This window comes from Rosa chinensis, chromosome 3 (assembly GCF_002994745.2).
Source record: "Rosa chinensis cultivar Old Blush chromosome 3, RchiOBHm-V2, whole genome shotgun sequence".
In the NCBI taxonomy this organism is placed as follows: Eukaryota; Viridiplantae; Streptophyta; class Magnoliopsida; order Rosales; family Rosaceae; genus Rosa; species Rosa chinensis.
In genome coordinates, this window is record NC_037090.1 from 18,106,363 (window position 1) to 18,166,729 (window position 60,367).

At 37.9% G+C, this 60,367-nt stretch overlaps 3 protein-coding genes across 3 annotated transcripts; 2 read left to right on the plus strand and 1 right to left on the minus strand.

Annotated features, from left to right (window-relative positions):
• The first annotated feature begins 11,798 nt into the window (after window positions 1-11,798).
• Window positions 11,799-14,138, plus strand: LOC112195180 (fructose-bisphosphate aldolase 1, cytoplasmic). Its single transcript, XM_024335553.1, has 3 exons — window positions 11,799-11,956; window positions 12,602-12,829; window positions 13,082-14,138. The coding sequence occupies exons 1-3, from the start codon at window positions 11,929-11,931 to the stop codon at window positions 13,900-13,902; spliced, it is 1,077 nt and encodes a 358-aa protein (XP_024191321.1). The 5' UTR covers window positions 11,799-11,928; the 3' UTR covers window positions 13,903-14,138.
• Window positions 14,139-21,231: 7,093 nt separating this feature from the next.
• LOC112195181 (fructose-bisphosphate aldolase 1, cytoplasmic) lies at window positions 21,232-23,547 on the plus strand. Its single transcript, XM_024335554.2, has 3 exons — window positions 21,232-21,393; window positions 21,985-22,212; window positions 22,472-23,547. The coding sequence occupies exons 1-3, from the start codon at window positions 21,366-21,368 to the stop codon at window positions 23,290-23,292; spliced, it is 1,077 nt and encodes a 358-aa protein (XP_024191322.1). The 5' UTR covers window positions 21,232-21,365; the 3' UTR covers window positions 23,293-23,547.
• A 6,130-nt stretch (window positions 23,548-29,677) lies between these two features.
• On the minus strand, window positions 29,678-32,725 carry LOC112194991 (trihelix transcription factor PTL). The gene is made up of 2 exons (XM_024335265.2): window positions 31,824-32,725; window positions 29,678-31,227 (listed from the first exon to the last, which is right to left on the minus strand). Exons 1-2 carry the CDS (start codon window positions 32,336-32,338, stop codon window positions 29,973-29,975), a joined length of 1,770 nt encoding a protein of 589 aa, XP_024191033.1. The 5' UTR covers window positions 32,339-32,725; the 3' UTR covers window positions 29,678-29,972.
• Window positions 32,726-60,367: the final 27,642 nt, after the last annotated feature.

Here is a 60,367-nt window from a genome sequence, read left to right on the forward strand (position 1 = left end):
CAAGTACAGACTTGAAATCACAGAAGCGGAGGCTATGCCATCTCACTTCTAAGTCTTGAAGCAGGGAATCACGGACGTTGCCAAAACGCTGCTCGAGTTCCACCCATAGTTTTCTTGGGTCTTCCTCATTGAGGTACTCATTTTGGAGCGCGTCATTTGATAGGAGCATTTTAATGCGACGTTTTAACTGTTATTTCCCTATATTTTCTGCGTTATTTCCTTAATAAAACTCTGTTTAGGAAAGTTTCCATTATTCAAATGGGAAAGTTCCTAATTGTAGAAAGTTTACGTTTTGTAGTTTCTATTTTCCATTTTTAGAAAGTTTCCATTTTAGTTTAAGAAAGTTTCCATTTCTTATTTTAGAAAGCTTCTATTTTCAGGTTTTTGGAATAAATAAGCTGAATTGAGTTCATAAATGGAACGAGAAGATTCATGAAGATGACATGGCAAGGAGAGAATCAAGGAAGAGTTTTTTAAAAAAAAGGAAAATATATTTTCCTTGGGGATTAAATTTGCCGTGTAATACTTAAGGAAAAACAAGGTGACAACGTGGGAATTAAGGTGATTGATTGAGAATTTCACGTGGAATAAATCAAAGGAGATTTTCTTGGGAGATTTTTATGGAAAGAAATATTGTTGGAGGAGTAAATTGGTGTGATTGCCAACATGAAAATCAGAAATAATCAAGGAGATGACGCAAAGAGAGATTCAAGGGAGATATTTATGGAAGGAAAATATGTTTGCACCAAGGAAAAGCTCAAAAGGCGTCCAGATTCATCCCTAAATTCCCTAAAGGAATGTTGGCCGAAATTCATGAAGAAAATCAGAATAATTTCAAGGAAATTCGGCAATTAAATATTAGGGAAGTATTTTAGAGAATTATGATTGGTTGGAACACATCACAAGGCTTACTTGGCATTCTATGATTGGTTGGACCACATCACAAAGCTTACTTGGCGAATTCCTATTGGTGGAAGCTATGTGGAAATTTCTGATTGCTTTGTGAACCCTAGCCGTGCTCCTATATATACCCACCTCTTTGACGTTGAGAAGGGTTCCTCTCCCCCATACAATTTACACTTTAGAAAAAAATCAGAAAATCTTCTTAGCATAGCCGTGAGTTTCTCCATCCTCTAGTCATCTCCACGAGTTCAAGCAAGGCCAAGGGAGAAGAAGCATAGCCGTGAGCATCCATCATCCATCTCCAACCTTGAAGTTTGCTTTCGAGCGTATCAATTTTTGGCGCCGTTGCCGGGGATTGAAAAATCACTTGTTTTTGTTCATAATTGTTGTATATAAACTGTTTGAAATTTAGTTTAAATTAACTAGGTTGTTTTTTATATTGTTGAATATGAGTTTTAATTGTAAGTTGTAAATTGAATGGAATAGGTGAAGTCGCGTTTGTTAATATTGGCCTAAACCCCTTACTGGTACCTAGTTCAGGTCCCTTAAGGTTGAGGGCGGCCTTTATTAACACTTGTTGAACTGTCTTCACACTTAGGACCTTTTTCATCTTAGTAAGTATAGCCTATGTGGAATGGTGTCTAGGAAGGAGACAACGTTCATGACGGGTTTTTGAATCCAGAAGTGCTTACAAATGGGCCTAAACCACTATGTGGGAGTAGCTCATGCCAAAATGGATTTTTCCTCTCGTGTTCGTCCTCCCCCACCTGGCCATTTCAGTAAGGTTGCCCAAAGGATGTAAGAGGGACTTTGTGTCTAGACGACTGTACTTGGGCCGCATGTCCAACTTGATTTACCGCTTGGAATTAGATTTGATATCAATAATATTTATGACAAAAGAAAATGTAACAAAATGTTGTGATACACTAAGGTAAAAAAAAAAAACATTTGTGTAAATATTTTTCATGTTTTTTTTACTCACTTGTGTACCTAACTTGTGTCTTGTGTACAATGTACTTGTTAATTATATTTGTAGTTTGTAATTCTTTGTTACTTGTTTATATTTTTTTGTATTTCTTTGTTAATTATAGTTACTAACTTTTTAATATCTATTCCGTCTGGCTGAAAGACGTTAAACTCAAGCGCTGCTTGGAAGGCAACCCAATTCAGAAGTAGCTGTGCTGGAGACTACAAACACAGATTTGCTTTCTCCTTCCCTATTTCTTTTATTTTTCAAATTTTCTCTTTTGTTTTTGTTTTCGTAAATTCCATCGCTATATGCTTAATTGTTTCGTTGCATGCTTATAATTGATTACATTGAGGACAATGCAATATTTAAGTTTGGGGGAAGGGATTTATACTTTTGTTTTTTATCTTGAGTCATATATATTGAAAAATACAAAAAAAAATTGAAAAATGTCAAAAATTTAAAAATTTTCGTTGCTTTTATTTTTGTTTTTGAGTCATAGGATGCCTTTCAACTGTCTAGGATGATTCTATATCTCTGAAATTATGGCTAAAAGAGGATCACAATATTGAGATGATTTTAAATGGTATTCTTTGGTTAATTGAGATTTATGAAAAATGTATGCATGTGTAGTGGATATGGATTTCGTGACCTTGGTACAGAATATGAGCATGTTAAGATGAGTTTTGATTCATATAAACCCATGTGAGATAATTGAGCCCATGTCCCTTTTTCTTGGAGTGAATCGAAAATATATATTCTTATTTTCTTGGCGATGTTTTGATGATCTCATTATTCTTTCATCTTGATTGACTACTTGCCATAGATTAAGTTTGATGGACTAGAGAATGCTAGAATTCACTCTTGTGCTTGTTGAAACGTTATATCAATACATGGCCCTGATTCTGGAAAGGATAGAGGCACCCTAGGAATTACCACCATTGCCAAATAAACCTGTGTCCTTAATTATGCCCGTCGTGGAACCCCCCCCCCTAGATAAGCCCCTTTGAGCCTACATTAAGCCTTTTCTTTCATCACCCTTAAAATCCTTAACCCTGAACCTTAGTATAGCTACACTCCTACCCTTTGTTCTAAAAACTTAGTGGAGCTATCTTTTGGGACATTACTTAAGGATTTGGCATTGAGAATGAAGATTGAGAAGAGGTGAAAGTTCAAGTGTGGGGGTAGACTTGTCCATGAAAGAAAAAAAAATGTGAAAGCCGAAAAAAAAAATGAAAAAAAGAAGAAAAAAAAGTGTACGGCTAGAAAAGAAAAAGAAAAATATATATATGGATTTTAGTCCCCCATACTTGGTGAGTTTGGAGATTGTTTTGAATTGAAGGCCCACTAGTGAAAAATGTGGCCTTTGTCCAATTCACAAGAGTTCAAGGGAAGTTTAGAATGAAGGTTGAGCCCAGCATGAAGACATTAGGCCCTTTTATTTTACCCCTAGGAAGGACATGACGTTTTGCTATGCCTTGGTGGATTTCTAGAAGTCTCTACATCTATATGAACTCTGCTAGGTTTTTAGGACACTTTGTTAAATTCCTTACCTTTCGTTTCTTTAAACCTTGAGCCTTAGCCCCATTACAACCCTTAATAAGACCTTCTTGATCCTTAAGATGGGACAGCCTTTGATTTATGGAGATGAGTTATAAGAGTTGAACCTATGGCTTGGGTCCATCTGTGCAAGTAGTTGATATCTTTCATGAGATCTTTTGAAAAGAAAAAATTTTATATTCACAAAGTGTTTTTCGTTTCTTATATATGTGAGCTATTTGATTGCCTCAAAATATTTTCTCTCACATATAATTGAGTGATTATAAGTTTTTAAGCATTGCCTTGAATTCTGAGAGAAGAAAGAGTGGATACACCTTGTGAGGATTTGAATCATACTTGTTTGAAGCATGCTTAACAGAAACCATCACCATTGTTCCAACCAAGTCCTACTTGTGTATATGTAAATTATGTGTTTTAATTAACTCTCGAATGCTTAAACATTGATTCTTGGTTAAGTGCTACTCTTGGTGTTGTGAAAGTAAGAGATTGCTGAGACAAAAAGTTGAAGGGCAATAGAGTCATTGTTTGTGTAGAGTCTTTAAATTTTCATTGAGTCTTAGTTGAGTCTTTGTGTGATTTTGCTAAGGGACTAGCAAAAGCTAATTGTGGGGGAATTTGATAGGAGCATTTTAATGCGACGTTTTAACTGTTATTTCCCTATATTTTCTGCGTTATTTCCTTAATAAAACTCTGTTTAGGAAAGTTTCCATTATTCAAATGGGAAAGTTCCTAATTGTAGAAAGTTTACGTTTTGTAGTTTCTATTTTCCATTTTTAGAAAGTTTCCATTTTAGTTTAAGAAAGTTTCCATTTCTTATTTTAGAAAGCTTCTATTTTCAGGTTTTTGGAATAAATAAGCTGAATTGAGTTCATAAATGGAACGAGAAGATTCATGAAGATGACATGGCAAGGAGAGAATCAAGGAAGAGTTTTTTAAAAAAAGGAAAATATATTTTCCTTGGGGATTAAATTTGCCGTGTAATACTTAAGGAAAAACAAGGTGACAACGTGGGAATTAAGGTGATTGATTGAGAATTTCACGTGGAATAAATCAAAGGAGATTTTCTTGGGAGATTTTTATGGAAAGAAATATTGTTGGAGGAGTAAATTGGTGTGATTGCCAACATGAAAATCAGAAATAATCAAGGAGATGACGCAAAGAGAGATTCAAGGGAGATATTTATGGAAGGAAAATATGTTTGCACCAAGGAAAAGCTCAAAAGGCGTCCAGATTCATCCCTAAATTCCCTAAAGGAATGTTGGCCGAAATTCATGAAGAAAATCAGAATAATTTCAAGGAAATTCGGCAATTAAATATTAGGGAGGTATTTTAGAGAATTATGATTGGTTGGAACACATCACAAGGCTTACTTGGCATTCTATGATTGGTTGGACCACATCACAAAGCTTACTTGGCGAATTCCTATTGGTGGAAGCTATGTGGAAATTTCTGATTGCTTTGTGAACCCTAGCCGTGCTCCTATATATACCCACCTCTTTGACGTTGAGAAGGGTTCCTCTCCCCCATACAATTTACACTTTAGAAAAAAATCAGAAAATCTTCTTAGCATAGCCGTGAGTTTCTCCATCCTCTAGTCATCTCCACGAGTTCAAGCAAGGCCAAGGGAGAAGAAGCATAGCCGTGAGCATCCATCAACCTTAAGGGACCTGAACTAGGTACCAGTAAGGGGTTTAGGCCAATATTAACAAACGCGACTTCACCTATTCCATTCAATTTACAACTTACAATTAAAACTCATATTCAACAATATAAAAAACAACCTAGTTAATTTAAACTAAATTTCAAACAGTTTATATACAACAATTATGAACAAAAACAAGTGATTTTTCAATCCCCGGCAACGGCGCCAAAAATTGATGCGCCTAAAAGCAAGCGCATAATTTAACCCTGAAAATATCGTTAGTAGTATAAGCAAATAGGGATCGTTCTATTCCGGGGATTGAGGGTACACCTGTAATTGCAAAAACAATTAATTAATTAGTAAAAGTAAAAAGTATTATTTACAAAAAGAATATATACAAATAACGAAATAAAAGGGGGGTTTAAGAATTATAAAATCAAAAGTTAAAGTAAATTAAATAAAGAAAACGTAAAAACATATATACAAGGGTGGAACGCAAGGAACAAAGATCAAAACCAATTCCATGTAATCAAATTCGATTCAAACCCTATAATTGTTCATCTAAGTCATGAGAAAGGAGTTGATCATGTGAAACATTCGAAAGCAAATGATTTCCCATATTTTACTTTTCAATGCTAATTAACCTAAGCGAAAGCACCTAGATCAATCCTATCAAACATGCATTCAAGCACTAGAAAGCTAGTTAATCATAACATGTTTAACGCATTACACATAGAGAAAGGCTATCAACTCAAGTGTACAACTTAGTATGGAAAAGTCCACCTAATTGCAATCCTCGTTAATTAAATTCGATCTTTGTACAAAACCTTTACTACTTTTGATTCAAGTTACACAAAGCAAAAAGTTGATTCATGTTCTTAAACCTAGCACCAATTACATGCAAATCCCATAAGTGTCGACCCAAATAAGATAAACATATAAAAGTTTTCTGTAAAGCAAATTTAATCGAACAAACTCACATAAGCAACTTAGAATCTCAATTATAGAATTCGAAAACTTTATTTAAACATAGAAATTGGGCTTAAACTTTACCCTAAACGTTATTGTTAACTAGAAACAAGTTCATACGAAATCAAACAAGGAAACCAAAAAGGTTACAAGGAAAAGGAACGAATTACACCGTGAGTGGAGATGGAGATGGAGAGCTAGATGGTTGGATCTTGAATCTTGGAAGCAAGCCTTCAAGGTGGATGATGGAGGATATGATCTTCACGGCTCATTCTTCTTCTTCCTCTCCTTGCTTGAAAACGCAGAGCTTTGCAACTAGAGAATGGAGAGAATTTTTCTGAATGAAGAGGTGTTGTGGTGTTGTTCTTCTGTTTGATGGTGTGTTGGTGTGTAGAATTGTGTAGAGAATGCTCCTATTTATAGGAGGATGACAACTTAGTCTCCAAGTCTTCAAGATTGATCCACACAGCATTAGCCAATCAGAGAACGCCACGTCAGCTCTGCTATGTCATCCAACCAATAAGAAACCTCCAATTTAACACCTTGATTTAGGGAGATTATTTTTGAATTAATTGCATGATTATTTTCTGATTTATCTCCTCAAATAACTATCCAATCATGCCACACAGCTTCGACTAATCACAGAATGCCATGTCAGCTCTGTTGAGTCATCCAGCCAATCAGAAGCCTCCAAAATAAATCTCATAATCTTTCCAAATATATTATTGCTGATTTTCCCAAGATTTAATCTGATTTTTCTCTTAATTTTCGGCCAAAATACTCTTGAGTGAAAATAGGAATGAATCTGGACTTGTTTTGGACTTTTTCTCCCTTAAATCTCTCCATGGCATCATTATCCTTGATCATCTCTTGATTTTTGACATTAACTCCATAATTTCCCATGGCAAAATCAGCTTTAATTCCACGTCATCATGTGGTCTCCTAATGCCTTCAGGTTTCCTAGCCTCATCAGGATTCCTGCGTTGACTGGGATTCCTAGTCGGACCAGGAAAACTCCATTTCTTCATTTCAACTCATTTCTTCTCCATTTATTTCAATGTACCTATAAAATAAAAACTAAATTAAAAATGATTAAATAAAGGAAATAACTAAGAAAAATATGAGGAAATAATTATTAAAACGTCGCATAAAAATGCTCCTATCATCATTCATGTGCCTTGTCATGAGAATGATGGCTTTAGCTTCATTCGCCTCTCTCGTAGCTCTATTTGCTTCAAAAGCAGCAGCTTGTTGAGGAGTACGTACGTCCTGACTTGGCTCTTGGATCGTACTTAGGATCCCATCAGCCTTAAGATGCTGGCGCACACCACGGACCCACTTGTGGTATCCTGCGCCTGTTGTCTCTAGTGGAGCGAAGCTCAACTTGTTCAGGTTATTCATCCTGAAAAACAACAAGAAAATAGGGTTAGTTTGGGAGCGAAGAAGGCTACCACGAAAAACTATATAATTTCTGAGCGTAGTCGCTTCCAAGAAATTAGGGATTTTTCTGAGCGTAGTCGCTTCCAAGAAAATCCGATTCCAAGAGGGGTTTTGGATTAGATCGAAACGACGATGTATGTGGTCGATCGTTTTCTTCTCAACAAACTCTAAGTTTGGAAGACTCTACAAGCTCCAAGCTTGGAGTGAGCACGAACCCCCACAGTTCGGCTATTGGTCTCCCCTATGAAGAAGAAAGGAGGGTAGAAGAAGGGATGTTGGAAGTCCCCGAGAAAAGAAGAAGAAATTAAAAAAAACCTCAAAAACGAGAACTTTTAGAAAAGTTTACCTTGAAAAATAGCCGGAAATCTTGACCGGAAAAGTCGTTGAAGATGGCCGGAAAAGTGGCCGGAGGTCGCCGGAAAAGTGGCCGGAAACTGATGGCCGGAGCTAGGCAGGGTTGCTGCAGGGGCTGTGCAGGAGGTGTGCGGAGGCTGTGCAGGGGCTGTGCAGGCAGATGCTCGGCAGGTGCTAGGCAGCTGTCGGCAGATGCAGGCACAAGGGTGCGCAGGTCTCGGCAGGTGCTCGGCATGTGTCGGCAGGTGTCGGCGGGGGCTATGCGGAGCTTTCGGCAGATGTCGACAGGGGCAGGCACATGGGTGTGCAGGGTTCGGCAGGTGTCTCGGCAGGTCTCGGCAGGAGGCTTGCAGGGGCTGTCGGCAGGTCTCGGCAGATGCAGGCACAAGGCTCGGCAGCTCTCGGCAGTTGCTCGGCAGGGCTCGCAGGCACAGGGCAGGGGCCGGTTCGATTTTTCCGACAGCCGGTTCAGGGGTTTTCCGGCCGGTTCCGGTGGTTCCGCCGCCGGTTCTGGGCTCCTTGGGAGTAGGGCTTCGATATGTGGGGCGATGGTTGCAGGATTTTGGAGGTTACAAAATTAGGGTTTTCAGGGTTAGGGCTTCATGCTGATAACGTGTTTTAGAGAAACTGAATTTGAGAGGAATTTGCTGTGTATTCTCATTGATAATAGGGGCTTCTTTATATAGAGGATTACAATACATAGAATCTCAATCGTACAAGGAAAGTAATTGTACATTGAATAGGAATCTAGATCCTTCTAATTTAACCCTATTACCACTAGGTCAAGTAACCTAGAGTTTGGGCCAAACACAAATAGAGATATCCTTAAACACACTCCTTATTTTTACAATACATTTTTTTTTTTTTTGCATCTTAAATTTTTTTTTTTGTTGAGATAAAAATTAGGAGTGTGAATTATATTATCTCAAAAAATTCACTAACAAGTTCAAAAATTAAATTTAATGAGTACTTTAAGGGCTTAACACCACTTCTTTTGTTCACTTAGGATCCCGAAACCTTAGTATCAATCTAGAGTCTAGACTGACCACATTCTTCGAACTTTAGATCTTTACCTTCGTACTCTATGTTCCTTTATATTAGCCGCCTCCCTAATTTGGACCTCTTTTTAAATGATTAATCTTCTATATAATAAAATTAAAAGAAAAATGAATATATCAACAATAAATGGTTGTGATTTTTTTTTTTTTTTTGTCTTTTAATTAAAAATTAGGGTGGTTCTAGTTGGACCTCTAATTTTTTTCAATTATTAATAGATTTTGTCAAGTCATATGAAAAGACAAATAAAGACAATGTTAGAAAAATGGGAAAAAAAAAAAAAAACTCTTCTTACCTTCCCAAAATATAACATTCAATTAAATTGTTTTTTTTTTCCTGAAATTTCCTTATATTGTCATATAGTTTTATAATTTACCTAAAACAATTAAGTAAAAATAATAATTTTTATACATGGCCTACAATTAATACAAAAGTAAATTCAAAATAATTTGATTTGAAATTTCCTTAAATCAGGGTTCTAAAAAACGGCCTAGGCGGCCGACTAGGCGGCGCCTAGGCGCTAGGCGTTAACATCCCGTTCCGATTTTGGCCTGGGCGATGTGATTAGGCGTCGGGCCTCCAGGCGGCCGCCTAGGCGGGTTAGGCGGAGGATAGGCGGCCTAGGCGGACTTGTTGGGCGCTGGGCGGACCTGCTGGGCGCTGAATTTTTTTTTTTCTTTTGAATCTGGTCATGTATCAAAAGGATGAAGAAGAAGATTCAAAACTACAAAGCATTTGGAGACTACTCTATGAACTAAAACCCAGTCCTCGACTAAGCCCTTGATTCCAAATTGACAACCCAGCGCCGGCGACTTGATTGGACGATGGTGGTTCCGGCGATGAACCCGATGAGAGAGAAAGCTAGGAACCAAAATTCAAATCTTAAGTATGATCTTATCAAATGATCGATGACTGGAGCTTTCCTTGGTGAAGACAACAAAGATCTTAGGTGTTTGGTGGTCAATTTTGGCAAGAGAAAGAAGAAGGATGACGAGAGAGGTTCTGTACTTGAGATTGCAGAGAGGAAAATGGGAGGGATGAGAGATCACGATTCTTCTTCTAATCACAGTTAATTGAAAATGACAATTATGCCCTTAAACTAATTAATATAATTACAACCATAACACTCTGATGAAAGAGTGGGAGATAATTAAAACTAAAAGAAAAGAAAAAAAGCTTTAAAAGGAAAAATACACACACTTGTTTATATATATATATATATATATATATATTATAAAATAAAAATAAAATAAAGTAATAATAAAAAACCGCCTAGGCTCCCGCCTAGGCCTCTAGGCGCTAGGCCCCAAGCTACCGCCCGACTAGCGCCTAGCGTTTTTTAGAACCCATGCCTTAAATTATATTCATTGAATATTATGATATATCTTTCAACCCAAAACCCATTAAATCCTTCTTTTAGCAAAGTCAAAGGAATTCCAGGAACATATCAAGATCGAGAACCAACCCTTTGATTACTTTTGGTGGAGGAGAGATCTACTCATAACAGAATAATATCATGTGATTTTGATTTATTCTTTTTCTCATAGTTGAATATAGAGATAAAAAGTAGAGTAAGATATTATTTATCTCATGTTCAAGGGTATTTTGGTAAAAATAAGGAGGTCTATTTAGCTTTTCAAGTATTCTAAAAAATAAATTTAGTATAGGATATCCATATAGAAAATTTGGATGTCCAACTAGAACCACCCTAAAAATTAAGATAAACGCTAATAAGTTGAGAGAGATAGTAAAAAACAAGCATAATGAAAATATACAACAGAAATAGCTACCAAATAAACCGTTAGAAACTAACCACTATCTTATTCTCATGAATGATTGAATGAACAAACCATAATGAATCCATTTCCATGGAAGCTATATATGGTGTTTTCTTCACGTCTCAAGAACGTGCAACATGGTTTTGCCCATTCAGATTGCCTCTTGATAAGTGAATCATCTACCAAAAGCCCGAAGCTAATAAAGCCATAATTCATACAAAGAAAGCCAGAAAATAGTGTAGAAGAAAGGCACGTGGCAATGAAGTAGACCGTAGAAGAGCTAAAAACACTTGGCGCCCCTGAATTAAGGTCTTTGATTCCTTTCCATCTTTGGTGTTTCTGGTATTCCGATCAATTTGGCCCCCAGACCCGCTCTCCTTTCCGGCCCATAGAATCATTCATCGGTTTTGCGGCTTTCTTTTTCTTTCTTATCAAGAAACTTTGACCCTTCCCTACCCACCTCTTTCACGGCAGTGGTTTCCGGAAGCTTGTTTTAGCTAAAGTAGTAATAAAGTAATTCTCAAAAAAAAAAATAATAATAATAATAAAGTAGTAATTTGCCTTCAAATTTTTAGTTTGCCTATTATACCCCTCACCTTTTTATTTTCAATTTAATTATTTTGCTAATTGTCCGAACATTGTCCTTGGCTTCTCTAAGCTGAAAAAGCAAAAATGAGAGTACTAAGAATGATTCGCATAAAAATAGAAATAGAAATTGAAAGTGAAAATAAAATATCTAGAATTTGTCAATAAAGATTTTGACGATCGATATTAGTATAAGCTTATATAAAAAGTATCGATTGTCTGTTCATATAAACGACAATTTTAAGGAATTATGAGGGACAAATGAATATAACGGCTTAAATAAGTGGATGAGATACATTTATCCCTCACATTCCCTTAAAATTATTATTTAGGTGAGCACGCCTGTATACATTGATATTTTGCTAGTTTTGAAAAATACCAGTGCAATAAAACCAACAAAATTACAGTGAAAAGTTCAATCATTTCAAAAATATATTTAAAAATCCTTGGTTATTATTTTTTGAAGTGGAAGCTTAGGTCGGTAAAACCGAATATCAGAGTGGGGGCAAAAGAGTAAAATGAGGAGAGAACGGAGCAACGTGATCCCCAAGCCCCTTCGGCTCGCTCATATTAAAGCCCTAAACCACATCAACTTCTCCTATCTATCGCTTTTTCACAACCGTCTCATCTCTGCAAAATCGTCTTTCAGATCCTCCGCTCGCTTTTTCTTCGAAATGACGGCCTTCAAGGGAAAGTACCATGGTAATCATCTTCAACCCACTTCTCTAAATTTTTGTTCCTTGTATCGCTCGCCATCTTTTGATTCAGGGGTTTATGTTTTTATCTCGACCTGATTCAACAAACTATGATATATATGATGTGTTTGCATGTGGATTTAAGTTTTGAATGGTCTATGTAACGGTTTGTGCCAGTTTTTTGATCGGTGACTGTTTACTCTGTTTCGATTTTTTTATCACTGGATTATTATAGTTATTCTATTGTTTGATTGGATTGGGTTCTAATGTGATTCTGTGATTGGGTGCTTATTTAATTCATTATTGATGAGTTTGGTTGCATAATAGACATGCTGGTTGTGCACAGATTATCTTGGTCGTGTTGGGGACTAGTGCATGTAATGATTTGGATGATTGATTTCTTTCATTATAGTATTCCATCCGTTAATCGATGGCCATGCCCTGAATTTGAACTTGATTTTTATCTCGGAATCTCTCAAGTTTTGGCTTGCAAATACACCCAAAGAGACTTGTATTTGTCATGGGCATTGAAGCATGCATATCGTTAGTTTGTTAGAATTGTTAAGTTAAGGGATTCTGATTTTGATAAAGTTTTTTGAGTATGTTGAGTAGTTTATCATTTTCGGATACTGAATTTTTGGGTTTATTACAGATGAGCTTATTGCCAATGCTGCCTACATTGGCACCCCTGGAAAGGGTATTCTTGCTGCTGATGAGTCAACTGGCACAATTGGCAAGCGTTTTGCCAGCATCAATGTTGAGAACGTTGAGGAAAACAGGCGTGCTCTTCGCGAACTCCTCTTCACTGCCCCTGGTGGCCTCCAATACCTTAGTGGAGTGATCCTTTTTGAGGAAACCCTCTACCAGAAGACAGCTGAAGGTATTTGACCCACTCCTCTTTGTGATATAAGATATGTCTATGTTTATGTATGAAAACATTGATAATATCCTTGAATTCATATAACCTTTGGATAAATTTCACACTATTCATCGCTTTCCATTCCTAATTTACAACATGGATTGCTGCCCTTTCCCATTCATACTTTAGATGGATCCTATGAATTCCCCTGGATTAACTTTTAGTTGCCTATCCTACAGCCGATGTGATATTCATGATCATTGTATGTTGCAGGCAAGCCATTCGTTGAGGTTTTGAAGGAAGGTGGTGTTCTTCCTGGCATTAAGGTTGACAAGGGCGTTGTTGAGCTTGCTGGTACCAATGGTGAGACCACAACCCAGGGTCTGGATGGCCTGGGCGCACGCTGCGCAAAGTACTATGAAGCTGGTGCCCGGTTTGCCAAATGGCGTGCTGTGCTCAAGATTGGTCCCAATGAGCCATCTCAGCTTTCAATCAACGAGAATGCCAATGGCTTGGCTCGTTATGCTATCATCTGCCAGGAGAATGGTTTGGTACCCATTGTTGAGCCTGAGATCCTTGTTGACGGGTCCCACTCCATTGACAAGTGTGCTGATGTGACTGAGCGCGTCCTTGCTGCATGTTACAAGGCTCTCAATGACCACCACGTCCTTCTTGAAGGAACTCTCTTGAAGCCCAACATGGTGACTCCCGGATCTGATGCCAAGAAGGCTTCACCAGAAGTGATTGCTGAGTACACCGTCCGTGCCTTGCAGCGCACTACCCCTGCAGCTGTCCCTGCTGTGGTGTTCTTGTCTGGTGGACAGAGTGAGGAGGAGGCTACTCTCAACCTTAACGCCATGAACAAGCTCCAGGGAAAGAAGCCATGGACTCTTTCCTTCTCCTTCGGCCGTGCTCTTCAAGCCAGCACTCTCAAGGCTTGGTCAGGAAAGAAAGAAAATGTTAAGGCTGCACAGGAGGCTCTCCTCACAAGGGCCAAGGCCAACTCAGAGGCAACCTTGGGAACCTACAAGGGCGATGCCAAGCTCGGTGAGGGTGCTGCAGAGTCTCTTCATGTCAAGGACTACAAGTATTGAGGGAGCTGTGTGGTAGGAAATGCAAGTGTGTTCTCTATGTTACCTCTGTCATAGTATAGGTTGGTCCTTTTTGGTACCATTTTCTTTATAAACTCGGCATGAGATACTAGTAGAATGATAAAAGCTTGAGGAACACTGGCAAGCATGGAGAGTTGTTATTTACCCCTTCGTTTTAGTTGGAGAACTGCTCATGTATGTTGGGTAATTTGTCGTTATGGTAACCTTTGATTTTGATATTCTGCTTGTGCGAATGTGCTTTCAAACCAATTGTTGCCTTTTATTAGGTTGCGTTTCATGTTCTTCCCCAAACCTCCTCCTGTGCACAATGGCATAGAGCGGGAGAAAATTGAGGCCCTAGTGTTCTATTGGGGAAATAGTCCAAATTGCAGATGACTGTATACAACATACGGGTAGTGATGGAACCCTCTTTAACACCAAGTCTTCAAAAATGTCCGAACTTGGTATTTTTTAAAAAAAAACTTCCCGTGTCACATACAAACACGTTACAGTTTTTTGTTTGTGGCTTTTGGGAGCTTTCACTCTCACCATGCGGAAAGAAAAGGAACAACACTTGTCCGTCAGTCCACATTTTTCCTTCTTTGCATATGTCCTGTAGTTCCTAATCAAAAATGGAAGATTGTTTATTCATCAAATTTTATAAAATTAATAACAAATTGCAAATTTGTTTGATGCTGTTGAATCACTAATGTCCGCCTACTAGCACACTTTTTTAGTTTATGAACAATTCGGATTATGACACATTACATTACCTAAATTTTGAGGAGAGTTAGAAAGAGAGGTGGAGGAGAAAAGAAAAGAAAATAACCTCTTTTTCAACAACTATAATAGGACATCACTTGTTGCAATGCTTTTATTTAGTCTAAATTTATCATATATTAAGAGAAGTTAAATTTATTGAGAACGTTTTTACTTGTCCGTTTGAAAAAATTGTGAATCCATTTCTTATCTCATGTTGTGATAAATAATTATAACAGGAAAAAGATAGTAGTGGAATAATAGATGAATAGACTATTACGAATCATGTCTACATCTATAGCGTGGATTAAGCATATGCCCACGTGTGATTTATATTAAAACGCACTTATTAGTATTTTGTATTTCAGTATTTGGTAGGAGGAGGACATACAGTATTTAATATTCAGATCACTATTGGCAGTAGTAGTACCAGTGCAGTACTCACATCGACCGCAATGCCATGTGAGCAGAGAAGAAATACAGATCGGCAGGAACTCGAATATATATATATATATATATATATATATATATATATATTTACAAGGATCGGATCAAGAGTAATAAAAGAATATTCGAATTGAGGCCTATGCAGGACCTGACTGTCCTCTTCTTCATTGTTCTCCAAATTTGCGTTGGATCCACGCATCACGGTTGGTTTGTTTCTTTATTTCATTTCATTTCAACCGAAATTATATCCAAGATTGTGGGCTAACTCCATGCCACCTGCCTCCTCAACTAGTTTGAAAACGAAGAGAATGAGAGATGAAGAGAGGTAGGTGAAGGCTCGACTTGGAACTCGACATCCAAACCTCTTACACTCCATGTTAGATATGGAGGTATACGCTATAACTAGTCTTGTGTGGTATGACAGAAATATATCAAATTGTCTGTCGTAACTCTCTTTCAAGCATTCGTCAAACACTTTATCTTTGTTTTGATATATATAAGAACAGATAAAATCAATTATTACAGTTTAGTTAGAAAACTTCACCAAATAACCTAAAGCAGAATGAGCAATAAGTATATCCAGTTAAATTTTGTACATTTCTTAAGTGCAACCACATTTAATAATTTATACAGAGAAAAATGCATCAGGCATCCCCAATGTGGGGGAAGACGTCTTGATCATATCTTCACATCAAAACTTTATTATAAAAGCTAGTAGCATATATGAAACTGACCAGCAGTGTAGAAGAATTACAGAGTATGGGAGAAAATTGCTAGTATTCAAATGACAAAACTAACTCATTAATGAATAATTAATATAAAAAAAAAAGTCAACTAATTTTTGTCTGTAGCTTTTCTTGGGTCTTATAGGGTGGCAAGGGCAACCTAATGAGGAAGGTTCTCATGCCATATTTTCCATGTTTTTATTTTCAATAATTTGTCATTTTAAATAATAAATAAAATCGGCGTGACAAGAAATTAAGAAAAAATGTGGGGCGTGATCTAAAATGATGCTAGTTTGAAGTTGGCGTTGGTTGAATATGAATATAAATGTTGAAAGTTTGGTTGAATGATGCATAACTAAGATTATTGGGTTGACTTATAAGTAATTAGAAAAATTTATTGGTGACAAAGAACTAACATGAAGCATGTTGTAGTACGTCCCTTTGACGCTCCAAAGCTGGTTTGCACAATGCATTTTTTATTCTTGAAGACCAAAAGAAATTTTAAAAACTTATTTAATTTTATTCAACCAACTTCAAGATTACAAGCCCAGTATTATTTGGTCTAATGACATAAGTTTTTTTTTGTAAGTAAGAGGTCGTGAGTTCGACTCACAATACACTATTTGTTATACATGAGTTGTTTATTTGACTAAAAAAAAATCAAGATTACAACATACAAAATTGTCATGAGTCTAATTTGTATCACTTTTGATTCAGTTTTGTATCACTTTGTAGTTTTATTTAGAGAAAAGAAAAGCTTATTTTATTGAATAAAAGTTTACATTCGTGAATTTATCTCAACTACTCCATAGGGAGAAGAAATATTTTACTTATTTCCTTCACATAAACTCGGCAATTACAAACACCATTATTATCATAAGACTAAAACTCTAACCACAATGATCATCATTTATCTCTTGTTACTAATAGTTAACCAATCCCAAGTATCACAATATGACAACAAACGTTAAGATGAACCATTTTACATTCTTTCACTACCGTGTCCTAAAATCTCGCACACAAAACTTTGTTTCATTATTTCTTCTTGTCAAGCAATGCAATTTTACTTTTTTTTTTCTTTTCCGAAATTGACTGTAGCACTATGAATGGCTTCGTGGAATGAAAATCATCTTTACAATGATAGTTTTTTTTTTTTTTAAGAGAAGAAGAGCATTCATTCAATCACCAAAACCATACATTTGGGGGGGACATAGACCAAAACCCCAAGAGAAGATAGTTACAGGTACCATGAGCCGATAGGGGCTCAACTATAACCGCAATACGCCAATTTCCCAGGCTACTTAGACTAAATTTACTCGAGTTTCTCAATAAACTCTTGTAATCAACAGCATAAGAGACTATGTCCTCTTCGACACCGTGTCTCAAAAGAGCCAAGACCACGTGCAAGGATCGCATGTCAGCATATTGACACCAAGAGTAAACTAACCCCAACTCAAGAGAGTGGGGCTTATTAACCCTAACCTAAAAACCCTAACAAAACCTAAAACCCTAATCAAGAATAAGAACCAGCCACAGCCCTCTCCCTCCTTTCCCCAAAGCTCTGACACCAGCCTAAGATCAATCATCAGAAAACCAAGAATTGCCCAGCCAATCTTCTCATCTCCAGGCCACCACCCCCCTCCACTCACCCAGCCATCAACCCTATGCCATAGGGCCTAACGACCACCAACATACCAATGTCCCCATCCATGGTCAACTGACCATCAACACTGATCACCGCTCCACCAGCCATAGCCACCACGCATCAAAATCAGAGAAGCCCAGCCTTTGAATTCTTGTCTCCCCGTCCACCATCGTGCTCCATGAACCGTCGCCGTCATCATGTGGAAGCAAAAGAGATGTCGCACGACACCACGACCAAAGCAACTACATCCCCGCCAGGCTGCAGCCACCATACTCCGACTAGGTAGATCCTTCATCGACGTTGGGGCACCGCCGGACGAGGGAAACCACGTCACAAAGAAACCCAAGTTTTGACTCCGACTTTTTTGGAGCAAAACCTAATCTTTACGATGATAGTTTGTTATCATCTTTGCAAAAATCAACAATATTGAAAGTAGTGTAATTATCTACCTAGTATCAAATAAACCGTTTATTATGATTTATCATATTCTACTGTTAACAAAAGTATCTTTTCTTTTAAAGCCGGTTTTTTTCGAGTGCGAGTTCGAGCTCTTCCTGCGTCGCCCGGGCGTCTGGGTTGGCCTCCGGCTGTGCTGACGTCTTGAGGTCTGCTACCGGATGGGTATTGACAGCTATTGCTAGTGGGGTTCCATCGAAGGGGGTGCTACTGGGGCTTGTCGGCTGGGTTTGGCTGGGTTGGTACGAGGCGGGGGTGGTACAAACAGGGCAGGCGATCGGTCCTTGATGCACGTTTCTGGGTTGACGGTGCTACGAGTCCGACTCATTGGCGGTGTGCGGGGCAAAGACCTGGCTTAGGGTTTGTTTTTCTAGGCTGGCGTGGGTCGTGGCGGCACGGATCGAGGTGACGCGGGTCGTGGCAGAGTGCGGTGGACAGAGCTCAGCCTATTGGTTTCGTACGACGGGGAGGGTATAGAGCAGGTGGACTGGACCTAACCTAGCAGATGGGCCTGCGTGGACTTTCTTTGGTGGATGCCCTAGTTGGGCTTTGAGTTTTGGGCTGGGTTTTGCTCTAGTCCCTTATTTTATGTATTAACATAGTCTTTTACAATAATTTCCTTTTAGGAAACTAATGCACACTATGTACACTCTATGCATCTCTAGCGCCTCTAGAGTAGTACCAAATGAGGATCTCCGCTATGTCTACGTGCATGACATGTCTAATGAGTAGGTCTATTTCTATGTACCACTGTAGATACTACCACTATCTTCTTGTCTGTCTGTACATGGCCACGGAATGGTATGTAACAGTCTATTCTAGCCTTAGATGAATATATCTATCGGCACCCGGATTTAGGTTTGGTTAAAAAAAAAAAGTATCTTCTCTTTTTACATCAGTTGATTGAGTAAACGATTTTCAATGTTGAAGATTTTTTTTTTCTTTGATATAAATGCATTTACATTCTAATATGAAATTATTGGTTCCAGCCATACATGCTAGATGAAAATTAAAGGAAATGTTGATGGAAAGAATAAGGAGCAAAATTGCAAACATTTCTAACAGTAAGCATCTATACAAGGCATTCAGTGGCTATTCCAAAGCGATCTGTTGGGTGTCTGTAACAACTAAACAAAGAAAGATCATTGGAAATGACACTCATTCATGGTGGATGACTAACCAGCCTACAAGTCAAAACTACCAACTCTACACAAGCTGTAGACAAAATGCCATTCAATTTAACCCCCAAATCGTTACCTATTTTACACAATTGACATGAGTCTGTATCTGATCTATAATGTTGGAGATATAGAGAGCAAGTTGGGGAGAAATACAGTTGGAACCATCTGGTGTGCCAAAAATAATGGCGAACCTAGAAACACAGGCTAATTGTCTTAAAACCCAGAAAGCTATTTAAGGCGGTTGCAAATATTGGTCATGAAAGTATCAAACCAAACCGAGATTAGAGTCACTCTCAAACCCCACAGGATTTGGTTGGCTGCTTCTTACCTTTGTTTTCTTTGCATTCAAAAGTCTCGAGTCTTGACCGCTCCCCCGTGCCGCCTACCTAATCACGGGACAGCTGCTTGTTTTGAGAAACTTTTAGGGCCCCTCAACCACCGTGCCTAATTACTATTTTAGGCTTCTTCTATTCCAAACTATAATATCCAATTTAGAAAGAACAAAAAAAAAGAGATAAAAAATGATTTCGACACAAATTTTAGATATTAATTGAAAGGGTTTTTATCACTACTATGATCAAAATTTTCTTGCACCGGATATAATGATATCTAACTTTCAAAGGTGATCAAAGAGATATCTGGACATATAAAAATTGATCAATTTCATACTTTACTTTCAAATTTCAAAAGTGATAAAAATGTACCTAAACTTATAAAAATTAATAAATTTCATATATCTGTCTATTTTCGGTCATATCTCCGTTAAAACTAAGGGTATATACAACATTTCACTAAATGTAGTTGGAATGTCATATTATCCTCTAATTTTTTCTCTTTCTCTTTTTCTGTTATCGTTCTTCCTCATTCTTTTGTAATCTGCATATTGCATCTATAACCCAAACTTTTTTCTTGTTTATGTAAAAGTAGTTGGATCAATGGTTATTAAGCAACAGAACTATGTGAAAATACAATGGACTCGCCACCGCCAATGACACCACAAAATTGTAATTCGAATTCAAAATTTTTGCAGAATTGGAATTTGAAACTGAATACAGAGATGCACAGCTGCAAAATCAAACCCATAAATTGAAGTGATTTGTGGTCAAAAGGGTCATCAAACATCTATAACCCAATCTTCTTCTTCTATAGAATTAAAATTTTCCATTCAGTTTCAATTCCACCATCTTAGAAAAAAGAAACAAATAAGGTTGGGATATTTCTCACCTTCTGAAAAAATAAAGAAAAAGGGCGAGATAGAGAGAGAGAGAGAGAGAGAGAGAGAGAGAGAGAGAGAGAGAGAGCGGTAAACGATAGAAGAAGAACAAGAGAATCAACAAAATAAAATATAAAATAATTAAAAATTAGTTTTTGTGGGAAAATACTATTATAATCCCAAAAAACACATCACATGCACCGCACATGATTAATTTTAACAGAAAAGTGACAGAAAATAAGCCAAAGTATCAAGTTGATTTGTTTTTAAAAGTTTAGGTATTATTTTGATCACTTTTGAAAGTTAGGTATCATTCTGTTCGGTGCAAAAAAGTTTAGACACAGTTGGTGATAAAAACTCTTCTAGCTGAAATATTAGAAAATATCGAAAAATATTGGTAGATAAAAACAAACTACAGAGATATGTTGAATATCGCGTAAAAAATAATTTCGAAGAAATTTAAAATGTGTAAATCATTACATTACACTAATAATTTAAATTGCAGTTAGACTGAAATTTTATATGATTACATTTTAAGTTTTAAATTATGTGAAAATAAGTTATGTTTAGATTTTACTGTAATAATAAATTAACAGAATCAAGATTCTTCGCTGTCGAATTGATATTCTGATGGATTCATTAGTTCACTTGGTCCATATGGTTGATGACATATTTTTACTTTGGCAATAAGAAAAGTTAAAACCAAAAAATCTACGTAAGAGATATTTTCATTAATTAATCCGGATTACACAATTAAAGATTTGATGGCATTTGAGAGATGGGTGTGGGGGCAAAAAGGAAAAATCCTAAAAGAATTACGTGGGGAATAAAAAAGAAAGAAAAAAAAAATACGTGGGAAAGACGCCAAGCAAATAGTGGCTGACTCACTCGGGTTTGCCCTTTTTCGCTTCGTTTTCTCTCCTTAAAAAGCCCCACCCACCCTTCGCTCTCTCTCCATCTTCTTCTCCTTTCGATCTCTCAGAAAAACCCTCTCTCTCTCTCTCTCTCTCTCTCTCTCTCCAAGCCTATCATCAACCACCATGACTGCTTACAGAGGCAAATACGCTGGTAATTTGAATCTTCTTCTTGTTCTTCGATCCGTATTTGATTTGTTCGGTATATTATTTTTTGCTCTGTTTGTGTATCTGTCTCGATGTATTGCGTAGATCTGTGAGGATTTGATTTATGAGATAGTCTTTGTTGTAGTATCGTGTAGTTAGTTCCTGTTTCATTCAGTTACTTGTGTTAGCGATCTGTTGTGGTTTTTGTTCGATTGGGTTTTTGAGTAAAGCGATCTGTTTATGTTACTGTGGAGTTTTGGATCTGACTAGTATACGCATGGGTTTTTGTTACTAATAGCTCAGTTAGGCTCGATCTTGTTGGATTTGTGATCTCTTACGTGTGCTGCGGAATCCTGTTCTTTGATGTGTTTTTCAGGACAAGTAGATTGCTGTGTGCAGTGACGATCCACTTGTTATAGTCTTGTAGCCTTCGTAGTTACCTACTAGTTGTTTGAACCAATTATCTTGTGATTGAAGTTTTTGATAGCTTGGATGTTTGTTAGATTATTCTCTCTGTTTATTTACGGTAGATTTGTGTATGAACATTTATGTTTATGATTTTGTGGTCTCCGTTGCCTGAATTTTGGTTACCTTGCAGATGAGCTCATTGCCAATGCTGCCTACATTGGCACCCCTGGAAAGGGTATTCTGGCTGCTGATGAGTCCACTGGCACCATTGGAAAACGTTTTTCCAGCATCAATGTTGAGAATGTTGAAGAGAACAGGCGTGCTCTTCGTGAGCTCCTCTTCACCGCCCCCAATGTCCTCCAGTACCTTAGTGGAGTGATCCTCTTTGAGGAAACCCTCTACCAGAAAACAGCTGCAGGTATATTGAACATAATTTCTGTTGTTTGATACTGTCTTGCCGGCCTTGTGCGTGGTTAGTTGTTTACTTTGTGATCAATCAATTATTGCTCTGTGATAAGAAATTAATGAGGTACATTTTGATATTGTGCCCTTTCGTAAATCCTTTCATTTCATTCTAATTTTAGCAATCTTCTGGTTAGTTTGAGTGTTTCCCCCTTTTGGTTTCTTGTTCTTGATGGATGGATCTTAATAGTATTTATGCTTGTTGTATTGTGCAGGCAAGCCTTTCGTTGATGTCTTGAAGGAAGGTGGTGTTCTTCCTGGTATCAAGGTTGACAAGGGTGTTGTTGAGCTTAAAGGCACCGACGGTGAGACCACAACCCAGGGTTTGGATGGCCTTGGTGCCCGCTGCGCTAAGTACTATGAAGCCGGTGCCCGGTTTGCCAAATGGCGTGCTGTGCTCAAGATTGGTCCCAATGAGCCATCTCAGCTTTCAATCAACGAGAATGCCAATGGCTTGGCTCGTTATGCTATCATCTGCCAGGAGAATGGTTTGGTACCCATTGTTGAGCCTGAGATCCTTGTTGACGGACCCCACTCCATTGACAAGTGTGCTGATGTGACTGAGCGCGTCCTTGCTGCATGTTACAAGGCTCTCAATGACCACCACGTCCTTCTTGAAGGAACTCTCTTGAAGCCCAACATGGTGACTCCCGGATCTGATGCCAAGAAGGCTTCACCAGAAGTGATTGCTGAGTACACCGTCCGTGCCTTGCAGCGCACTACCCCTGCAGCTGTCCCTGCTGTGGTGTTCTTGTCTGGTGGACAGAGTGAGGAGGAGGCTACTCTCAACCTTAACGCCATGAACAAGCTCAAGGGAAAGAAGCCATGGACTCTTTCCTTCTCCTTCGGCCGTGCTCTTCAAGCCAGCACTCTCAAGGCTTGGTCAGGAAAGAAAGAAAATGTTAAGGCTGCACAGGAGGCTCTCCTCACAAGGGCCAAGGCCAACTCAGAGGCAACCTTGGGAACCTACAAGGGTGATGCCAAGCTCGGAGAGGGTGCTGCAGAGAGCCTTCACGTCAAGGACTACAAGTACTGAAGAAGTTTAGACTTCTTTCTTCTCCTTGTGTTTTGTTTTTGGAAAACTATCTTTTGCGTTGTGTATCACATTGGCATTTTCAGGCATATAGTTTTAGGGATTTTTCAAAGTTCTGTTTTTCAATCTTGATCTTGGTTTGTAGGATTTGGTAGAATAAACAAGCTTGAAGAGTATTGACAAGTTGAGTTTGAAAATGTTTCTTTTCCTGTTCAAAAGAACGGATCATGATCTATGAGCATCTTAAGTTCTGAATAACCAATGTCTGCTATTCTAAAAATTTTGCTCCCGAAAGGTTTTATTGGTCATAATAGATCAACTTGATTTTGATTATCCATTTTGTTCTTTTATATGAACCATGCTTACATGATGGCTTTAGTCTGCTCAAGCTTTCCTATGGTTGAAGAGAAGAGAAAGCATAGCAATTAATTCCTCTCCACATTCTATCAAAACCCTTACGGAGTCTAAATTATTCTCGTTCTTGCTTGTCTGATGAATACAAAATGGTCATATTGGCTCAATTATGGTCAGTCGGATCTTGTTCCGGCTCATACTGGATCAACCAGCCACTATCTTGTTCCAATATTCTCTGTGTTTACGTCTTCGTCAAGTTGTGATCTGCCCCCATCATTCAATACTTATATTTCTCACTGTTTGTTATGAGTTATAGCAAAGCAATTGCTTATCTTCACCATAGCGGCACTGAGTTGTAAGCTTGGATTGACCTGTGCCCTGAGCATTGGGGATTGTGGCCCTGTAAGCACCCACCAATAAAGCCCAAACTGAGCAAATCACCCCAGCTTTGAAGACAAACGAATAAGCTTGGACTCCATAAAGCCTCCTTGAGACCAAATAGACTATAAATCCAAGCGATTTGGAGTTCCCACTAGTCCCATAGTTCATGTTTCAACATTCATAAACTAACTGTGTTTAGCTAAAGATTTTGGTAATGGTGATTACCTTTTTGATATACCATAGAAAGTTTTGGGTAAAAGATGAGTAAAGACGATCATCGTTACTCTATAATCCGTTGGGATTAAAATGAGATACACCAGAAAAACAAACTACAAATATAATTAGGTAATAGCTTTTCAAAAAAAAAAAGAAATTAGGTAATAGAGCACCGACTATTTTTGCTGTCTTATACTCTCACTCTCAACATGCAGTGCCACACCCTTGAAGTAAATGAACAAAATAGAAGAACAGAAGGTTTTTATGAAAGTGAAAAAAACAAAATAGAATAACAGAAGGTTAAAAAACCTGATGAGAATCAAATCCCGGACCATAGCCATTATTAAGCCCACTGTACTGAACTGCAGATACATCATTCTTACATTGTTTGGGCATATATACATATAATGAGTCTGAGACGACATCATTTTAAACCTCACCTTATGTCTGGCTCTAATAACGTCCTAAAAGTATTAAAAAAAAAATTCTTAACACACATTCTTAAACCTAATCTCCTTTTTATGGAAACACCATAATTAAGATAAGGGTTTTTGTCCATTTACCCCATTTTTAGAGATTTTTTTCCCACTTACTCCATTACGTTTTTTTAATTCCTTCTTATCCAAAACACTCTAAGGAGGTCTTCCCTAATACCCCATTAAGATTTTTTTTTTTTTTTTAAAATTTTTTTAATACCATTTTTCCCTCACCCCTTTGAAACTTAGAGAGAGAGAAAAAAAAAATGTAAGAGAGAGAGAAACCATAGGAGACTTCGCCGGAGCCCAGTCACCGACCGCGGGAGTCCCGTCACAGGCCGCCGGAATCAGGTCAACTTTCGCCGGATTCTGGTCACCGGCTGCCACCCACTGGAATTTGCTGAAAATCTCACCGGAAAGGTTTTTTATGCCCCCAATAGACGTCTATTGGGGGGCAATAGAGGTTTATGAAACCTCCCCGAAAGTCTCCAAAGAGTTTGTTGTAGATCTCATATGGGGTCAGAGAGGTTTATTGCCCCCTGAATAACCTGTATTGCCCCCCAATAGACGCCTATTGCCCCCCAATGGATGTCTATTGTTCCCTAATACCCATTTATTTTTTAAAATTAGACAAATAAAACTTTGATTAAAGAAAAGAAATGAGGAGATTATATCAATTCAAAATGTCTACTGCCCTCCAATAGACGTCTATTGCCCCCTGATAATTTTTTTTTTTCTTTGTTTTTTCCTTCTGGGCCTTCTGCCCCCATTTTACCAAAATTAATTAATTAATTAAATTCTGCACTCATTTTACCAAAAAAAAACCATTTGGGCACCCAAGACAAAAGCCGGATGCGTTTCTTGCGGGTGTTCGGAACTCCAACTCCAAAGTAGTTGCATCTAGTAGAGCTGGTCCAAAGTAGATCATTCAATCAATCACAGCCTTAGAGACGACGACGCTGGTGATGCCGAAGATGACAACGACGAAGTCGGTGCTGGAAAACAACGGGGAAGAAAGCCGACGGAGGGATTAGTGCGGGGAAGAAGGTTCGGATCGGACTCGGAGCTTTTGTAATTAAGATCCTCGTCGTCGTCGTCAACGTCCTTGCAGAAAAAGAGATCGGTGATGAGAGAGAAAGTGAGAGAAAGGGTCGTCGACATCTTCCTTGCAGAGAGAGAGAGAGAGAGAGAGAGATCGGTTGTCAACGGCGTCCTTGCAGAGAGAGAGAGAGTCGACGTCGTCCTTGTAGAGAGAGTCGTCAAGAGAGATAAGAGTGGCAACCTGTCATTTAGCTATCAAGTCGGGTTAGTGGGAACAAAATTTTGTTGGTGGTGTAAGTGGGCTAATTTTAGTTTATTTTGGTGCTATAGGTCAAGGACCCTTAAGATAACTATCTACACATTCACCATAATATCTTTAGTAAAAACCAAGAGACAGGGTTGTAAACTCCTATAAAATCTTGACCTTCGTTTTCGACATGATAATCACCTTAAATACAGTAAGTGCACATACAAAATTGCATGATAATTAATGGGATATCGTAGATTCATTGATAAAGACTTATTTCAAGGTTTGCCTCAGGCCTCGAAATCAAGTTCACCTATGTATGCCGGATATAGGATGAGGGATTAAGGGGCTCTATAGAATAAGGGGCTTCCCGTTGTGTATATTGGGAGCTAAGCAGAATACTCTTGGCACTCAACTTCAGATACACATGAGAAAAAATACAATATAGAACTCAAACAATACAATATATATATATATATATATATATATATATATATATATATATGCTTTCCAGTTACCAAACTCTTACACAGCTCTCAGTAAAATTTACAATTGATATAGGATTTTATATAGGGTTCCATATGACATTGCCACTATCATGACAACTATTAGAATCATTTACACTCGAGCTTATAACTCTCATAACATAGAACATAAGAAATGTCAAGAATCAAACTGTTATTTTACTCGTTACCTTCCTAACCTCTAAACTTTCTCGATTCTCATGGCTCCACTTGCAAACAATTATATGTTGAGCACTTGTTCAATCATCTAAACAATGACTTTTAATCTATTTTCCAAAAGAGTGTGGGCCGTGTGGCTAATATTTTCTGATTTTGTGTAGGTGTGAAATGGGGTTAATTAATTGCTGTAGTGTAAAGAAGAAGAAGAGTTAAAACCTCGATCTGATGCAAAATTTCAAACGGGAAGATTAGATTGATAATATGATTTCCCAAACTGGGGCAAGAACAGTTGCATTTTTTATATGTTTTGGTGCTTCATCAGCTCAGTAAGTGGTCACATCGATCACAAGAAAAGGCAGGTTTAGAAAGGCCTCCCCAGAGAAGCTGGCTTGCTTGAACTTGGAAGTTCCATAATGGCTTGCTTGAACTTGGAAAGTTGGAAGTTCCATAATTGTCAATGTGTATGTAGCTTCGTTTCTCCATTTAACTGCTCGACGAGACGAGATGAGAGATGAGCCTTGGGACAAGTAAAGCAAAGCTAAGCGAAGAGAAGCAAAGCAAAGCTGCGTGCATGGGTTGTTGAAGCTTTGAAGATTCATGAAAATGGTAAAAGAGAAAGAAAAAATGTTGGTACTGTCAAAACAGTGACAATGACTGAAATGTCCCCTTATTGTTTGGTTCCCTCTGGTGGGAAGCTTCTTTACGCTTTCCTATGCACACTGCCAGGAGTACTACTTCTCTCTGTCAATATATATATATTAGTGTAGCAGTACGAGCAGTCCAGTACTACTAGTATTATGAATTTATGATAAACATGAACGCACCCTGACGTTTTAAGAGAGAGTAAGCTTCAATATGATTGTCATTTACCCAAAAAGAAGAAGATAATCATCTATGATTTGTCCCCACACCAAAAGGCTAAAGAAAAGCAATTTCAAAAGTCCCTTTCTATCTTTTTCTCTTCTCTTCTCTCTCACCATAATCAATGGCATGCATACCTCTAATCGATGCAACTGGTTTTCATTTGAATGCAACTGATAGCGAAAGATCGATGCAGAGCTTCCTTGTCTGGGTGAGAAAACTCGAACCTCCAGGCGTTACATTCTTAGTGTAATTAGTGAGTTGGTTAATTATGGGATGAGCTCAGACTATTAACATCCTCAGTGGATATTCTGTATTCAACTAGCTAGGACTAGCTAGGTCTATTGGAGCAGGAACAAAAATAACCTGACATTTATCATGAAACTAAAATTGTTTAGTAAATCCAAAACATAACAAGAATAAAACCAAATAATTATTGTTTAAAGCAAAATGAGAAAAGAAACTATTGAAAATGATAACGTGACAAACCTATCAAATTACGGTCATCATAAAAGACGTTTTACATGGGTGTTCTAATCGCGAGTAGGGTGTGGTTATTCTTGGTATATATGCTTATAATTTCTCTCATACTATATGCTAACAATTACCTTTCATAAAATAAAATAAAAACAAATATGTGTATCCGTGTATGTATATTATATAATATATAATATATATAATACATACATACATACATACATATAGGTAAAGCTATGGTATGTTAACATTTCTTATACATCAACTATTTTTACCCCTCTAAGGACTCATGTTATCACTTTGAGGACTAACATTACTATTTTCAGGACTCATATGGTAAACTAAGAAAATTTACCACTTTAAGGACTCATGTTACCACTTTGAGGACTCATGTGGTAACTAAGAAAATTTATCATTTCAAGGACTTATGTTAATACTTTGAAGACTAATATTATTATTTTGATGACTCATTTTACCACTTTTAAGTCAATTGTATACATGTCATACGTTAACACATTGTAGAATTTTCCACATACATATATTCACTGTAGTGACTCCTTCACTGGTTTAAAGATAATGACATGTTCCTGGTGTGTAGTGAAACCTGGTACTTGCATTTATTTTGCTATACTGCACATGGTTGCTTCCCTTGTTGTCAGTTTCATATAGCTCCAGAACCATGCCCTGCTTGGAAGCTAGGCAGCTTCCAATGGAGTCAAGCCTCAAAGGGAACCTGCCTTTTCTTTTTCCTTAATTTGTTCTCTTGGATGAAGTCAATACATGAAGGCTTCAGCTGAACTTTTTGAAGAAATGTTGCCTCTTGCTTTACTCTTTAATCTTTAGCAAGGTTTCTCAAGCTTTTGGCAACCATTATTGTATGACCATATATATAGATTACAATACTCCCTAATAGCAATTCCAACATTTCTTAGTTTCATATGGGTAAATCTCAAGAATCAAAACTTATCAGGCAAAATATCTACATATTAATTTGATTATTCAAATTCGCTTCATTGATCGTTTTAAGATATAATTTCTTTCCCTCTCGCCTGCCAGGATCTGTACCCTTAATTGGGGTGGTCGACAAAACAAGTTATCGATTAATTTTTGTTCTTTCATTTGGATGATTGGGGATCGATCATTATCTGTGTGTGTAGTTTATGCTAAATTGTTTGACATATGGTATATCACTATTTCCTACTTGGCTAATAAGTACTCAAAGAAGCTAGAAAGGTTAAGTAGGTAGATTATTAAAGTAACAGAAAGTGCTCAACTATGATTATAAAGCTCTTGCATGTTTACATTCAACCATATAATCATAGTTAAGTACTGTTTAACAAGATGCTGTTTATGCATTAGGAGAAAACTGGTTTTATGTCCCAAAATTAATACGATCCATATTCACAAGAACAAAACACTTTTTTTTTTTTTTGAAACGAAGAACAAAACACTTATATCGTCCTCCTAATCGCCAATTCCAGAAGGGGCAACAATTATTATTGTGTATCATCCACATCCATTGATACAAAATTAAAAGCATACTCCCATATTAATTGCAAAAAAGGAGAATGTATACATTAATATCTATTAAAAAAATAGAGAGTTTAAAAGCACAAAATGATACCATTTTCATGCATCAAGAAACTAAAATGTTTGCATAATAATTAAAGGTCGATATATAAAACTTTGAAAATTAAGGTTGGGTTGGAGGATGACAATCCCAACACTTAGCACCACTTCAACCTCGATCTCCCTTCCGCATTAAATAGTAGTACTCCAGAAAGAAAATAAAATGCTTAATTTATTTTCCTCCCTCTAAAATTTAAACATCAAACCTCTCCTATACATATATAAATCCTCAGTTAGCTCCTTGCTTATATAACAAGTCAGCAAAACCACCTTCCAATTACCCTTTACAAGTTTTTTGTCATCTTCCTCATCTCTAATTCACTGGTTTTGGCTACCCTTGCTGAGCTTCAACCCGTAGTTCTCCCACAAATTGTCTCCTTCGCCCATCAAAAATGGAAAACAAGTGTCGTTCACCACTGCAGCATTGCCTACATTTGGATTATTAGAGGGAGAACCACCATTACCTTGTTCATGATTATTCATTTCACATGTAGCATAGACTCCTCCTTGACTACTATACAATGAGGAATTTGACTCATTGTTCCCAAAGTAACAAGAGCTTGACCTTGAATTGTTCTCCTTCCTCTTCTTACTGAACAACTCTTTGGAACACTTCCTCACATAGTTTATGCTCTCCCATTTCTCCTTGCAGACCATTCCACTCCTTTCATATCCCAAACAACTCATCTTCGCCGCTATCTCCTCCCAAAGTCTTTCCTCCACACACCCACCTCTCTGACTAGTACTAAACCTCGACTCCATGCTTCCTCTCAACTGAATCAATTTGTTAATCTCGCATTCCGGCCATGTCTCTTGCTCACTCACAATATCCTCATGATCATGATCAGGGGTTGAAGAAGAAGTCTTTACTTCATGACTAGTACTACTTCCTGTTAATTTCTGCAATGCATCCATGAGAGCTTTATCCCTTGCTTCAATCCAAGCTCTCTCTTTAGCCCAAAACTGCTGCTCTCGCTCCACCCGGCCCGCCTCTTGTTTTCGCCACTCTTCCTCTCTCAACACCCTCTCCCTTTCTTTCTGCTCAAGCGTGCCCATCAGCTTCTCCAACCACTCCTCTTGCTTCTCCATCATCTTCCTCATTTGCACGTCGATAAACTCCTTTATCTTTACCTTCCATCCCCTCCTCTTCCTCGTCCTCTTCATCTCAAGCACTTCATCGTCCATCGGAGCAATGGCACTGCCGTCGTTGTCCTCCGAGGAAGACGAGTCCTCGAAATCGGAAGAGTTCGAGACGCTTTGAGTGGACTGATAAGTAGTAGCGGTAGTAGTATCTTGATGACTCGGTTGAGCTTGATAACGAAAAGTATTATTATTGTTATTGATATTATTATTACCGACGAAATGGGATTGATCTGGTGGGAGTGATGAGACGGCAATGTTGTTGCTAGTTTCGCCATAGAGAGCTTCAAGCTGCCGAAAGAATCTATAGTGCTTTCCATCTTGTCTTCCGGCCTTCCCTTCCTTTGTCTTCTTGTAATACTTGTATAAGTTTTCGAATTTTTCCCTGCATTTTTTTCCGCTTCTTTGATACCCATGTTCCTCACACATGATCCTGCAAAAAAATTTAAATCAATTAAGTGTCCGATCATCTCAACAAATTAAGGGAACACAGAAATGATAGATTTGACAGTATTTGTAGGCAACCCTAATTGAATTGTGAAGTGAGAAGAGGGCATGTGATTTGATGATGATGCTTAATTTTGGTAATGATGATGCTATGATGGAGTCCCATGTGCTTAAAATATGTTTGGTAAGTGTATGATCTATTATGACCATTCAAATTTCAAAAGAAGAACATGTAATCAATGGGTCTCAAAAGGACATTTAATTTCTTGCATAGATCATGTCTTTTCTCATCAGAAAAAAACCAGTCGATAATTGGTACCGAATTGCATCGAAGAAACCACCAATACTTTAAATGATGGCTACACATTTTCAAACACCGAAAACGAGTCAGTGACTCAGTGATACAACTCCTTTTGCATAAACCAGTACTCATCAACAGACGCAACACCTGGATTTTCAACTGCACTTCATAGTCTAGTCATTTTCCAACTCCAAACGAAAATGAGAAGAAGAAGAAGAAGAAGAAGTAGTAGTAGTAGAAAAAAAAGTTAGCTATACTGATAATTAGGAATGTAAGTTTACCTAGAGACTTCATCCCAGAGCGGCCCTTTTTGATTAGCCTCTTTGAACTTGTAATCGAGTCGTGACCGGATCTCCAGAAGCGTGAGAGTCTCTTGCCTCGGCCACCTCCCGGACCCGCCATCACCGCCGAGACAGCCTCCGCCCTCAGCCTCCAGACCACCGCCGCCACTGAGAGAAGAAGTAGCCGCAACAGTATTATTAGTACAAGCACCACCACCACCACCACAACCACCGGCCGAGTCAGCAGACCGAAACTCATGAATCCCACGTGGTATGATGTCGTGGGAGGTCTGAAGCCGGCCCATCATCATGATTTCGTAGGGATGCTGCTGCTGCTGCTGATGCTGATGATGATGATGATGATGATGATGGGCCGGAGCGAGGAGCTGAGGCCTATGGTGGTGGCTACTGGGGAAGAGCTCCGTCGGAGTCTGGATGGCCGGGAAGTGAGACCTACCAGTTCCGTTCATGAGCTGCCTGAGATCTCCTAAACCATACTGGTCTTCCATTTCCATGGAGATCGAAAGAGAGAAAGTTTGAGAGTACTGAGGTAGTGAGAGAAAGGAGACTGAAATTGCAAAGGGTGTTGTTGTTATAAGAGAGAGAGAGAGAGAGCGAGAGAGAGAGAGATAGAGCGGCAGAGTCGGATCGTGTCGTTCACGAAAAAAATATCGAATTTAAGCACAGGACAATGGTCCCATGCCCCTCTCTCTCTCTCTCTCTATCTCTTGGAGTCTTGGTGACTCACACTAAGTGAGAGAGCTGTGTTTCTCTTGCTCTTTAAAAATGGCTCTCCCTGCTGTGCGCCTTTGTTTTGTATGTCACAGAGAGCTAGCGTGTAATTTGGAGTGTTTGGACAGAGATATTAGCAGAGACGGGACCGGAATGAGGTCTACGTAGGTCTTCTTTGGGTTTATATATCACCGACTCCGTGAGTCCAGTAGTAATAGTTGACAGACCCGATCAAACCTCGACACGTGTACAGAGACGGGACTACAGAGGAGCTGGTGACCCGCTACTGTTCCTAGGATGGGAGTCGTCTTGACCACTGAAACGGGGTGCCGTAGAGAGAAGCTGGAAACGGTTGTCGTTTGTGGAGATCGATTTGGGAGAGGTTTTAAGGTGGAAGAAACTTGGAGCAGTGGAAAAGTGAGGGAAGGGCATGAATGAACAGTGGCCACTACCACTTGTGTGTGAATATTTCATCTCGATCTCTGCTTCTTTTTGTAGTTTTTCAGGTGGTGCCTCTTTTACTTGGCTAAAAAGGGCCTTCGGGGGTCTCAGCTTTTGTGCCTCACTAATTAAAGCCCCCATTCTAGGCTTCCACATCTGTTCCTTTTTTTTTTTTTTTTTTTTCCGCCCTACCTCATCATTCATATAATTGAGGCTTATTTTGGTTACCATTGCCTAACCTTCATGCACCAACTAATTAAGGAGGAGCTCTATCGATTTGGTGAATGTTGAGGTAAATTCTGACAAAAGTTGTCTATAATGTTTCCGAGTATTGAAGTTTTAAAACTGGAATTGTTAGATTAACTTATTCAGTGGAGCAGGCTGTAAAAAATTTACAACATAACGGTTTTCGAATCTGGAGTTTCAACTACTTCAAAATACCATAGAATTTTTAAATTTTGGCATTTCAACATTATGCAACCATTATGGTGATGGAGACAAGAAGGACAATATAGTGTTTTGATTGGGGATTGAACATTCCACATGTTATGACTTAGAACAAACATTTATCTATATTTAATTGGTGCACTCTTTGCTAGATGGTTGTTAGAATACATAGATTTTGTGAAGAGTTTTGGTATTATTTCAAGATGTTCTCTTTATACTTATTGTAATTTGGGGTTAAGCCTCTACGTTCCCTCCCCCCCCCCCCCCCCCCCCCCATATATTCTGTAATTTTATTAATCAAGGCTTGAGGGCAGCCGCACCAATCCATTTCAAAAGAAAAAAAATCAGTTTCTCTCTACTCAACACGTGTTAAATTATGATTTATAATCAAAAAGTGATCATTTACATAGCGTTGAAAACATCTTACTTCACTTTAATCAAACGCGTGCTTTTTCTAACACGTATACAGAAAAAAAGAACATAATTTGTTCCTCTCCATTTTTATCATATGGTTTAAATATCATCTTTGTTGTACTACCAAATGTCACGTCCCAAGCAATGAAGATTTACCAATAATGATAGATAATTGTTTAAAATTGAATACCAGATATAAAAAAAAGGTTTCAATTCTTGTCCTAAATTACTTGCATTAAAAATGTGCGTCCACCTTTTATGCCTTTGTTGATTTCAATTGTTTTTTTGACGCACCAAGGTTCATGTCCCAAGTGCATGCTCAAGAAGAATGATGTAAAAATAATATTTTACTATATTATTGAATTTGCATGCACTTCATAGTTTATATCTATTGCAAGAGTTCTTATTTGGATAATTAAGACTGGTTTAAAAACAATTTTTTTTTTTTTTGAAGAGGAGGAATCCTCTCCATCACTCTATGAGATTAAAGGAAAAAAGAATACAAAGGAGGGGGATAAAAAACCAAAACCTCCCAATTCAAAAAACAAGCATAATGAAATTCTAACTAGTTAACAAAAACGAAACTGAAGAAGACCCAACCTATCATTCTCATAATCTTTCTTTGGCTACACATAATTTTCAGATAGATTGTGTCTTTTGGTTTCGAATTTCTTCACTGGCTTTTGACATGTAAACTTGACAGTTTACTTGAGGAGACATCAAATTAGATGTGTGATCGCCTAATTTTCCATAAAATTTTAGTTATTGAAAAAATTGTGTATGGAGAGGCGTGGATTATATGTTCACATCAATCATATTCCCATTAGTTTAATGATGCGTAATCATGAATTAATAGATGTGGTGTTGTCATAAATTTGAGAAATTAGAAGGATTTCAACCTCTTCACGTATTATCAATTAATTTTCGAATGAATGTTTAAATTTTTTTTTCCATCCATAATTAACTTTTTACATCTATATTTAGTCCAGCATCAGGGGCGGCCCTGGGGGTGTTCAAATTGAGCAGCCGCACAAGGCCTCCGGTTTTCGAAGGCCTCTGAATTCAATTTTGTAATGGCTTTAGATAAATATATAGGTCAAGAATGTTGAGAGTTATTGAATTGTTGTTCAGTTTAGTTGGCCACTTTACCTTAAGTTATTAGGCTTGATTGGTCTTGGGTTCAAAACCCATGGGTGCTTAGCTCTGTTTAATTTTTTCTTTGTCTATTTTGTGATCTTCTCTCTTCTTTTAGGCAGAAATATCACTTTGGTCATCGAACTATGGCTCGCTCGACACTTTGGTCATCCAACTTTTAAAAACTTCATTTTGGTCATCGAACTTTATCATCGCATATCACTTTGGTCATTTCGTTTGTTTTTTCTGTTAACTCTAAGGGTATTTTGGAGATTTAAAGTTTTACTCGCCATTTTTTTAACTTAATCCAACTTTTTCCGTCTAAACATAAAACTCCATCCAATTTTGCCAACTTTTCCCTCCTTTTATAATTCCTTGATTTATTAAATCAATATTTTTCTTCCTCTTATATTCCCTCCCTTTGAATCATTCTCTGATTTGATTATTTTTCTCTGTTGTATGCTTTGATTACTGATGATGAATGCATGAATAAAAGGAGGGAAAAGTTGGCAAAATTGGATGAAGTTTTATGTTTAGGCGGGGAAAATTGGATTAAGTTATAAAAATGGTGGGTAAAACATTTCATCTCCAAAATATCCATAGAATTAACAGAGAAAACGGAGAAAATTGACGGAATGACCAAAGTGATATACGGTGATATAGTTCGATGACCAAAATGAAGTTTTTAAAAGTTGGATGACCAAAGTGTCGAACAAGCCATAGTTCGATGACCAAAGTGATATTTCTCCCCTTCTTTTAATATATTTTTTTTCTTTTCATTCCTAAGGTCTCTCTACTTTCTTCTTCGATCTTTTGTTATGTTTCTTGACTTTTTTTTTCCTCTATTTTTCCTTCCTTGTTGATTTTTTTTTTTTTTGAAATGGGGTTGGGAACCCAATCAAGCTGGGAGGCTCAGCCCCATGCCCATATTATTATTCATTATAGACTGACGCATCGGGGGGGGAGGGGACATAATACCTGAACCCCTAGTGCTCATAGAAGCTTTACAACAATCCTCATAGAGGACATCTTGTAGGTAAGCAGGAGCCTCTTCTAAGAAAGGTCAACAACATTACCTAGATTAGCAAAGTGGGCTAATCTATCTGCCACACTATTTGCTTCTCTAAAAATATGTCGAATTACAATAGTATCAAAAGCACTAATATAATCTTTGCAATCATCAATAATTCGACTAACCTCCGAGTTATCCTTGTTGATGTTTTTAGGCATCCAATATATTTTTTTTCTATTTATACCAAACATTTTTTCTTAGTTCTTCTAATTGAGATCGTGATTAATAAGGCATCATTTAAATTTTCGCACTTGACCTCTTAATTTTCAAGACCGCCCCTGTCCAGCATCAAGTATTGATTCAATGTACAATGTGTTCAACATGGCAGGAAACAAAAAGTAGAATGTGTTGAAAAGTCAATACAGATGAAACTTTAGACATATTAAGGGTAATCTCATAGATACTCTTGTCCATGCATTTGAATATAATTAGATTTGAAATTACTTTCTAGAACCTTAATAAGAAGTTACTAACATTATGCTTTCATATTCCCAAACTAAATCACATAATTTTACAGGTATTTGCAATCAGAATAGAATTAGAACCAGCTGCAGACTATAAGTATATGTACTGTAAGTTTTATAATTTAAAGATAATATTTCAAACTTGAACGCCAATTCAATATTGCTGAGGGAACATTTTTGGTATTTGAAGAAATTTATTATATAAAAAAGATAGTACATAGGGAGGATATGCAACCAAGACGTTTTAGAAGAAACAATAAAACCAAAAAGCAACTAAAAGATAAGCAAGATTACTACCATATATGCAATAGCTATGGAAAAGACATTTATATAAAATGCAATGAGAGTTATCAAGTTGGGATTTATTTTCAATCCAAGTACCCTACGTTGTCTAAACTAAGACTTTTGGATCTAAATTTAAGAAATTTTTAATAATTTAAAAAGTTTCTTTCATGACTTGGAGTATTTGATGTTTCGAATATAGCAACCGTTGCATCCACAAATCAAATTCAAGTAAAGAGTCATATAATTTCATATAGCAAGATTTCTAAGGGCACTATCCTTTTCTTTTATTTATTTTTTACTTCCAAGGGCCTCTCACCCCACCTCATCCTATCCATTTTTGATGATAATGAAATTTGAATATATGACTTTCACGGTATTAGTTAAGCTAGCTAGTTTATAAAAATAAATCATGACTCACTAGGGAGGGATATAAATACGAGTATTGATTTGAAATTCATAATTGAAGAATTGTGTTTCTAAGTATTCCACCTCCCGATCATCATCTCTGTTAATTAAGTTGTAAGTGGAGCCCTCTTAATCTGAGTCCATTGGACCATTATAGGGTGTAATTGTATATGGAGAGGCCATGTGATTACCGCAGTCGATAGCGATGCATGCAGTATTACTGACAATATTTTGTGTACTACATACCTCCTTTATCATTAAATACGCCTACAGTCTTTGTTCTTCTTCTCGTCGCTTTCATTGTTCAGTTTCGCAACCAATTATTTGGTCCCAAGTAATCGCATTTCTAAGAGATGAGCAATGATTAAGTCTAGGTAATTAAGGCCAGTATTAGCAATATCGGGGTTATGAGATGTGTGGAATGGTGAGAATTCTAAGTTGATAATATCAGATGTTTGAACCATGGTTGATGTTGGTGAGCTATGTTGATGTTTTCCTAGAGGATTGATTCAATATCATTATACGGATCCATTGCAAGGCAAGTGAAGGCAATTTGTCTATCACTTTGATATAAGATTACTCGGTTCTGCAATTGATGTATTCTTGAAAAGCGATTAACTTTGCCACAAGGGATGAATCTATGGTAGGGCGACTAAAGGCAAACATCCCATTTGAGAGAAACTGCTTCACGATTCATAGTTCTTTTAATATCTCATAAAAGTATATAGGTGCCAAATGTTCTAAGAACTGTATCAAAAATTAAAAAATGTGGAATTGGGCAAGCAAAATAAGTTGGCATATATGCAGACTTCATCTACGCTACGAAGTCGCAATTGGGCAAGGGAACTACTTGTTGGCATATGGATTGGACGGTGCTCGACAGTATGAGGTTCACGCTCAAAATTGTTACTACTTTTTTTTTTTCCTTCGTTGTTTTAGTCTTCAACTTCGACTATGAATTATGCGATTTAAACTCTAAAAAGTTAAAAAAAAAGAGTTTTTCTATTGGAACCTCCAAATTTACTCACTTGATCTCTATGCTTTTTACACCTCCTATCAAATTTTTAAATACTAAATTTACTCATTAAACCTCACTAAAGTTCCTCAAATAACCTCACTCATATAATTTACAAACAAACTAAAATCTTTATAATAAAAAACTTAGTCATTTCAATGATTTAATTACTCTATAAATCTTAATTACATCTTCATTCCTTAATCAGACAACATAAATCTTTTATCCAATAAAAAAAATCAAGCACAAGGTATTGAGTTTTAAAAATTAATAAAAATAAAATAACATTTTTTTTAAGGCAAAACAGAACAGAACTTTATCGAATCAAGGAGAAGGGGACTCCTGTTGTACAATGTCTCGGATGCACTCCGGAATGGAGTTCAACCAGTTGTTACAATTATCATAATCAAAAGCTATACTAGCTAGTCGATGTGCTGCCCGGTTGCACGTTCGGGGAGCAAAGCATAACTGTACATGCTGCAAGGTTGTTAGGGTAGCTCGGATGCCATCAATCAACGTCCCATATTTTGTGAGGACTGGAGAAGCACTACAGATATCTTGCACTGTGACCAGACAATCTGTTTCAATAATCACAGACCGGTAATTGTGCCTCCTAATGAGTTCCAACCCGGCTTGTATGGCAAGGAGTTCCACGTGAAGAGCAGAGCTCACATATTGAACAACCTTCTGAAATGCAGCAAGAACTTCTCCCTTAGAATTGCGAAGAATACCTCCTAGTCCACCCTTTGGTAGGTGAGGCACAAACGCCCCATCAATATTCAGTTTCAAAGTAGATTCATTTGCAGGTAGCCATGTACGTGTACCAAGTTGCCTAGGTGATGCATCAGTGGCTCGCAATCGCTGGAACTCCTCCAGCCACATCATACAACTAAGGAAGATGTCAGCAGCACTCCGAGCGTTGTCCTCCCATAATTTTGTATTACGATTGGTCCATAGTCCCCATATAAGCATCGATAGCTTCTCAAAATTCTCCATCTTGAGATTTAAAGCTTGTTCCAACATCCATTCTTTGAAGTTGATGTGAGGAAGCAAAGAAGTCTGAAGATGAAACTGAGCTTGAGATAATAGAGTGAAGGCTGTAGGACACTTACAAAAGATGTGGGCAATGTCCTCCAGATGATGATTGCATAGAAGACACTTGAGCTCTCCCACATAGCCTTTAAGCATTAGTCTCTCTCTTGTAGGTAACAAATTGCAGCAAGCCCTCCATACACATATTTGAACTTTGCCCGGAACTTTTGCTTTCCAAAGTCTCCTCCACAACTCTCGATATGGATCACCATTGGAGGAGGATGCTAAAGCATTAGCTAGAACCTGTTCTCGTGCCACCCAATAGGCACCCTTGACCGTGAACCAGCCCCTACGTTCCAAGGACCAGTAGGGTTTGTCTGGAGCACTATGTTGACTAAGTGGGAGACTAAGGACTTTAATGGCCACTGTGGGGTGAAAGACAGCATGTACAATATCCGATATCCACTGCTTAGTGTTTGAGTCAATAAGATCTTCAACATATTCAATTGAAGAGAGTGCAGGCCTTGAAATAAGAAATTGGGAGCAATTTGGCACCCACTGATCATGCCAAATATGCGCCTTCGTACCATCACCAATTCTCCATCTAGTGCCGGCTTTCAATACCGGTCTTCCTGCAAGAATACTTCGCCAAGAGAAGGAGGGTGTCTCACCAAGATCAGCTTGCCAAAAATCAAAATGTGGAAAATACCGTGCTTTATATAGTCTCGCAATGAGTGAAGTAGGATTGTTGACTAACCTTCAACCTTGTTTAGCCAACATAGCAAGATTATAAGCATAGATATTTTTAAAACCCATACCTCCTACATGCTTTTTGAGACAAAGTCTCTCCCAACTCCTCCAATGAATTTTCTTTTTTCCAGTCGTGTCACCCCAAAAGAAAGAGACACAAAGCTTGTGGATATCATCGCATAAAGTCTTTGGCAATAAGTAACAATTCATAGCATAAAGAGGCATAGTTTGAGCTACCGCTTTTATTAGAATTTCTTTACCTACACAGCTTAGAATCTTAGCTTTCCAATTCTCTAGCTTCTTGGACAATTTCTCCTTAATGTACTGAAAAATTTGGGTCTTTGATTTGCCTACACGCATTGGCAGGCCTAAGTATCTATCATGCTATTCCACACATTCAACTTCCAATATGGCTGCAAGTGTAGCTTGAGTGTCAACATGCACATTTAGAGAAAAAACTACCCTACTCTTTTGGAAATTCACCTTCTGTCCAGAAGCCCTTTCATATGTGTTCAAAATGTTTCTGTAAGCTAGACATTCTTCAACTGTAGCAGCTCCAAATAAGATGCTATCATCTGCAAAGAATAAATGATGCAATATGGGAGCTTGTGGACACATTTTCAAGCCCTTAATAGTACCAGAATGAACTGCTTGTGAGATCAATGCAGATAAACCTTCAGCACACAAGATGAATAGGTATGGTGACAACGGGTCACCCTGCCGGATGCCCCTAGTGGGGTATATAGGAGCAGAAGGTTCTCCCTGCACAGAATAACATAACTTACAAAGGTGACACAACTCATAACCATAGTAATCCATCTTGACCAAAAACCAAGTTTTACTAGCACGGCTTGCAGAAAAGGCCATTCCAACCGATCATAAGCCTTACTGATGTCTAGCTTAAGAGAAAAAAAAACCTTCTTCCTGTGTCTTGAGTTTGTGCATGAAGTGAGCAGCCTCAGTAGAGATCAGAGTATTATCCGAAATTAATCGGCTAGATACATAGGCACTTTGAAGTGGGGAGATGATCTCAGGGAGCCATTTTTTCAGACGATTAGCAGTAACTTTGGAACTAATCTTGTAAATTACATTACACAAAGCTATAGGGCGAAAGTGTGAGGCAATAGTAGGTGTCTTAAGCTTCGGAATGAGATAGATGTGAGTAAAATTAGACTCCTTCCAAATCTCACCATTTTCCAAGATATTACGAATAGCAATATAGACATCCAAACCAACAATGTGCCAGTATTTTTGAAAGAAGAAGGGAGACATACCGTCTGGTCCAGGACTTTTAGAAGGATGCATTTGGAACAAGGCTGTTTTTATTTCCTCATCTGAGTATGGTGAATTCAAATCATTATTCATGGTGGAAGTGACTTTCGTTGGAGTAGCCCGAAAGACCTCAGAGATTGCAGCATCATCTATACCTTCAGAGGTGAAGGTCATATTGTAAAATTCGAGCAATAAAGGCTGAACTTCTTTGGGATCATCAGTCCACACCTCCTCCTCATTCTGTAGGCCACAAATAGTATTTCTACTTTTCCTGTTAGATGCCTTACGGTGAAAGTAAGCAGAATTCCGATCACCATCTTTTAACCATATAGCCCTTGACCTTTGCCTCCAGTATTTCTCCTGTTGTGATAGTAGTTGACTCTGTTGGACATGTAACCTTCTTTGCTCCTCATACTGCTAAGGAGAATAAGGTTGGCTCATAATATCATGCAACTTTTCCTGAATTTCACGTAGCTCAATTTTGTGCCTTTGAAATTCATTGCTATGCCATTACATTAACATTTGACCCATAGCATGTATCTTGGTACCCATCTGCTGCAGCATATTCCCGATTAGTGGAGATGACCAGTGCCTTTTGATGATTTCGGTACACTGTTCATTCTCATGCCATAACTCTTCAAAGCGAAAATGCTTGCTCCACTTTCTGTGTGACTCACGCATAGCTCAAACCTCAACTAACAAAGGGTTATGATCCTAATCAGAATGAGGTAAAGTGAGCGTTCTACTCAAGGGGAAGAGACTTTTCCATGAGCCAGACTGAAAACAACGATCCAGTCGTTCCTTAGTAAACTTATTAAACCAAGTGAACCTACAGCAATAGAACCCCATATCCACTAGTCCTGCAGCCTCCATAGTATGACGGAATTGCGCCATTGCAGCAAGTGCTCTAGGAGGACCACCTGACTTGTCAACCATAGTCATGAGCTCATTGAAGTCACCTGCCATCAACCATGGGAATGAGCACGCCTCTGCAGCTAGGGTTTCAATCAAGGACCATGTTCGATGTCGATCCTCTCTTGCAGCAAAGCCATATATCCCAGTAAATCTCCAAATATCATTTGTTCCTGCCTCCCTTACCTCTGCATCAATATGATGTGGAGCTTTTGTGCGAAGGTCAACATGAAGCTCCAAACTCCATAGCAGAGCCACCCCTTGCGATTCTGGTCCTTTTGGAAAGCAAATATTATCCTAAAAAACCAGGCGAGATGACAATGAATTGATGAGTTGGGGTGTTGCTAGGGTTTTAGCCAAGAAGATGAGATGCAGCCTCTTGGGATGAACCAAATCGATCAAAGCACGTTGTGTTTCAAGGTTGACAATACCTCTGCAGTTCCAAACGAGAATATTTGTAACGCCCCAAGCTGCACCTCACCAGCTTAAGCACGTCACAGTGCCGCGAGCCTCTAAAACATAAACCGAACGCTCGATTTACATTCTAGAGAATCGCTAGCCATTTTGTTTGAAAACTTTTCTTATAAACACAGCGGAAGCTACAAATATTTTGAGGTGAAAAATCCTTGAGTTGCTAAAATTTATTTCATTCGTCGAGGACTTGAAATGAATTCTCACACACAAGGTACGAACTTCAAGGAAACGAGAACTCAACCAAAATTTACACACGACTAACTATCAACAAGTCTCGGAATACGAATTTCGAGAAATATAATTCAGAACAAGGTCTAAACAACAAAATTTACCGAACTTGTTCTGCACACCCAGCTCCTTCCACTATTGTCCCGTCACCAGTGCACAGTACCTGCATCCACACTGTTGTAGGGGTGAGCTTTCGTCCTTGCTGCTCTTACAGGAACTCTACCACGACTAGATTTGAAACCACTAAATATATATTTGGGATCCCAGTATGAAAACATGCTTAAATCAAACATTTTAAAGGAACGACAAACTTTAATGTTTTTCAACTTGAAAACCGATGCATGATGCTTAAATAAATACGGCGCCAAAACCAAGTATTACCTGATGGCCGGTCCCATAGACCCACTACATGACCTTACCTCAAATTAAGTTATCACCAGGTAAGCGTAGCGAGAGCGTCCACTACCTAGCTACACACACGTACCGGGCCCGTTATTACGATCGGAATACCCGGACGACCGGCGTAACTAACCCTCCGGAGGTTAAGGGGATCGAACCCAAGGAAGTCAGAGCCACCCTTCGCTCTCAAGCCATCACACATTTTCTCACAGATTGGTTAGTATGCATTGCATTTTACATAACCAACCCATACCACTTATCATGCATCACATTAATAAAATATAAAAGAAAATCACAAACCGAGGAGAGTCCTGAATTCCCTACCTGGATTCGGTTGCTTTCTCTCACGTATTCCGAGAGTCGCGAACCTTCCGTTCCTCGGGTAACTGGAGTCCTAGATTCCGACATTTTGACTATTAATATCATATTGAACAATTATATGAAATATCGACGATTAATATATCGTCTAAACCAACTGTTTCTGGTTGGACCAGGAGTTAACCAAGGTTTGCCCAACCTTTCCTGGTTTGACCAGGATTGACCGTTTTGACCATTGTTTGACCAACGTTTGACCAATTGTAATAGATTCGATAATTAACCCAAATTACCGAACCTTTTACTTAAATCACGATATCGACCATATATATTAGGTGCACCCAAATTTTATCAAGGCCACCCGATATATACACATTTCTTTTCTCTACTCACTATCATTTTTACAAAATGCTTATGCAAACCAATGTTATAACAAATTCCCAACTCCATGAACAAATGAATTCAAGTATCCTTAACAATTTCGTCACATAGTAATCGAAATTACTATGGACACCCATCCAAGCTTATTCCATTCTCAATTAAGGTGTGCCCAAAATACTAAGGACACCCAAGCTTCATAACTTGACCATTTTTCGATTATTCCACAATCAATTCATAACTTCTGTACTTTTACTTCTTAATTAACAAAAGCCAAAATTCCGACCTAACAGCACAATTCAATTAACCCCTACATCACCAGTCAACCATCTCACAGTAAGCATACAACAAAGCAATCAACCCCAATCCAAAATTTCAATACCAGTAGCAGATTCATCAACACAAAATAAGAGGTTTCCCAATTTCACAAACACTTATTCTGAAAATGCAAACCATACCGCACATCCAACCCAAATCTTCACTTTCAGGGATTAACATCTGATTATCACCAAGTACCAAACTTTGATTCAAGATCAGGATTATACCTTGGAAAATCAATTCCAACCAAATCAACTCACTGCCGAAACTCAACTGATGATGAACTAATGCTTCTAATGCAATCGACCCAGCAAGCTTCCCAATTTCACTTCAATAGACGCAGTCAAGACGGAAACCGAGCCCAGAAGTGTCGGAGAAGTCGCCGGCGGCAACCATGACGTCGAACCCGAAACAACCCAGAAACCAATTTGTCAAAACTTGATCGAATTGAAAAACTAATCACACAGGCATATAGACCATGACGAGGAGATGAAGTTTCATACCAACTACAGCCCATATGGTGGCCGGAATCGCCGGAGGACTTCCAATCGTTGTTTCTCCGTTCATCGTCGATGCATGGACAATCTGAGGATGCAGGGAGGTAGGCGACACAGAGGCGAAGGGAAAGGTAGATGTGCGCCGTCGTGGGGTGGCCGGACGTCGTCCCTCCGGTCAGTTTTCTCTCTCGGGCCGTGCTGCGTCTCGGGTCAGAGCACCGAGCTCTATCTCTCTCTCTCTCGATCTTTCTGGTTTAATCTCACTGTTCACAGGCCTATAAAGTTGTCCAATAAATAATGGATGGCTAGGACCAAGAGGTGGAGGCGGTGGATGGCTGGGATGAAATGGTGGTGAGATCAACGGCTACGATTGCATCGCGGAAATCCTTTTTATTTAAATGAATTTCCAAAATTTCCAAACTTCGGAAATTCATTATAAACACTTCGGGTGTCCGAAAAATACAACGAAAATTTCCACGAACTCGTCGTGTACTTTATCAACCAACCCTCAAATTGAGGTTCTCATTTTTTTTTTTTGAAAATTTCTTAAAATTCCTCGAGCATCCTGACATTTATCGAGATCGTTGAATAATTTTGCGTACGATCTCCATTAAGCTCGATACATTTTTCCAGGGCTCACAATATTGCCTTGCAACATGGTGGCCTGGACGATGGTACAGGGCCGTAGAGGCGTCACAACCACAAGGGCGGCGCTTAGGGTTGGCTTCTTCTTTTTGTCATTCTGAAATTTTAATTAAACATAAGGCCACTTAAATTTTTTTTTTAAATAAAATAACACGAACTATTATGTGATTTTTTTATTTACTTTTTCTTTTTTAGCTGTGCAAAAAAAAAAAAAAATAATCATTTTTTCTTAATGTTTCTATATTTTTTGTATCTCATGATTAATTATTTAAATATTTTTTATTTATATTTTATTTGCTAGCTCTGTTTTTTTTTCCCTTCTTTTTGCAAATATAATGGTTTTTTTTTTCTTCTTTTTGCAAATGTAATGGATAGATTTAGATTGAGGTCATGATACAATTTATTTTGTTCTCCCTAACCAATATGCATATCATAATTTTCATCTTAATCATAGTTTTTTTTTTGAAAGGCTTAATCATCGTTTTATTTCTTATTAAATATATATGAATGCTTTAATGAGTATGTAGTGAAATTAGAAAATGAAAATAGATAGGAATAATAAAGAATGCAATATAATATTATTGAATTGGAAAGTCTAGAGAAAATAAATATAACAAATTTTTTGGTATAATTATTGTCCTTGATAGTTATTTTATAATAGGTTATATATGTCATTTAATAATTTATAATAGAGTGAGGTCAAATGAGCAGATTTAGAGGTCCTAATAGAAACTCTTTTTAAAAAATTTGTGTTGTAATTTTATTTTTTCGAAACTTTCGTATTCAAATAACATCATCTAGTTTATATATACCATACTGTAGCCAAACAAAGAGCATCCAATATTCTCATATTCTACATAAAGATTTAAAGATTTAACAAATAAAATGTTTAATTACTCGATAATTTATCTATCAAATTATTGATGCTTTTATCGAGAACTAAACATCATTGATGAATTGTCTTAAAGAGAAGCTAAGGTGCTTGAAATTAGAACAAACAAAAGAAGCTGTGGTATACTCCATCTCGACCTAACTAAGATTTCTGAGTGTTTTTGGAAAACTGGTGTAGGGTGATGGTGATATGCATGACTCAGTACGTCCAGATCGATCGAGATTACGTTAATGAAGGAAATAATTGAAGGAAGGGTATGGGCACGTAGTCTACAGACGAATCTCAGTACTGTTTTCGTGTGTCTGAGTTTTCACAGTGATTCTGAGCCTGAAAACTTACTGCTCAGAAGACTCAGATCTCTCTGATAGCTTGCTTTTCAAGGAGAGGACCAGCAGAACGTTCCATCCATGCATGCCTGTATAGTAATATATAGTAATACACACACACACACACATTTATAAATGTGTGTATATTTATGGGATTACACTTCACGTACTGCACCGCACGTGTGAGCTCTGGAGCATGCATGGCCCATGAACCACGCCGATCAGGTGCTCTGCAGAAACCGAGCCCCTACCCTAGCCGACCCTCTCTCTCTCTCGGTCTCTCTTAACCTCTCCATAGCCTTCGAGAACTGAATGATTGGGTGTGTCTAGACAAAGAAGCTGCGGGCCCCAACCCCGGTTTAGCTGGCAATCACGTCGTCTTGATGGACGGACGGGATTGATGGACGCGGATGATGACATTTCAGAGAGAGAGAGAGAGAGACAAACATAAAGGGCATGCAGGACTGACTGGACCGACTTTGGGGAGAGCAAAGCAAAGCAAAAGCCATAGCATGGGATTATCCAACTTGTGAGTGCAGGTCTCAGAAAGGAGATGAGCCCCAAAGCACGAAAGTCCTCCAACTTTTCTCTTCCTTCTTTTTCATACCACCACCCTCCTTAATCTTTCTTTTCTGCAGATTTGATTACTCAAATTTCAATCTATAAAACCATCCATGCATGTCAACTACATCACGATACATGTTTTCCGTGGCCCTGTAATTCAAAATCTCGAGCTAGATAGCTAGCTAGCTTCAAATTTGAATGGAGAATTGTAGCCCTTTGGTTGTAGGGGAGTCCTAGATTTATAAATGTTTCTACGTCACATCAATCATCAGGCTCTGTAGGCCTTAAACTGCTTACTAATTCAGAAAATTAAATTATTATCAGAAAGATGTCGGCCCTTCTTGTGGTCAATAAAACTGACATCACTGTGCAGCATTGGTTTCAGTAAAATACCATAAAATAATTGAAATATTGAGAAAATTCTTGAGTACCTCAATGTTTGGCATGCACCTATTTTAGTCAATTTTTTTAGATTATTGGATTAGTAATATATATATATATATATATATATATTTTTTTTTTTTTAAGAATAAGATTAGTAATATATCTAATTGATCAAAATATTTAAAATGAGGTAACTAATTTATTCCTTAACCAAATCATTAATAATTAAATATGAATTTTTCTCTCAAAAAGGAAAAAAATTAAGGAGTCTTTTTAAAACTAATTAACTACATCATTAATATTTTTCTTAACCAATTATAATTGAGGTACATTTTGAGTAATTTATTATGAAAGAAAATAAGTACTTATATGATGGTATTATGTTACCTTGTAGATGTGGAAATTTAATTTTATTCAAGTTCTTATTCCACCTACGACTATATTTACAAGTTTATAAATCAGTTTACAAACGTTACAACGAATATGTTGTTCTAGTGTTTTTTTTATTTGGATCTTCCATCTCTTTGATAAGGAGTCGGCTGCAATTATCGAAGATTGTATTTTGTTATGCTGACAAATTTGGAGGGCAAGAAACAACTTAATTTTCAACAATTCTCTCATCACTCCCCCAAATAGCATTACTCTCTCTACTGCCTCAGTTGGTTCCAACTACAGAAGAAACAATCAACCTACTGCAAAGACAAGCTCTTCCTCAACTAGGCCTATTCTGTGGAGACCCCCTCCAGTTGGCTTCTTTAAGCTCAACTTTGATGGCTAAGTCCAAGATGGTAACAAAGCTGTAGCGGGCTTTATTATTAGGGATTCCAGTGGTAGTCCAATCCTGGTTGGTGTTTGTAAGCTTGGTGTCACTTTGGTTCCTGTTGTTGAGGGTTGTGCTCTCAAAGATGGTCTTATTCAAGCGCTTCGTCATAACGTCTCAAGAATTCAAGTTGAGGGCGACTCTCTCCTCATTATTAACTGCATTAATAGAGCTTGCTCCCCTCCTTGGAAGATCAGATTCTTGATCTTTGACATACTCTGTCTTGTTGCGAAGTTCGATGCCATTTGTTTCTCCATGTCTTTCATGAGGCCAATGTTGTTGCGGATGCCATCACCTCGACGGGTCATGCTCTCTCCAATCCCAAAATTTGGCTCAATTCTTTTCCGGCTGCGGCTTTGTCCACCCTTCTTCTAGATACTGTTAACCTTGGTTGTCCAAGGGGCTTCGTGTTGTAATTTCCTTTTCTCTTCAAAAAAAAAAAAAATTGTTCTAGTGGTAATACTTCATTCGTAGAACAAATAGAGCATGTATCCTCACTGATGTGATATAGTTGTCGATTGTATAACTGTGATATTTTCTCGTGTAATGCATTTCACTGATAAAAAAAATTACATTTATGACGATATATTTTACTATAAATGATGACAAATGATGTAAAAAGTTGTATTAATGTTTTACTTGTGGTAATTACTCTACCTACAGCCGCATTGTATTAATGTTTAACTTGTGGTTATTACTCTACCTACAGCCGCATTTACAAGCTTCAAAACCAATTTCAAGATGTGACAATGATTAATGTAAAAGCGATAATTTTTGTTCTATTTGTAGTAATTACTCCACTTACAACCAAATTAATAGTTTATGAACAATTTAACAAGTATGACAACAAATTGTAGTAAATCTTTATGTTTTTATCATTAATGAAATGATTACTTCATTAACTGCGCATTTTACCACAACCCACAACAATTGATGTAAAAACTATAATTTTTGTTCAATTTGTAGTAATTACTCCATGTAAACTGATCTACTAGTTTATGGACAATTTAACAAGTGTGAAAATAAATTTGTTGTAAGAGTGGTAAATATTTATGTTTGTATCATTAATGAAACTATTACTTTAATGACTACCATTTTAGCACAACCCACGATAATTTATGTATCAAATGATAAGTTTTAGAGTTTTTCTATTAGATTCTCCAAATTTGTTCACTTGACCTCTATGCTTTTTACACCTCTTATCAAATTTTTAAATACTAAATTTACTTACTAAACCTCACTAAACTTTCTCAAATAACCTCACTCATATAATTCGCAAACAAATTATTATCTTTAAAATAAAAAATTTAGTCATTTCAATGATTTAATCACTCTATAAATCTTAACTAAATATACATTTTTTAATCAAACTTGAGTTTCAAAAATTAAAGTCTAATCAATAAGAAAATGCCATGAACTACTATGTTTTTTTTTCTATTTTAGCTGTGCAAAAAAAAAAAATTCATTTGTTTTTATTCTCAAAAAAAAAATCATTCGCTTTTTAATGTTTTTTTTTCTGTATTTTTTGTACCACATGATTAATTATTTAAATATTTTCAGTTTTTTTTTTTTGGCAAATATAATGGATTGATTTAGATTTAGGTCATAATTCATAAGAGGATTTATTTTGTTTTCCCTCACTAATATGCGTTCAACACTTCAACATATATATCATACATTTTTATGTCACATGATCTTAATCTTATTTTTAATTCTTATTAAATATATCTGAATGCTTTAATGAGTATGTAGTGAAATTGGAAAATGAAAATAGATAAGGAAAATAATAAGGAATACAATCTAATATTATTGAATTAGAAAGTCTACATAAAATAAATATAATATTTTTTTGGTATAATTATTGTCCTTAATAGTCATTTTATAGTAGATTATATATGTCATTTAATAATTCATAATAGATTGAGGTCAAGTGAGCAGATTTAGAGGTCCCAATAGAAACTCTCTAAGTTTTATTACATTTGTGGTACTTCATATACGACATCACTTACAAGATTATCAACCATTTTACAACGGCGACAACATGGTGTTGTGAACATGGTAAAATTAACATTTGACCAAAATATATGTAAGTACTCGGTATTCTAAGGAGGTTCTCCATTTGATAAATGTTGTCAAACTATAATATTTACATGTTTAACCACTCAATTACCACAACAACAAGAAGTGTGGTCATAGATCGTAATTTTAGTTCTAATAAGTGTAATTAAATATTTTGACAATATTTGTTACATGTTTATGAACAATGTTACATATCAAGAAATAATGTGTTGTTAATATGGTAAATATCATTTTTAAATGATAATATCAACATTTAAGTGGGTAACATAATGTTAACCAATTCAACATGTTTTCACTTTATTAACTTATTAGAACTAAAAAGTGAAATACTCTCTCAACTCTAGAGAGAGGAGTAGGCTGCCACTATGGTTTCCTAGAGGTGGTGCCGGAATCTTGGCCAGTGATGGTGGATTTTTCCATCTCTTTGGCAATAGGGAGTAGATGGTGGAGGGGCTCCTATCCGTCGTTGGTTTCGAATAGTTTTTTTGGGTCTTCTTACTCATAAGAAGCTTCAAGTTGGTGCGTTGGGTTATAGGGCAAAATGGAGGACGAAGGTCTATTCTAGGCTAGCGATTTTTGAAAGATAGAGAAGAGGCGACTTTCCTTAGGACGGGGTCTGCAGGTGTTTGGAGCGTTGCGGCGTGGAATGCTGGGTGGTGGTTGGTGTTGGATTTTTGCTTTCTGCCAGTTGAAAGAAAACGTCGGATTTTCCAAAGCGAGATTGGCTGCGGCGAAGGTTTCAATAGGCGATAGGGGCGGATCTTCTTAGCCAGCGACTGTTGGATGAGCTAGCTGTCCAAATTGTTGGGTGTCCTTAGTAGGTCCATTTGGGCTTGGAACCCTTCTGGGCCTAGTACAAGGGTTTCCCATTATTTTGGGCCTCTGATTGGCACATAAGGCAGTTAGGTTGCTTGGTTGGATCATTTTATTATTTTTTTTTAAATTTTTGTGTAAGAATTCCCTCTCTTATGGGGAAGGCATTTGTAGCTTCTCTCTGTGATTTGTGATCAAAAATATCTGGGATGTCTTGGCCCCTTGATTTTCTAGGATGTTTTAGGGTATATTATGGCTTCATGATCTTTAAAAATGCTGAACTACTTAAATAGTGACTCTTTTGACAGCCCCACCGGGTGGGTCGTTATATGTTATTTCGCTGATCAATGCAATGAGTTGACATTTCTCTAAAAAAATATAAAAACTTACTAAAAAAAAATATGACATACATCAAGGTACCGTAGTCCAAAATGGAATATTATACATTCTCTTCTCGATCAACGAATCAACCCTAAAGCTACTTAATTAGCCCCCGGTAATGTATCAGAGCAAAAATAAAAATAAAAGTTCCCTCGTAATGAAGAGTTGAAGAGCACAAGTGTCTTGCAATTAAAAGAAAAATACAAATGGAGAACATCGATCTATGGCAATAACCATTGGTTTTTGGATGAATCGGAACTTTGGAGCATAAAGAAATTTCAATTCTCTTTTTGACATTTTTTTTTGTATATGTCAAAAGAAATTTCAATTCTAATAAATTGTAATTATAAATTTACTGCTATCACAATATCCACTAAGGGATTATAATCGACTACGGCATTGACAAACTAAAATTAAACATTCTCACTTGCAATAAAAAAGACTAACATTTTTTTTTTTTTGAGTTGAAAATGTCACACTTTTATAAATTTCAGCAAGCATTACAATAATGGCTTGCCCATAGGGCCGTCAGAAGAAGCCATTACATAGAGCACACTACACTAGCACACCCCTCACACAAGCATACTACTCAGCGCACCCCTAGCACACCCACCTTTTTTGATTAAGCGCAAAATCAAGAGAACACAATTGGCCCAAGAACAAATAAAAATAACCAAGAAGCAACCTATCCTTTGTCGATCTCTTCCACTCAATAAAAGAAAAATGACTTAACATCCTTTTGTAAAAAAGAATGCAGGCCCAAAACTAAACCAAAAATTAAACAATGAGGAACCAAAAAGGCCCAAAACCACCCCTAGAAAGGCCCAAACCCCAATCTGGGGCCCAAGAACACAACCTTGGAGAACCCTAGAAAACAAGACGAACGCAGCCCCTGTAATCGCCACCGGTCTCACATTCGTCGCCAATACCAGTAGCACTTTTGTCTATATAATTAGCAATAGCAATGCCACCGCAAAACCAGACCCTACCTTGGTCATCTTCCACAACAGCACCTCTCCCACCAATACTCGACACCATCAAAACCCCATACAGAACCTGATCCCAGCCCTTAGCGTCGAAAGTTGATCGAGACATCAACCCAATGCAATCACTACCACTATCCACAGGTCGAATATCGAGTCCCTCCCTCATATCCATCCTTAACAGAGAGCCCGCATCACTATCATACCGATCCCACCTCAGATCGGTCTCAGAACCACTATCACCATAGCAAGCACCGGTGACGAGAAAAATGATGTAGCAGCCTAGTAGCAAGAAGCCCTGTCGAATAGTCTCGTCGGCACCACCAAGAATTAGACTAGAAAAAGGCGAAAGGACACCCGTCGTAGTCAATAACACAAGACCACCACCACCTGAAGATAGCCACCGTTGAGAAACCTCCCTCGCGGGAGTCAGAGAAGAGAGCTTTTTTTTTCTAAACAGAGAGGGACTGCTCTTAAAAAAAAAAAAAAAAAAAAAAAAAAAAAAAAAAAAAAAAAAAGACTAACATGTCAATGGATCTAACAGAGGAGATAAATTGAATAACCGATTGGGTCAAATTGACCTGAACCAAGATAAGTTTGGAGCCTCCACCTAATCACATAATTAATCACGCGCGAAAATTAGTAGTTGCAAATAAAACATTCAACAAGAAGAACATAGAGATAGAACCGTAGAAGTGAAGGGATAAGAAGAAACTACTTGATCAATACACATCATCATCACATTACATCACCATTAAAATCTTTAATTATCACCTTCTATTTGTAATGTGTTTAGTTGGGTAAAATCCTCATATGGTACCTGAATTATCACGAAATGTACTTTTGGTACTTATAAATTTGTAGGGAGTCTAATAGTACCTGTACTATCCCTCCATTAGCCTCTTTAGTATTTCCATCAATTATTCCGTTACAGCAGAGGTAAAATAGTAAAATACTTATTATTTTTTTTACAAAATTTTTATTAAATAAATTAAATTAAAGTAATCTAAGTCGTAAAAATAAAAAGTTTGATGGATATCTATTTTACCAACCGCCTCTATTCATTAATCATTCATTAAAAAAATCTCATTAATCGACCCAAATTAATATATATTACTATTTTCATGAAAAATAAAAAAATATTTTCACGAAAAAGAACCAAACACAAATAGAGGTACTGAAATGAATTGCGCCGAGAATATGACGAATAGAATTTGGTATTATTTTTAGGATTGAAGTCAGTTTACTCCCTCAAACTTTAGGGCAAACATCAATTTGGTCCCTGATTTTTTTTTTTTTAATCACGATCGTCCCTGCACTTTTAGTTTCCATCACCCATGTCCAAATTTCAAAATTAGCTACAATCATGACATCACAAGTTGACTTGGCACCGACAGCATGGTCCACAAGAAGAGCAAAACAAATATTTCAGAATAAAAAGATTTTAAAATAAAATAAAATAAAACCCGCAGATTGTGGAAGTGAGAAGAGAGAGCGCGCGTTTCAATTTCCAATTCGATTAAGTCCGTACACTCAGGTCTGGGCAAGTTGAACCTGGCCGGAAAAATGAACCTGAAATACAATGTCATTTGCAAGCTGTCGAAGCTACATTTGCTAATCAAGAGCATGTAGAAGCTTCTCGCAAAAATCGAGGATATCCACCTCCTGATGGACCTAGAAGACTTTTCAGGCTCAAGAACCAGTTAAAGATGAAAACGGTCTACGATAAGGAGTCACTTTTGTTCAGATCAAAGGGACTTGTAGAGATGACCGAGCTTTGCAAGGACTTGAAGAATAATGTTCTGAATGTGCTCGGAGTTGAGGTGGACCAAATGGGTGGGCCAAGGATCCTGGAGGTAGTGATGAGGCTCTACTTGGAGAAAACCGGGTCAGAGAAGATCATCTCCTCTAGGCAATGTATTTTAGCTCTGTATCAAAGGTGGCATCGAATGGCAGCGAGTACTTCAAATTGGGAATCGTCGGGATAAACGAGAAATTCGCTCAGCCATCGAATGATGAGTCGGTGGCGGAGGATGGGGAAAAGCTAATGTGAGTGGCGATCTGGCTGCTGCCGTCACTGAATCAGTCGAGCACCGCCATTCTCAAGTCTGAAATGTTGGAGACCATTGACATTCGAAAACTTGATATGTTCTTGATTGACAGCTGCATATCATAATAACCGATTCGATTAGTTTAGCTTGATTTTCATTTTTATGCAGTGGGTGGCAATAACGGTTGTGGTTCGGATCGAGGGTTTGAATGGGAGTGAGAGAAGCTCTCGATGCTAATAGAAGAGGTAAGAGAGAAGATGAAGATAGATGGGTCAAAAAACAAAATGATGAGGAAGAAAATGGATTTGTCTATCACAATTTGATAAATGAATTGTGAATTTTTCTTCTGCTTTTGTTGCATAAAGGATGAACAAGAAGAGGAGGAAGAAGAATTGTGCAAAGCAAGAAGAAGAAGAAGAATATTGGATAAGAAGGGTAATAGTTTGGACATTTCGTCCAAACTATGGGTCAAAGTCTGAAAAATAGGCCCTTGTGTCGGTGCTACGTCAGCTTGTGATGTCACAATAGAGGCAGTTTTGAAATTTGGACGTGGTTGATGTAATTTGGAAGTACATGAATGATTGTGATTAAAAAAATCAGGGACCAAACCGATGTTTTGCCCTAAAGTTTGAGGGAGTAAACTGAATTTAGTTCTTATTTTTATATTTTTATGTGTCAAAATATTTTTTAAATTATAGATGTAAAATATATTAAATACTAGAAATTCAAATATGAATGAAAATACTACTTTACCTAGACTCCCTAAAAATTTGTAGGTCCTAAAAAGTGCATTTCGTGATAGTTCAGGTACCATATGAGAATTTTATCCGTGTTTAGTTTTAGAGGCTTACATTTTAGTCATAATTTGAAAGCCTCTAATCTCATCAATAAGGGAAAAAAATGCGAATAGTACCCAACCTTCTTTCCATTAGAAACTTTGGTACCTCAACTTAAAAAAATGTCAAATTGGTACCTGACGTTCACTCCCCGACCCAACATAAGTAACTGGATCCCATTTCATCGTTACGCTGTTTGCAACATGGAAACTTTTTAGGGGTATTTCTGTCCCTTCACTCAATCTCTTCTTCTTCCTCCTCAACACACACAGACTCTCTCTCTCTCTCTCTCGTCGCACTTTACAAATCTCCGAGCTCAAATCAACCAGTTTCTCTATCGAAAATTCCATCACAAGTGTGCTAATCTTAATGTTGCTGTGCTTCGTTAGTCTCGCTTTGCTTCATTTTCATGTATGTATACCTCTACTCATGCATATAAGGTTTCAAAATGTATATATGTATGTACTCCTACTACTGCTCATGGAGAAGGCTCTAGTTAGGGGTCATCATGGGTCGGGTTAGGGCCGGCCCTACCCTAAATTTTAGGGCTTAGGGTCGGGCCGGGCCGGGCTTTGACCAAGTCAACAAAACTTAGGGCCGGGCCGGGCCAGTCCTTCCGAATAGGGTCGGGCCGGGCCTTTCTCTGTTTAACACTTTTTAACTCAAACTCTCAAAGTGAAATCTAAACAAGGAATAACATCAAATTTGAATAACTGAAATCACTGAATGTCTTGAATTGTAGTTTGAAATCTCCATATCATCAATTACAATATTACATAAACTAAAGTTACTAAATGATGTAGTCTACATCAGTCCAAGAAAAAAAATAGTAGGAAAGGTGTCATTCTTGAAGACTTCCGTGGTCAAGATCCAATAATCCTCTCTTCCCATGAGTCTGTTAAAACACAATACAAAAATATGTTAAAAAATAATACATTAAACCATCTACAGCAAACCATCATTACTTATGCACATAAACCCATCTATAAGAACCATAATGTGCAGTTCAAAGAACCATCTATAAGAACCGTAACTAGAAAAATTCTCTGTAAAACCAAAGGAAATGTTAAATTGAGTAGCTAATTGGCGTATCTAGACAAACAATTGGGTTATTTCACTACCCACAGTTGTGAAACTCGAAAGCTTCAGTCTTTATTCTCCAATCTCCATCATCATGCTACCCAAAAGCCAAAGCTTCAGTCTTTATTCTCGAATCAGTCGAATGCTTGCGTTTTATATTGGTAAAGGCGTCGGGGAAGGGCGACGACTGGGTCTTGGGATCGGCGGAGGGCGGTGATTGGGCCTTGGAGTAGGCGAAGGGCTGCGACGGGTTGGACTGCAGGCGGAGGAGGATAGCCTTAGGGGTCGGAGAAGGAGGGTGGGTCTCAGGATTGGCGAAGGAGGTCGGGGAAGGAGGATGGGTCTCGGGGTCTGCGATGGATTGGAGTGCAGGTGGAGGAGGAGGGCTTTACGGATCGGAGAAGGAGGATGGGTTGCCAGATCGGCGAAGGGTGGCGGGGTCGGCGACGGATCAGACTGCACCGTTGCCTACCTCTCTCTCTCTCTCTCTCTCTCTCTCTCAAATGGATAAGATATGGTTGATATGCGAATTGGGAAGTGTTTAGGACTTTAGGTCGAGTGACTCTAGTAAATGACCTTGTTGACAACACTTTGGGCTTTGGGTTCAGTCTAGGCGAAACGGGCCTCATAAATCAATTGGGTTTGGCCATTTAGGACAGAAGACTGGGGTAATATTCTTTCCCTAAAATAGCAGATTTCTTATTTTCTTTCTATGTAAATATGTAATACAAAAATAAATATAAATAAAATATAAATTTTAGGGTTGGGCAGGGCCGGGCCAGGCTTGGCCCTTACGGGCTCAATCGGGCCTGGCCGCAGGGTAGGGTCGAGCTTCATTTGCATAACCTATACCCTATACCCTACCCTATTTTAAAAAGGGTTGGGCCTGCCCGCCCTAATGCAAGGGCCGGGTCGGGCTTAGGGTAGGTTTAGGGTCGAAGGGCCAAATAGTGAGACCTACCTCTAGTGCAGAAGTACTGAATTGGAATCCAGGGGATTATGGCCTTTTGTTTGAAGGTATCAGATCTGTGGAAGTGTGCCACAAATATAACACTCGGAACAATGAGGATATCAATTTGAAAGTAAGACTTGGATCTGAGAAGTACTTCATGGCATGATTGGTCCATCATCTCAAGCTTGCTTGGTGACCCAACAAGTGGAGCACCATATGAACCCAAGTCCCCAATTCCACCACACAAGAATCTCAGCTAGTTCCGTTCTTGTAGTACCTTTTATCATAATACAAACAGGGCTTCCACTCAAACCCATAATTCAGGTCTTACAAGCACATATTACTGATGGAGCAGCTCCGATGATGAAGTTGAAAGAAGAACATGAAAGAAATTCTAACCAAAATGGGATTCATGAACCCAGAATCTGCAATTTTAATTAAACCGATAATCAAAATATGTAATTAGATATCTAACAATGCAGAAAATCAATCAATTTCTCATAGTTGCGATTAAACCTTCCAGAACGTGTGGGATCAAAGCACTAATGAAACCAAGATCTCGCCTGTCGAATCAATCAAACCAGAATTGACTTTAGGATCAGATCTGAGGCCATATTGGAAAATCAAAACCCTAATTTGGATTGCAAAAGAGCATGGGTTTGTTACGATTAATGCTTTTGAGAAAATGGGTTTGGAGATTATGGCGAAGGCTTCACGGTAGATATATAGAAAGAAGATAGAGAATGATGTCCTTGCTTGGAGGCAATGCAAAGGATGGCTCGGCGGCGCCGCCAGACAAAGCTCGCACCTTGACGTGTGTCAAAGAGAGGAGACACAGGAGGCCGGCGGTTGCACTCCTACTGCAAGGTCGGACAAGGCTCATACTGCAAACAGAAGGCACCATGAACGAACTTGGCCCTTCAACCCGTGGCGCTGATTGAGACTTCGAGTTTGGGGCGACGCCGGCAACGGCCTTAGCACTCAGCCAATATAACAACTTCGGCTTCGGGTCAGGGTCGTCAAGGCCAGCTTCTAAATGGGAAGCGTTTGATGTTATTGAGGTGAAGAATGGTGAGACGGGTGCCCATAGCAAATTTCTAGGTGCCTAGAGCAAATTTGGACGAGACAGTGGAGGAAAAAAAAACAAATAACATTAGAGACTCAAATTACCCATTTACCCTTTATTATATATTAGTTGACTAACATTGTAACGGCCAACAGTGTTCCAGGTACTAATGTTGAGTCGAGGTTCGAACTTTAGGTACCAAGATGATATTTTTTGAAGTTGAGGTACCAAAGTTACTAATGGGCCAAAGGTCAGGTACTGTATGCATTTTCCCATCAATAATGGCCCCTTGATAGCCAAATTAGGATTTCTTCAATTAACTAGAGATATCACCTCCTAAGATCATCTTTAACAGACTTTTTGTCTGAGCTCTTTAGCTATTTAGAGAGCATAGTTAGCCTTTTATCAATTTTAGTAGCTGCACCAGACTCTTGAGTGGCTCCCTATATTGACTTTTAGTTATCTTGCTCTTAAAAATAAAGAGTGAAATGAAGCTCTATATAATGTTTGGTTATTTAGAACAATCATTTTAAGTTATTCAATGTCATTTAAAATGTTTAAACTATTTCTTCTATAAATAAATAATATAAATTCAAAACTAGCTAAAATAGAGAAAATTGATGCATACATATTTAAAAGGACTAATTGTCTAATTTAGTTAACTCACTCAAACTTTGGGGCAAACATCAATTTGGTCCATGATATTTTTTTTTAATCACAATCCTCCTTGCACTTTTAATTTTCATCACCCAAGTCCAAATTTCAAAATTAGCTCCAAGCCAGAAAAGCGAACCTGGAATATGATGCCGTTTGCAAGCCGTTGGAGTTGCATTTGCTAATCAAGCGCATCTAGAAGCTTATCACAGAAATCAAGGATCTCCACCTCCTGATGAACCCAGAGGGCTTTCTCAGGCTTAAGAACTAGTTAAAGATCAAAAGGGGTCAACGATGCGGAGTCATTTGCAAGGACTTGAAGCACAAGGTTCCAAATTTGCTCTAAGTCGAGGTGGACCTGATGGGCGGGCCAAGGATCCATAAGGTGGCGATGAGGCTCTACTCAGAGAAAAATGGGTCGGAGAAGATCCATCTCCTCCAAGCGATGCATTTGACCTCTGCATCAAATCGAGACAGCCACCGATTTCGATCGAGGAAAGACGGCTGCTTGTGAAGCTGGCATCAGAACCGTGGTGGCGGAAGTGCTCAAGTGGCGTTATGGTGGCAATAAGTTCATGGACGGCTTGGATCGCCAATATTTGAATTTCGTTGGTTTGGATTTCTTTTTCTGCTTTGTTGCTGGGTTCAAGAACATAAATATGAAGAATTGTTGGATTCAATTGTTACAATCTGGATTCAATTGCTGGATTTTCTTCTAGACGGCTTCAGTTATCTGTGAATTTTTTGTGTTGTGGTTTTCAACTTGGTAGTGGAGGTGAGAGATTGAAAATTTTAGGGTTTCGATGAAGAGAGTGTTGATCGGGGAGAAGTGGTGCCGGAGCTGATCATCGAAATTGGGAATTTAGTGTTCTTCAATTTTTATTCATCTAGTGTTCTTCAATTTTCTGATTGGTGCTGGTGCAAGTTTCTGATTTATTCATCTAGTGTTCTTCAATTTTTTTTTTTTTTTTGAATTTAGCCCCAAAGTTTATTTTGAGTTGAAAAGCTGAAAAGTGGGGTCCCATGTTGGCTCT

Excerpts from the sequence above, each read along its gene's own strand:
- LOC112195180 (XM_024335553.1), top strand. The coding sequence starts at position 11,929 with ATGACGGCCTTCAAGGGAAAGTACCATG. Across the intron at positions 11,957-12,601 it reads CTTCAAGGGAAAGTACCATG|ATGAGCTTATTGCCAATGCT; the intron begins GTAATCATCTTC and ends GGTTTATTACAG. Across the intron at positions 12,830-13,081 it reads CTACCAGAAGACAGCTGAAG|GCAAGCCATTCGTTGAGGTT; the intron begins GTATTTGACCCA and ends TGTATGTTGCAG.
- LOC112195181 (XM_024335554.2), top strand. The coding sequence starts at position 21,366 with ATGACTGCTTACAGAGGCAAATACGCTG. Across the intron at positions 21,394-21,984 it reads TTACAGAGGCAAATACGCTG|ATGAGCTCATTGCCAATGCT; the intron begins GTAATTTGAATC and ends GTTACCTTGCAG. Across the intron at positions 22,213-22,471 it reads CTACCAGAAAACAGCTGCAG|GCAAGCCTTTCGTTGATGTC; the intron begins GTATATTGAACA and ends TGTATTGTGCAG.
- LOC112194991 (XM_024335265.2), bottom strand. The coding sequence starts at position 32,338 with ATGGAAATGGAAGACCAGTATGGTTTAGGAGATCTCAGGCAGCTCATG. Across the intron at positions 31,228-31,823 it reads CTCTGGGATGAAGTCTCTAG|GATCATGTGTGAGGAACATG; the intron begins GTAAACTTACAT and ends ATTTTTTTGCAG.